This window comes from Amphiura filiformis, chromosome 2, assembly GCF_039555335.1.
Source record: "Amphiura filiformis chromosome 2, Afil_fr2py, whole genome shotgun sequence".
In the NCBI taxonomy this organism is placed as follows: domain Eukaryota; kingdom Metazoa; phylum Echinodermata; class Ophiuroidea; order Amphilepidida; family Amphiuridae; genus Amphiura; species Amphiura filiformis.
Genome location: NC_092629.1, coordinates 15,100,317 through 15,172,405, shown reverse-complemented (window position 1 = coordinate 15,172,405; position 72,089 = coordinate 15,100,317). Strand labels below are relative to the sequence as shown.

At 37.0% G+C, this 72,089-nt stretch overlaps 1 protein-coding gene across 1 annotated transcript; it reads left to right on the top strand.

The window, feature by feature from the left end:
• The first annotated feature begins 54,076 nt into the window (after window positions 1-54,076).
• On the top strand, window positions 54,077-55,596 carry LOC140138442 (uncharacterized). Its single transcript, XM_072160337.1, has one exon. It carries the CDS (start codon window positions 54,643-54,645, stop codon window positions 55,594-55,596), a length of 954 nt encoding a protein of 317 aa, XP_072016438.1. The 5' UTR covers window positions 54,077-54,642.
• The last annotated feature ends 16,493 nt before the right edge of the window (window positions 55,597-72,089 follow it).

Here is a 72,089-nt window from a genome sequence, read left to right as displayed (position 1 = left end):
AAATTAGGACGGTATACGCTGCACTAAAATCGAACACGCACGATTCCCACTATACTACTATGCGCAGGTATACGGCCTTTTCGAATAGTCTGAATAGTGCCCTCTTATGTGACCCGGTACTATGAAATTACCTTGCCCGATTTAAGCTATACGCGTGCACCTGCAAAACGTGCACCGTATACCCGAATAGTATACTTCTATGTGATCGTAGCCTTATGTGACCCGGTACTATGGAATTGCCTTGCTCGATTTAAGCTATACGCGTGCACCTGCAAAACGTGCACCGTATACCCGAATAGTATACTTCTATGTGATCGCAGCCTTAGCGCGTCTACATTAGTCGGCAATAGCGCTATACGCTGGCGAAGTTACGTAATAATCGGATTAACTACCATAGCAATAGGTGAATCATGCTGATTACTTGTACCTGTAAGATTAATATCTTTGAAAAGACCAGTATTGTATTCAATCTATGATTGCAGACATACACAGGTGATGATTGTAACCTGCTTGTAGTACAGCGCGATATGTTCAAAATTATTTTCACCTATTGCTATGGTAATTAATCCGATTGATAACGTAACTTCGCCAGCGTATGTCCGACGTGTTATGTCCGATAAGCCTATTACCGGTCATAAATCCCTCCTTTCTACATGAGCACCATCAGAAAATGTAACCCAATTTTAATTTTTTTTCACTGAAAATTCACTTCCAATAAACGCCCCTCTTTAGAAAAAATTATGTTATGTCATGTAAGAAAAATGCAAATTCAAAAGTTCCAAAATCCAATTTTGTATTTATGTAGGTTCTATTATTATTAGTAGTAGGCCCCCTAGTAGTAGTAGTAGTAGTAGTAGTAGTAGTAGTAGTAGTAGTAGTAGTAGTAGTAGTAGTAGTAGTAGTAGTAGTAGTAGTAGTAGTAGTAGTAGTAGTAGTAGTAGTAGTAGTAGTAGTAGTAGTAGTAGTAGTAGTAGTAGTAGTAGTAGTAGTAGTAGTAGTAGTAGTAGTAGTAGTAGTAGTAGTAGTAGTAGTAGTAGTAGTAGTAGTAGTAGTAGTAGTAGTAAGTAGTAGTAGTAGTAGTAGTAGTAGTGTAGTAGTAGTAGTAGTAGTAGTAGTAGTAGTAGTAGTAGTAGTAGTAGTAGTAGTAGTAGTAGTAGTGGTAGTAGTGGTGGTGGTAGTGGTGGGTAGTGGTGGTAGTAGTGGTGGTGGTAGTAGTGGTAGTAGTAGTGGTGGTAGGTAGTGGTGGTGGTGGTGGTGGTGGTAGTAGTAGTAGTAGTAGTAGTAGTGGTAGTAGTAGTAGTAGTAGTAGTAGTAGTAGTAGTAGTAGTAGTAGTAGTAGTAGTAGTAGTAGTAGTAGTGGTGTAGTAGATGTAGTGGTGTAGTGTAGTAGTAGTAGTGTAGTAGTAGTAGTAGTAGTAGTAGTAGATAACCTAGTAGTATGTAGTGTAGTAGTAGTAGTAGTAGTAGTAGTAGTAGTAGTAGTAGTAGTAGTAGTAGTAGTAGTAGTAGTAGTAGTAGTAGTAGTAGTAGTTAGTTTAGTTTGACAAAGTAGCCCCATTTTACAGCAGACGTAGCTCTATATCGCATTTTATACATGTAGGCCCTACATGGTGGACATCTTTGAAAAAATGACAAAAATAAAAAAAATAACAATGACTCCCATGATCATGCTATTTTTTCTTGGGGGTCCCAAATTTACAAAAAGTCGGCTTCAATAACATTGTGACCTCCCCTATTTCGGCAGCAAAGATTTTATGACCCCATCCCACCGTTTGCAACCCCCCCAAACAGGCATGAGTCTTTTGAAAAAAATAAACACACTATCTGTAATCATGTTATGTTGTGACTCCCTACATTTTGGTCATCAAAAATTTTCATGACACCCCCTATTTTTCTTTCCGTATATTTGGGACCCCCCCTAATCATCTTATAAAATCCAATTGCATGCCTTTCTGTTATCATGTTTATGGCTTAATAAATTTCATCTCCATCTACATCCAGGGCAATCCTGCCCCCCCCCACTGAACCCTCTGGAGGGTTTACATTTGCTGTACCCCCCAAACTCGTGTAGGTCATCCCAATAAGGATGGTCATTTGCTCCTGCGCCTGAACTTTTCACCCGATCATGGAGGGTGCGATGGAGAGTTTTCAGTGCCTAGCATGTATCTGCTCCCCCGACCGTATGGGGAATTCCCCCTTGTCATGTAATATAGCGTGGCAATCTCCTCCCAAAGCTTTTTTTTATCTCAGAAATACTTTCCGTGTCTCTCCAAATATTGAGGATAGCCAATGTTTCCTTGTCATTCCAATAGACCCCTTTATTGCGTTTATTTATATTAACATTTGCAGATGCAGCCATGATGATATCACACAGTAAATTACTCTGCTTACAATTTTGCGCGAGTGATATGTCACAGTTATATCCGACAGTCCAATAGTGCTGTTCACACGTAATTACTATTACTGGACGTAACGTTTCGATCGGTCTTAACAGCTCTTAACCCTGGTCATATTCGGCTTTAAAGTGTCGGATTTAAACCACATTACGTCGGATATATATCCGACAGCTTCCGACGCTCATTCACACTGCCACTTATATCCGATACTATTACCGACGTAATTTAAGTCTGACTGTGTGAACACGACTGTCATCTTCGGCTTTAAATTGTCGGATTTAAAGCACATTACGTCGGATATAGTTATATCCGACGCTCATTCACACTGCCACTTATATCCGATACTATTACCGACGTAATTTAAGTCCGGTATTAAGTGGTTTAAGTCCGACTGTGTGAACAAGGCTTCTGTCATCTTCAGCTATCGTAGAACATTGTTATACCGTCCCGGTAGGTTAATTACATACACTCAGTAGGTATGAAAAATTGTTCCGCTAGTATGGAAGGCCAGCAGGAAAAAAAACACTTATCAAAAAAAGAGACAAACAAATATGGAAGGCCATTAAAGTCATATATGCATAAAAACAAATTAATTAGCAATTAAGCATATTCGTCATATCATAACATCTCTGAGATTTACAAATCAAAAGAAATTAACAATAAAGCTTACTTTCTTTCCCACATAATACAACGTTTATTGTGATTCCAATAACCTCATTAAACCTTTTATCAAGCATATATAGTACGGAAGCGTCTAAGTGACACGACTTGACAAGATAATTATCTTGCCATGATGTCGACTTATTATCAGCATTATGTCAACATGACGATATAAAATATCTCGCCAAGACAACTGAACAAACAATGTAACTTAAGGGGTTGTTTGGAATGACAGGTGAGTCAGGGGTCAAAAACAAAATTTTTACCTTTTTGACCTCAGCACATGTGTATGTATGATCTGCCATACAAAAATTAAAAAAACAATACCTCAAAGTATAATTTTTAATGTTTTTTGTCATAATCACGCTTTTCTACAAATTTCATCTGTTTGTACCGGGGGCGTGTCTGTTGCCAGGTAGGCCTACATGACAGCATAGACACACGTTACAACCTTGAATAATAATACAGAATGATGTTATATTCTTCTTAACCTATCTTAGAACTGCCTATTATTTCAATTGTTATACTGTTCTGGTTGGTTTATTGCATATACTGTATAGAAATTATGCAATATGACGTCGAGCATGACAGAGTCATCTTCATTCAAATAAAATTCAGGTACCCGTAAGGTACCACGGAGCAATTCGCACGATAATACAATAAAACAGATGAAAGGTATGAATGGTTGTGGAATCGAATTGCAGACCTGTCCCTCTGTCACCTTAGAACTGCATCTCGTAGGCAATGGTAGGTAATAAACCAACCGGAACGATATAACAATTGAAATAACAGCATGTCTTGGTCTCAATTCAAGATGTGCAATTTGGACACACCTACTCGTTGGCTGATTTATACTTCAACAGTTCCTCAAAGTGATATCAGAAAAGCCACTATCTCATTGTTCATTGGCCCGCAGTATGCGCTCGCCCCGGGGCACTCAACTTTAGAATTGATGGGTATATGTGCCTACATTTTGTACAAGCGTCGCGAAGTAGGCGCATATCAGTACAAAACGTTGGGTTGTTTTTTTTATAAAAAAAAGGGTCAATTATGTACAATCAAAATGAAAAAGGGGTCATTGGGTATAATATTTTGAAAACTGAAGGTGCCTGGTCATCGGGTATAGTCGGCTTCAAAAGAGGGGCATATATTGACAGGCACATACCAGCAAAAAGTCATAGGGTCATCAGAGTACAGGGACTTTGTGAAATACTGGGTACAAAAATAAAGTGCGTGAGCCGATATGCAACATCAAATATAAAAGCCGATTTACATAATTTCCCATGACCTTACAGAAGTGATCGTGCTCAAATATAAAACTATAGAGTTTGGTCCTTGATATGCACCATCAATTGTGTACTTGTGATCAATATTGCTAGGCAAACAATCACAGCAAACATGCCAAAATCCTCCCATTTCTCCTCCATTTACACACATATAAACCCATCCCTTAAGTCAACATGGCAAGATATATTATCATGCTAAGTCGACATATCAAAAATGGATGTCGTCTTGGCGAAATAAATTAACATGGCAAGTCAACTTAGCAACAAATTAATGTCTACATGGCAGGATATTTTGTCACGTCAAGTTGACTTAACAAAAATATAAGTCAACATGGTAAGATAAATTATCATACCAAGGAAGACTAATTTTTGACACCGTATAATTTAAATTATTGAAAAGCATCCTCGGGATGTGGAGGAGGGTGCGGCCCGAAATTAAAAACCACAAATCTCAAAAGACCGCCGACAACCGCCGCTCAATAGGGATATCCAACTAGATTGACCCACAGGGCTACAAAGAACCACAAACCGCGAAATATGGATATCCAACTAGATTGCCCCGCAGAACTCAGGAACCACAAATCTTGAAATATGGATATCCTACAAATTAAAACCACAAACCGCCAACAACTGCCGCTCAATAGAAATATCCAACTAGTTTGCCCCGCAGGTCTACAAAGAACCACAAACCGCGAAATTTGGATATCCAACAAGTTTTAAGTTAAATTAACCCTCGATAGAGGGCAGGGCTTGAAGAATAAGGAAATTATAACCACGAACGGCGAAAGACCACCAACAACCACCGCTCAATAGAGATATCCAACTAGATTGCCTGCAGGGCTACAGAGAACCACAAACGGCGAAATTTGGATATCCAAATAGATTGCCCCGCAGGGCTACAAAGAACCACACACCGCGAAATATGGATATACAACAAGTTTAAACTATAAATTAACCCCGATAGAGGGCAGGGCTTGAAGAATAAGGGAATACCACGAACCGCGAAAGACCGCCAACAAGCGCCGCTCAATAGCGATATCCAACTAGATTGCCCGCAGGGCTACAATGAACCACAAACATCGAAATTTGGATATCCAACTAGATTGCCCCAGGGCTACAAAGAACCACGTACATTTTAGTTATAGGTCTAGCTACATATACTCGCACCAAGGATAATATTATTGAAACATCTATATATTTTTCGTTTTATTCGTCTTATGGAGTACTTCGTAACCGGATGACTTTTCAAGCTAGGGGCTACTCGGCTACATTCATAAAAAGAAAGGAAATCTACCAAAAAACGTTGACAACGTAAAGAAAGCAGCAAGTTTAAGGGATCTAAAATGAGCGTTTATTGCGTTTCGACAGTATTTTTGTGGGACATGAGCACCTCAGACCTATCGAATTGCATTCTGAATACGAAGCATGTCTTTCTGATATCAAATAATTTTCATTTTTGAAAATCACAATATAATACAAATTTTATGACAAATTATAAAAATTTGATATTTTCCAAATTTCTGATATATAACAGTCCTCGAAGTAAATTATATAAATCTAATGATATATTCTTAAAGTGTATGTAGCAGGGAGGAAAAGCCGACGGTCAATTGAAAATTTTGACCTTTCATATTGAAGATATGGATTTTTGTCCCAAAAAGACCATTTTTTTTTTGGTGTTTTGGGAAAAAATCCATATCTTCAATACGAAAGGTCAAAATTTTCAATTGATCGTCGGCTTTTCATCCCACCTACATACACTTTAAGTATAAATCATCAGATTTATAAAGTTTGCTTCAAGTACTGTTAAATATCAAAAATATCAATTTTTAATGATTTGCCATAAAATGTGTATTAAATTGCGAATTTCAAAAATCAAAATTATTTGATATCAGAAGGACATTCTTCGTATTCAGAATGCAATTCGATATGTCTGATGTGCTCTAATGTCCCAAAATAAATACTGTCCAAACGTTCATACCCCAGCCCTTAAAAAGCCCCACCTCGGCTCACTTTTTGAAACTTGGTCCCATTTGGAACATCAACAGCAAAATCGGCGTTTTTAGTTTATTTTTTTAACAAAATACACGTTGCCAACAAGTTATAACGTTTTAATAATAGCATCACTGGCATTACATGCCTACTTGTTATTCATTTAATTCAATCATTAATCATGAAATTAATATTATAAAACAAAACATATATAGGATGTTGGCTTACCATGCAAGAGCAAGATTATAACCTTTCTGGTCTTACAAATTAATGTCGCATCGGCACATTAAAGATACATAACACATCTGGAAATGTTTTAAGTTGATAATATGATAAACTTTAAATCAGTCACAGGAAATCAGTACGTTTTACAAATGGGACCAAGTTTCAAAAAGTGAGTCGAGGTGGGGCTTTTTAAACTTGCTGCTTTCTTTACGTTGTCTTATCTGAACTCAAGTTAGGTACAAAAACATAGCTTAGGGTTTAAAGCTAATTCTGGCCAAATTTGAGATCGATAGGGGGTGTAGTTATGCTTCCACATTTTTTTGAAAATGCATTTTCTGTAAAACTAGTGCACCTGTGGCTGTGAGAGCCCTGATGCTGTGAGAGAACTTATTGGGGTATGGGCGCTTATTGGGGTATGGGCACTTATTGGGGTGTGGGCACTTATTGGCGTATGGGCGCTTATAGAATTCATTTCCAGCAAGTTTGGGCCCGATCGGACAAAGTTTGAAATTTGCAAATCATTTGCAGCAATGCATTCTGGGTAGACATTACAGTGCATTTCAAATTGGGCAGATAGCCAAAAGCTGAATGAAACCCGGTTGGGCAGCTTGAAACTTGTTGTAGATTGTCTACTGCATTCTTTTTATCCACTTGCTGCTTTGTATCCATGTGGGGTATTTTCCCCCATTTGACCTTTGACCTTCACCTCCGATGACCTTCAAAACCACATGGCCAACATGCTTTTCCCGATACCTACCTATATCCGAAATTTCAGCGCGATGCGTCGAAGCGCGGCGAAACGCATAGCCGGACAGACAGATAGATAGACAGACAGACAGATAGACAGAGACCGCTTATTATTTTATTAGTATAGATATGAAAATTGGCCTAATGTTGAAATATGAATATTAATTAGCTAATTAGCATAATATTATGATTAGCAATTATTATTTTTACTGACATATCACTTGAACTTTATTTCTGTTCCATTGATTCCAGAAATTGCTTTTTTTGCACCCAAGCCCTGTTATTCCACCTTAAACAATGATATGAGGCGAAAGAGCATTGCGATTTCAATGCCATTAAATAATAATAATAAACGGCCTTCGGAGGCGAAGGAGCGTTACGATTTCAATACCAATAGTTAGGCGAAAAAGTTCAATTTGGTGACCACTCTCTGGCTAGTAAGGTTTGACGATTGATTCGACTTCTATTGACCATTTAGAAAAAAAATAGCCACCATGTCCCTCGCGAAAATCCCGGCATTTTTTGCAAGAGGCCAAAATCCTTGTGGTCGACTTATCCAAAAAGTGTCTTTGTACACGATTTTAGGTCCTCTTGTTCAAAACTAAATTTTTCAAGATGGTGCCGGCCACCATCTTGGATTTCTGGGTGAAAATGATGCCGTAATGTCAAACTAATGTCAGAATCGGAATCCTTGTACTCGACATATCCGAAAAAGTGTCTTTGTGCATGATTATAGGTGCTCTGGTTCAAAGCTTAAATTTTCAAAATGGTGGCGGCGGCCATTTTGGATTTTGGCCTCTAGCGAAAAATGCCGGGATTTTCGCGAGGGACATGGTAGCTATTTTTTTTCTAAATGGTCCATAGAAGTCGAATCAATCGTCAAACCTTGCAAGCCAGAGAGTGGTCGCCAAATTAAACTTTTTCACCTAACTACAAGGGCAACCACTAGAGGTCTCATGATTGAAAACTGTCACTCGCGCCAAATTAATGATCTTCACTGGCAGAATTATTCATTGGATCCCGTAGAAAGACCTTGGGAAAAAATGTGTACCTTCAATAAAGGTCGAAATTTTTAATGATCCTCGGCTTTTCCTAGTGCATACACTTAAAAGTACATTTCATTAGATTAATCAAGTTTACTTTGAGGACTGTTAGATATCAAAAATAAAAAAATGTAAAATTGTAATTGTTTGCCATAAAATATACATATTGCGAATTTCAAAAAATCCAAATTATTCGATATGCCTGATGTGCTCTCATGTCCCAGAAAATATACTGTGCAAACGCCCGGGGGGCACTTAACACAAATGACCATACGGGTACGTTCCCCCGGAAAGACCCCCCCCCCCTCCCTTTTTGGATTTCGCAGCTCCGAAAGAACCCCTATATTTGACCAAAATAGAGCTCCGCGATCAGAAAGACCCTTGATTTTGATAATTTCAGCTCTAAAATACCCCAAAATTGCTCATTCCTCATAATTTCTGTTTGTTTGTTTTTCAGGTAATTTTCAACCAGAAAGCCAAGAAAGCCCTTGATTTTCACTGTTCGCAACTCAAAAAGTCCCCCATTTTACTTGTTCGCAGCTCCGAAAGACCCCTTTACCGGTACAACGTCAGCTCCCAAAGACCCACCACCGCGAAATTCCGGGGAACATACCCACCAAAATTGTTTGTGCCCCCCCCGGGTGCAAACATTGCTATCCGAGCCATTCAAAAGGTAAAAATAGGGTGTTGTGACTTGCGAGTTTTGAGGCGAAAGAGCATTGCGATTTCAATGCCATTAAGGGGTGGGGTATGAACGTTTGGACAGTATATATTGTGGGACATTAGAGCACATCAGACATATCGAATTGCATTCTGAATATGAAAAATGTCCTTCTGATATCAAATAATTTTGATTTTTTGAAATTCGCAATGTAATACACATCTTATGGCAAATGATTAAAAATTGATATTTTTGATATTTAACAGTACTCGAAGTAAACTTTATAAATCTGATGATAAAATTAGGTCTTTTTGGGGAAAAATCAGGTCTTTGGGGAAAAAATCCATATCTTCAATATGAATGGTCAAAATTTTCAATTGATCGTCGGCTTTTCCTCCCAGCTACATACACTTTAAAAATATGTCGTTAGATTTATAAAATTTACTTCGAGGACTGTTAATTTATATATATCAAAAATGTGAAAAATATTACATTTTAATAATTTGTCATAAAATTTGTATTATATCGTGAATTTCACAAAATTAAAATTATTTGATATCAGAGAGACATACTTCGTATTCAGAATGCAATTCGATATGTCTGATGTGCTCTCATATCCCACAAAAAATACTGTCGAATCGCTCAAAACGCTCAGTCGAGGTGAATGGCCATTAAAGCAACATAGCGCCCTCAATCTGTTTAAATACCAATGGCAACCACTAGAGGTCTCATGATTGAAAACCGTCATACACCAAAATGATCATCACTGGCAGAATAATTCATACCATAGGATCCCGTAAACGGATAATCCTGGCTGTTTAGTGAAACGTGCAATGCTTCCAGGCAATGAATTGTGACAAAATAATGCTAGTAAGTTTTGCACAATAAAAGTGAGACAAGTTATGCATAATAAAAGTGAGACGTACACAGGGCCGTAGCCGGGGCCGTAGCAAGCGGGGCAGCTGGAGATGCCATGCCGCCCCACTTTTTGAGAAATTTGTTATGTTTTTCTTTATATCTTTATTTCAATTTGGTCATATATTTGTATTTCGGCCGCCCACATTTGTCATGGCCGCCCCACATTTTACAACCTTGCTGCGGCCCTGGACGTACATGTTTTCTCGTCAAGAAACCCGGCTATAGTTTCTCGATCGAGAAACCAGGTTTGTCGAATCAAGAAACAAAGTTTTTCGAATTGAAAAGCATGCAATTTGGAAAAACTGGTTTCTCGACCGAGAAACCAGGTTTCTGAAAAATGTCATAAAACCAGGTTCTATGCATAATACTTGTCATAGACCAACACGTTGTTAATAACCCGTATGTGCTTTAGGTTTTATTATTTCAGGATCATTTGGTTTTCTTTGTGAATTCTTCCTACAGGTATCTTGTTATCTACTGAAGATAGCTTATAAATACGCCAATGAAGATGATTGCTTTTGCCTGATTGTTTTTTATTCAAAGCAAAAAGATGGATAGCTACGGTATAATGGAATATGCCTTGTTTGTTTGTTATTTGGGGTGTTTTTGTCTGTTTGTTTGTTTGTTTGATTTTCATTTTCAATGGAAGATTCAAGCAAAAAAAACAGTCTTTATTTGAAAATACAGAAACTGTTGAAGCCTAATAATAATGATGTTTTTCGCGGCATGCAAAATTTAGGTATGGAATTATATTATTAACCAAAATTCGTGTTATAAATCCAAAAACAAATTATTTAATAGAGAACTTTACGTTAAAAAAATGTCTCACTGAGGATTTTTTTTTAAATAAACAAATAGTCTCGCCGAAATGTGAAATAAAAAAATGATTCATAGACTTGCCATAGACCAACACGTTGTTGATAAACCGTGTTATAAATCCAAAAACAAATTATTTAATAGAGAACTTTACGTTAAAAAATGTCTCACTGAGGATTTTAAAAAATAAACAAATTGTCTCGCCGAAATGTGAAATAAAAAAATGATTCATAGACTTGCCATAGACCAACACGTTGTTAATAAACCGTATGTGCTTTAGGTTTTATTATTTCAGGATCATTTGGTTTTCTTTGTGAATTCTTCCTACAGGTATCTTGTTATCTACTGAAGATAGCTTATAAATACGCCAATGAAGATGATTGCTTTTGCCTGATTGTTTTTTATTCAAAGCAAAAAGATGGATAGCTACGGTATAATGGAATAGGCCTTGTTTGTTTGTTATTGGGGTGTTTTTGTCTGTTTGTTTGTTTGTTTGTTTGATTTTCATTTTCAATGGAAGATTCAAGCAAAAAAAACAGTCTTTATTTGAAAATACAGAAACTGTTGAAGCCTAAAGAATGATAGATATGATATCAAAACTGATCAAGACTTTTTTGTGGGAGGTTTTAAAATTGAGTTTAAGGACAGCGCGAAAAATCACTATGGGAAGTGGGTACTCATTTTATCCTAATAATAATGATGTTTTTCGCGGCATGCAAAATTTAGGTATGGAATTATATTAACCAAAATTCGTGTTATAAATCCAAAAACAAATTATTTAATAGAGAACTTTACGTTAAAAAATGTCTCACTGAGGATTTTTAAAAAAATAAACAAATTGTCTCGCCGAAATGTGAAATAAAAAAATGATTCATCGAGGTGCTAAAACAAATTCGGACGGCCCAACTACCCCCCCGACACGTGACCTTATTACATTAAAGGCCCATTCAGTGATTTGCTCATCCGGACGATCGTAAAAATCATCAAAATTCAGATTTTGGTACCTTTGTCATTGTGCTAACGTAGCCTACTAGTGGTTCAGCCGAAAGCCGTGAATGAAAGACAAAGTTGTAAGACATTTTACATGAATCTGTTATTTAGATGCTGACAGTATCTAAATTGTTACGTGTATTTCAATGGGGCTTCAACTTTGTCAATAATGCTGTTTCCTTGTTTTTTTGCCCTAATTTTTCATTTCAGAAATACCAAATGACAATTATTTTAACGACTTATCCACAATTTTAATTTTTTTTATACATTCGCTGGAATCACTGAATGGGACTTTATATTAAGTTATTTTCGCTCAAGATTTTAAGTTTTCAATCGCATTTTGAAAAAAAATGCTAATAACATGTTATATTGTAATCGGTGACCTATGGCAAACGACAAAGGTGCGGTTAAGGTGCGCCGACACCAAGCTCACTATCAGCCTGTATAGTACTCGGATCAGGAAGGTACAAAATGACAATTTGGCATTCCAACTTCATATCGCCCGAGGGGAGGATGCTTTACAAACAGCCAGACGTGTTTTTTCTTTCTTTCTGTTTATAGTTTTGTTAATATTATCGTTTAAGAATAATCTGAAAGGTCGAGCTTTAATATATATGTAAGGTATATAAAATTCATGATTTTAAGCTAAAATTCATAATTAAAATGTAAAATTCATAATTTTCATCACTATTAAAAATTCATAATTTTAAGGTAAAATTTATAATTTTCATAATTATTAAAATTCCAATTCCTAGAATTCATAATTTTAAAGTAAATTTCAAAATTTTCAGGTAAAAATCATAATTTTTAGGTAAAATGCATATCTTAAAGGTAACATTAATTTATATATAATTTTCACAATACATACCTTAATATCGAGCACTTTTAAAACATGCAAACATAAAGAGCCGCATCCACAAAAGTGTAGATACGAACAAGTAAGCCTAGCCTGCAAATGCATGTCTCAATCCCATTAGCTCTGTTGGTAAAGCGCCGGACTTTGGTACAATTTCATATTTTCAAAAGCGCTCGATAGTAAGAACATATTCTAACTATCGAGTTTTTACAGGATAATATAATACACAATTTGCACATTTGATACATATAATACGAAACGATCCTAGTTTTAATATGGCATCTCAAACACATATTTGCTGAAAATTACACAAAATTAGCTAAATTTCTACGTTTTATACGAGGACTAAATCCGGGTTGCACTTTTTTGCCGCGGAAGCTTACTAATACTAATATGGCGGTGTGCTCCAGATACAAGAGAAGATACAAAATCTACCAAATTGAGCACACGAATACTCTTGTATCTAGGGTCTTTAATATCGATCCAGATAATTCAACGGCCGCCATGGCGTAGCCACGGGGGAGGGGTGAACTGAATTAACCAATTTAGCATCGATTCTGCGCCCCTCCAAGCGATTCTGCACCTCATCCAAGCGATGAAAGTCAAAATTGTCGCTCGCTATGCGCGCATTTAAGCACAAAGTCATTTGAAAGATCAATTTAAGACCGATATCCAACATCATTATAACCTAAATTAATCAGTGGTAGACCCTATGCAACTTTTCAAGTGGTCCACGCACAAATGTTTGAAAATTGGGGGGGGGGCATTATGTAGGCCTATGCCTAGCCCTGGGCGCCACGCCACTGACTGCCGCACTACAGTTTAGCCCGTTGAATAGCAAAAAATCACCTACATTTAGGGCTAAAATAGTCTGAAATTCAAATTTGTTCGCGTTTAAATTTCCCAGTAATGTGCTCGTCTCTCTCTATTGTAATACTTCTGCCGCCACTGTCGATCTTATACCTAAGCCAAAACCTGGCAACTTGAGTGCCCATGTCTTCCTCACGGTGAGCTTGGGGCCTCCACATTTTGTGCAATTCTGTGCAGGCTAATTTGGTGCCAATTATACAAGCAGACATCAGCCAAAAGCGTGTTAAAAGGGAGCACACCACCATAACGCTGCATGCAAAAGGGCCTGTCGGAAATCGTAGCCTGCGCAAGAAGACCCTTAGCTTTAAAATCTCAGTTTTTTGCAAATTTGATATTTTTACCCTATCCTGTGATTTCTAAGTTGCTGAAAATCCTCAGCCCACCGCCCTCTGGAAGTCAAATGGTGCGGCCCTGTGCACTCCCGAATCATTGGTTATATACAGGGGCGCGGCGTAGCAAGAGCCTCGGGGCCATGGACAAGAAACAGTGCGGGCCCATTTAGCAGGGCCGGATTTACCTTTGGGCCAGAGGGGCCCCCAAAATTGCTCTGGGCATTCAAAAACACCATGTTTTACCCAAATATGATAAAATTGCAAATTATTTGGCGCGCTTTGTGCATATTATAGTAGCCCTTCACATAGCCAAATTTTCCTTCATTTTGGGCTAAAATGGTTTGAAATTTTAAAAAAATCGCTCGCAAATGTCCTAGTAAGATCGGAACAAAATATGCTTATCTCCCTCTAATTTGCAATGCTTCTGTCACCATTGTCGATCTTATAGTAGTCTTGATTGCACGTGCCTTCCTCACGGTGAATTGGCCTGGCCCAGGTAAATTCGGCCCTGCCTTTTCGCATCTCCTTAATCAGCGCTTATTTCATTTTCTCTTTTGCTTGGGGCCCCATGAACCCTCGGGGCCCATGGACTTCGTCCACCCTGACCCCCTTGCTACGCCCCTGGTTATATAATGAAAAAAAGACTAGTTCGCGTTTAAAATTCTGACAACTAGACAGAAAATGCCGTACTGCGCATGTCGGCAACCAATCACGGCGCGCCTAGCCCCTTTGATCTGACGTCAGACGCGATTTAGTCTTTTTTTTTTATCTCTGTCTTTCATTATACCAGAACTTGATTGACTTACCCTGCTTGCCTTACAGCTCGCTATCAGTAACAGGTAGATCAGGAAAGCACCTTGCATCACCTTTGGCAGATATGACCTGGGATTGAATCCAAAACGTTGTACAACTTTGAGCACAAACATCTCGTCACCGTCAGTCCCGCCAGCATAGCTCCGTGTAATTTGAATCTTTGATAATCCGACTATAGGACATGATGTTTTCAAATCCAATTCGATCTTTGAGGCTGTAACGTGAATAAAACAGAAAAAATAGTTCAGTCACATGGTAAAAACAAGCAGTGGCGTAGCCAGGATTTTGGAACCGAGGGGGCACAACTTGTTAATGTACCGACGGAAATATTTTTTGCCGACGGAAGCTGTGATTTGTTGTCCCCAAATTTTTGGCATGGTTTGAAAAAGTGAAGAGCAAAAAAAAAAAGAAGAAAAAAAAGATGATAGGCGGTACAAACTTAAAGATAAAAAAAAAAAAACACTACATTTTTATTGTATAATTCAATTGAATTCACAATTTTTAATCATTTTATTTACAATTCTCCCCTTTTTCCAGTCGCCGTGAGTAAAAATAGTCTATTGTTTCACCAACGCCTTCCGTCTACCGACGGCCTTACATGAACCGACGGTCATGACGACCGGCCCCCGAAGAAAGAAAGAAAGAAAGAAAGAAAAAAAGAAAGATTTTCTCTTTATAGGGCTGGTCGCATGAGTGTTTTCAATATTATTGTCATATTAAATGGCATTTCATTACAGTGGCGTAGCGTAGGTCAGCAGGGGGCACTGACCATGATTGGAGGGGCACCGGGTCTAATTAGGGGAACAAGCCATTTTCGGCAATTTTCCTATAGGATTTTGTAATTAATAGGGGACATGGCCACCCAACCCAAATGCCCCTTTGACGCTACGCCTCGATGTAAAAGATTAGTAGTTATTTTAAACTGTTGCGATTTGACCGTTCACAGCATCTTGCGAATGGTAGTGAGCTTTGGCAAAAATTGCATTAATCTTTTCATAGCGAGTGTGTATAAAAGAATTCAAATAATCACAGATATACCCTTGTAGGTCCTGTGGTTCTTGAGTTATGTTGTAAAGAGGGCTGAAACAACAACAGTTTTAAAACATATTATTCACAACAATAAATCAAGCAAGTTTTCAAAGTATATGATTTGCAGAATAAAATTTTTTGCAAAACATCAAAGTGTTGTTCTGTTTTGTTTTTGGCTGCTTCGACCAACAATACATCGTGTACCCTTAAGGCCAGTATACCACAATATGATACCTCCGTGATCACACCCCTGACACCCGCATCCAAGATAAAAGTTTAGTTGCGAAATTGTGGCCATACTGAGAAAATGGTGCGTCACCAAAAATGAAAATCCTAAAAGTATAACAATTACATGTACAACTCTGACGTTTTTATAAGTGTAGTGTATTTGTCCTTTATTTAAGATAAGGTAGGGCCATCACGGTTGAACTGCTCGAAAGGGTGGAATTTATTGAGATAATAGAAAATGCAGGTTGTATTGCATAGTCATCCAAATATTAATAACGCCTGGCAATGCTTGATCCTTAAAGGTTTAAGGTGCGTATTACCATAAGTGCAACTATATTAAACTAAACCCACTTATAGGCCTATCTGGTCTGCACACCCCCCCGGTGTCGGCAGCAGACGACAAGTTTCAATTTTTTTTTATCAAATTCAAACATTTCAGAATTGTAAATTTCCATGACCATATTTGGAATCAGCATAAACAAGAAATGTCTTTAAAAAAGACAATGCCTCAAGAGATTCCAGCGGGCACCATCTGTTATTTGCCATAAGAGATACTTGAAATGCTAGCTTTAAGCCTAGTACAAGGAACTTATACGATGTCCTCATTCACAAACTGATACTATCTGTCCATCGCGCGTATAAGACTATTACCGTAAGGCAGCGTATTGAATGAATATTAAACAGTCAAGAATAAGCTCCGCCACCCGCTGTTTCGGATCCCTCACTGTCTCCCAAAACATCAAAAGCATTGCACGTATACTTACTTAAACTGTCCTTTTTCACACAACGCAGACAAAGTAAGGCCAACTTGCCTACAAATGGTCAAATTTTGGCACGAAATATCTCTGTGTAATCCTATGCAAGTCCCACATCACATCCATCACATCGATATCGGCGATCGTATTTTTTTTTACTGAAGTTAGGCTAGGCTGGTTACCACCAGCGTCATGCGCGTGACGTGACACAGCTAAAATAATCAACCGGAAATCGGGGATCATTAAAACGTCAACAATTTCAAAATACGCAATGACAGTAAACTTAATGGCGAGCGGTCCGAATTTTGAGCCATACAAGTTTACGTGGCCTGGTGAACTAGCTTTATTTAAGCCATCTTGCAATGGTAATAATTCTGATGTATTTAATGCAGGAATATACACACCCAGTTTTTGCCCACTTTGTACATAAATTTTAAATTTACACACCCAGTTTTTTAAATTTACACACCCAAACCTTCTGATCCTGCCTAAGACCCTGCCTAGCATGGAGGACAGGCCTAGGCAAAATAAAAGCTTTTTTTCTAATAATTTCTCCGCAAGCGTCATTTATGTCAACAAATTGTTCGCAAATCCACAGCAGGGTTGCAAATATACCATATGTCACTCGGAGTGCGACAATTTGTACAGATAATTTTATCACAGGTATTTTTCTATTAATTTGGCCATTCGTCTGCATATTACCAAAAATAATGCATTTTGGGCGACCGTTTCTCCACGAACGTTATTTATGTCGACAAATTGTTCGCAAATCCACCACAGGGTTGCAAATATACCATACGTCACTCGGAGTGCGACAATGTGTACAGATAAATTTATCACAGGTATTTTTCTATTAATTTGACCATTCGTGTGCATATTACCAAATATAACCCATTTTGGCCCACCGTTTCACCGCGAACGTCATTTATTGCGACAAATTGTTCGCAAATCCACCGGTTAGTTTTAAGAATATAATACATGGCATAAAATGTGACAATTTATCAAAATAAATTGATAATGAACGCTTTTGTGGATATTTGCCAATACAATTATACATCTGACATGTATATGAATTATGATTATGTCTTCAGGCTGTCTTCAGTCAGTAGGAATTCAGATGAGTACATGCAGCTGAGACTAGTCAATGCTAGTCTCAGGTTGTAGTAAGCTACAAATTTCAAATGTAGGACTTGTTCTCATTGCTTACCTGTGTTTCACATCATATTTTGTGGTCAAAATGATTACAAATGTGTAATTTGCAATCATTTCCGACGGCTATTGAATGCACACTAAACCCCGGTCCCCGGGCCGTGACACTCGTATTCAATCCCTGTATAAAAGTGAACGGCAGTTGACACATCGTAAGTTTGAGTGACAGTTGCTAGGCATTTTAAATACAAGATGGCGGATGTCGATCGAGTACGTGCTATTTTATCAGCAAAAATACAGCTGATTTAGCCAAATTCAACATGGGGTCATCGGTTATAATATTTTCCTAGCATATTGAGCTAACACCACAGCTACATGGTTTTTTACAATATACTAGTAATAAAATAAAGAAAATCAGTAAGCTTAAGACGAATATTACCGTACCTAGGGAGATCGGGGAAAGTGGAACATATTTTTGTCCAGCCCAAACAGGATTACGAAGCAAGCAAGGCAAAACGTAAGGTTTACAAGATACATATTTGGTGCATACGCACCAATATGAACCTCGCGCCAATCAACCTTTTTGTTCCTTATGACCGGAGGAAAAGTTCGACATATCGCACGACTCTGTAGGATATTTGATTAAAAAGATACAGAGTTAAGTGCACAAAGTACAATAAGTGACTATATCTCATTAACCAATGATCGTACAGATACGCGACCACTGAATTTTTGTTCCTTATGACCAGACGAAAAGTTTGACATATCGCACGACTCTCTAGAATATTTGGTTAAAAAGATAGAGGGTTAAATGCACAAAATTGGAAAAGTAACTCTATCTCATTAACCAATGATCCTACAGATATGCCACCGCTGACTTCTTTGTTCCTTATGGCCAGAGGAAAAGTTTGACATATCGCACGACTCTGTGGGATATTTGGTTAAAAAGATAGAGGGTTAAGTACACAAAGTAGAAAAAAGTGACTATATCTCATTAACCAATGATCCTACAGAGATGTGACCACTGACTTTTTGTTCCTTATGACCAGAGGAAAAGTTTGACATATCGCACGACTCTGTGGGATATTTGGTTAAAAAGATAGAGGGTTAAGTACACAAAGTACAAACAAGTGACTATATCTCATTAACCAATGATCCTACAGAGATGTGACCACTGACTTTTTTGTTCCTTATGACCAGAGGAAAAGTTTGACATATCGCACGACTCTGTGGGATATTTGGTTAAAAAGATAGAGAGTTAAGTACAGAAAGTAGAAAAAAGTGACTCCGGCTCCCACCGAGATCTACACTCTTACACAAGACGACACTCTCCCGATCGTCGCGTATGACCAGAGGAAAAGTTTGACATATCGCACGACTCTGTGGAATATTTGGTTAAAAAGATAGAGGGTTAAGTACAGAAAGTAGAAAAAAGTGACTATATCTCATTAACCAATGATCCTACAGAGATGTGACCACTGACTTTTTTGTTCCTTATGACCAGAGGAAAAGTTTGACATATCGCACGACTCTGTGGGATAAAAAAGATAGAGGGTTAAGTACACAAAGTACAAACAAGTGACTATATCTCATTAACCAATGATCCTACAGAGATGTGACCACTGACTTTATTGTTCCTTATGACCAGAGGAAAAGTTTGACATATCGCACGACTCTGTGGGATATTTGGTTAAAAAGATAGAGAGTTAAGTACAGAAAGTAGAAAAAAGTGACTATATCTCATAAACCAATGATCCTACAGAAATGCGACCACTGACTTTTTTGTTCCTTATGACCAGAGGAAAAGTTAAACATATCGCACGACTCTGTGGTATATTTGGTTAAAAAGATAAAGGGTTAAATGCACAAAGTAGAAAAAGTGACTATATCTCGTTAACTAATGATCCTACAGATATGCGACCACTGACTTTTTTGTTCCTTATGACCAGAGGAAAAGTATGACATATCGCACGACTCTGTGGTATATTTGGTTAACAAGATAGAGGGTTAAATGCACAAAGTAGAAAAAAGTGACTATATCTCATCAACCAATGATCCTACAGAGATGTGACCACTGACTTTTTTGTTCTTTATGACCAGAGGAAAAGTTTGACATATCGCACGACTCTGTGGGATATTTGGTTAAAAAGATAGAGGGTTAAGTACACAAAGTACAAAAAAGGATGCAGCCAAAGATAGGAGCTTGTAGTCACCTGCTCCGCAGCCGACTGATGATTCCGCTTTGCCCCGTGTTCCACTTTGCCCCGATCTCCCCCCTAAATATTCGTCTCAGGCTGAACTATTTAGCTACCGTTCACAAAAAATTCGACATTTTTGTAAGACGGGGGTGCAGGCCCTTTAAATATCCCTAAAATCCTTCACAGATACCTTATTTCAGATTAACTTCTTTAAAACAATAAAAACTTTACACATTCAAAGCTTTATATTCTTTTCAAAGTCCAGAATCAAGTCAAACATTTTATAATCACTCTTCAAGGCAAACATTTTACTACAACCCCGTATAAAGAATTTATGACCGTCCCTGTCATTTTTTTTTCTAATGCATAATTCATTAGCCCGAAATGCAGACTCATTGAGCATTTTGTACTGTAAGAACTTCGTGGCAACATGGAAAACGTAGCCCAAATGTACTTGACAGAATGATTTGTCATGGCAATCCGGCCATTATTTCGCCCAATAGTCGTGTTTCATGTTCCAATTCGAATACATACTGCTTTCGGCAGAAAAATGCATTTAAATGAGTACAAACAAACCCCGTATTGGTTCAGTGGTTCTTGAGATAGCTCTTAAAATTTTGAGAAAATATTTCAAAATATGGACTCTCTATATTGAAGCCTATAGCTAGCACGCAGAGCATAAATTAATGAGTATCATATAGCACAAACAATTTTAAATAAATTTCAGATGTATAGCGCCTTTTTAGCAGATCTTGGAGGATTCAAAACGCTGTAATGTTGCTGCCATGGTGAATCCACAATCAGATCGCATGAACTAGGCCAGTTGCAGCCGATTCTGACGCAAAATTGTAACATCGGGCAATTATCTGTGCAGCTCCTCAAATTCCATTTGGTGAAGTTTGTGATAATCAAACACCTTATCACCGATTTTTTTGAAGCAGGTGGAAACCGGAGATCTCGGTGAAAACCTGCGAGAGCAAGCCGAGCATGGAATCGGGATAAACCAACGACACATAGTCCTTGGGCACGGCTTGAACCCGGGACCTCAGTAGACCTATGTATTCTTTGTAATTGTCCATTAAGGGGTACTACACCTGGCCATTTTGTGCCTATTTTTGCATTTTTCTCAAAGATAATATCACATTGGTGACAGGTAAGATATGTATATTATAGGGGCAAGGACTGCAACTACTGCACTGAAAATTCAGCAACTCAAAACAAGTAATTATTGATTTATTGATCAAATATTGGGTTTCCCTTATTATTGACTGTAACTCCACAACTGTTGTTTGTGCTGAAATAAAATTTCCAGTGCAGTAGTTGTAGTCCTTGCCCCTATAATATACATATCTTACTTGTCCCCAATGCGCTATAATTTTTGAGAAAAATACAAAAATAGGCACAAAATTGGGCAGGGGTGTAGTAGTACCCCCTTAAGGAAGGGTATAGGCCTACATACTAGGCTCGTTGAGAAGGCGTGTAGGGCTAGGCTATGCATACTTATAGTATGTTCAGAATAAAAATATGATTTTCGCTTCTGCAATTAACAGAGCTAAGGGTTAGTGCAGACATTATGTGGCACATAGTTCTAGAGGAACCTTTTAATTTAATACGTAATAAAATGCAAGAAACGTTCAAAATTGTGACATATACGAAAGAAGGCCGCGGAAAATTTTTGCACAAGACTGGGCAGCATTAAAAAGAGGGAAGAAGAATTTTTTTTGTTCGGCACTCGGAGAAAATGGAAAGCGTAACTGTTGTATTTTGTGGTGCGCTCTTTTAGCTTATTTTCCCTCCCTGGAGGTTTTTAGCCTAATATTAAACAGCTTAGGAACCGTTCACAAACACTTGTCACGACGGGGGGTCCTAAAATTATTTTCAGCCCCCCCCCTTTTGGCCATGAATAATGTTCGTCATGTCAACCCCATACAAAATAGTGTCAACTCATGTCCTACGAGAAAAATCAAGCTGATATTTTAAAGCACCACCCCTCCCAACTTCAGAGGGATGCAAAAATTCAGGGCCCCCCTTTTTGCATCACGCCCTTACCCTTTACATGTGTTTAATCATTAAAGCTATGTCTCTAACAGTGTGTTGCACAGCGTCATCATCCCTATATCTTCGTGTCAAAAATTGCCGTGATAGTACGGCGAATCCTCTCGTTTTTCAATAGCTACGCATGGCGATTTTGTTCGAGATATGCCGAGCGACTCAGGCTAAGCATAGTTCGAATATCATGTGAGATACCACTAAGTTCTATTCTACAAATTATTACGATTTGCGCATGCTCTAGTATCCCATATGGTGTTCCTATTACAAGGAAATTCGATTTGTTTTGAGGTAAACCCCAGGTTTTGTTTCCAATACACTAACTTGAAATGCAATACACTAATTAGCGACCATTGCTGTTGGCTCTGGATACATTTTTACTGCATTTTTGGCGTAACGATTTTTAAATCGTAAGTTAAAATTGTGATATATTTAATTTTGAGAATTACAATTATATAAAGGAACACAAATAGCCCATTCACCTAAAATCCAGGTGCTTGTATTGAATATTCGATCACACGTATATTTCACAATGCATACATGTATGTAAACTTTCTTTATCTATGTCAACAATAGAATATTGATTTCACCAACGGAGTATGGAGCTATGAAAATATATTTATAATACAGGGTGTTGACACTGCCTCATTTCAAATGTTTAGTTTTAGTTTTGGTTTTGGTCACGTGGTTTAATATTGTCCTGCCTAACCACTTGAATCATAAGATATCGAACTCATTGTTTCTACCTTTTGTTAAAAACTGAACATTTGTGTCAGTCAGTTTCGGTTTTGGTTTCAGTTTCTTATAAGTGGTGTGAGTCGTAAAATTATTTGGTTTGAAGTTACCTACTCTAAGTATACAAAAAGAAATGTTTAAATTTCGCAGTGCAATATTCACGAGGAGAGAAATCGAGCATGGTATTCTACATTGAAAGACGTGGTTTACAAAATCGAATAAGCCTAGGCTATTTCACCTGTGAAAAAATAGAGACCATCGAAATATTTGCATTCGACATTACAAAAGGGGCCACTATTGTAATTGTATAGGTGCTATAAACAAAATCGATTCATGTCCTTAAGGGCGTACTACACCCATATATTGGTTTGATTGGTCTAAAAAAATATTTTTTCATTTATAGCTAGGCGATATATGCACGGATCATGTGAAATAAAAAAAATTATGAAAAAACATCGTGAAAGTGTCCATTTTCACCTATTTGTCGTAAAGTTGACTGGTTGATAAGGACGCTTATTTTTTTTAGCGATAGTCCTATAATACGTCTATGTCAATCTCCATTGGGATGGGCGATACCAGCTTTTGGTACCGATTGTCGATCTAGAGCAGTCAGGGGGTGGGGGCCGAATTTTTAGAAAAAATAAAATAAAATGAAAAAAAATGGCCGCGGAGCGCGCTTGCGCGACGCAGGGGGTTGTCTGAGGGGGGATGTTCCCCCCTCAGAAGTAAGAAACTTGTGCAAAATGAAGATCTAATTGAAGCGATTTAGTGGACAATCGGCGCCCCCCCCCCCCTGAATCCGCGCCTGAAATGAGTAGGATGTGTTTGTTCAGGGCATGCGGGGTACGTGCGGCTGTAGGCCTGCCACATTAATGAACTAAACTTACTCTTCGTGGATTACGAATGGTAAACACAAACAACACAGGTGATAATAAAACCAGTAGCAAACATCACTTTAATCAACTAGATGCAACAAGTTTACAACTTTCTTTTTAAAGCCTTGTACGATCGTTTTAAATTTTTAGATTTTTCTTTTTTTCTTCCAATAGGCCTAGTTAAAGGCCCATTCAGTGATTTGCTCATCCGGACGATAGTAACAATCATCAAAATTCAGATTTTGGTACCTTTGTCATTGTCTGCGAGTGGTTCAGCCGAAAGACATTTTACACGAATCTGTATTTTAGATACTGACAGTATCTAAATTAGCTACGTGTATTTGAATGTGGTTTCAACTTCGTCAGTACTGCTGGGTGGTTTTTTTTTCGTTTTTGCCAAATTTGTCATTTCAAAAATACCAAATGACAATTTAAATGACTTATCCTTCAAACAATTTTCATTTTTTTACACTTGCGCTGGGATCACTGAATGGGTCTTTAATATGCAATCATTATGAAACTTCCCAATACATTTGGATGCGAAAAAACATTGGAAATTTGCAAAAAAACAACATCACAAACTTCACCTCTATCACTCGAAATATCACGCCATGGTATGCCGATGAGGGACAATCCATTGGAATTAAAGCACTATACCACAAAAAAATTATTCGCTTCCTGAAGTTGCTAATAGAGAATGAAAGATTAGAATATTTGCTTTCAATTTGTTTTCAATTTTCAAATATTTTTGTTTTCAATACGTTTCATAATAGTACATTTTATTTTTGCTATCTGTCAAAAGTAGCCGATACCAATTACGATACCACTGGTATCGTAATTGTAGCGAGTACCGCCCAAGCAACACCGAAATGCAAAATTCAATTAAAATGGCGACGCTTATAATACGGAAATATCATACACTGGCAGGGGTTGTTTCAAGTGAAATGGACTGGATTGACGTGTCCGATGTAAGTAAAAAGGGTGGCATATTAATTATGCTCCAACATACACTGTCAACGTTCCCACTTTAGTTGATTTTGTGCAATAAGTTGCGACAAATTAATATTTTTGTCCCAAACACATGTATATACTTGCGTATCGTTTCACGTTATATTCAATGTTCGTGTTTTACTTAGATGACGGCCCTAAAAATCACCTAATACTGAAAACCAAGGCATTGACTGTTCTTTAATTTCAACCTTATCAAACCTGAAACAAATATGCTGCCTTGCGAACACAAATTTTGCATATCATTGTCAACTGGAAGGGGGAAAATAAGTTTAATTTCATTGATAACATGAAATTGATGCATATTAATGTTTTCAAAGCTGTGCATAATTAATTAATTTCCCCAAAAAAATCATTTTGATACTTTTAGCGTCTGTCATAAATGCTTAACATGTGTGTGTAATTGGATTCACAGTAGCAATTCTGAAATTCTCAAGAAACTCGATTTCGTGAATGAAGGCCTATGTACCTCTTCCGGGCTTCTACCTTTAAAAGCATGTAAGCTACATTGATACCGATGCCACCAATAGAACGAGAAGATTTGCCCCTTCATTTTGCATACCACTTTGACCAATTTTTTTTCTCATTTCTTCACAAAATGCAAAAAAAACACACAAAAATCCAATGGGTGTAGTACCCCCTTAATCCCATGTACCAGAATCGATGGAAGGCCATTATATGACCTCTAATAACCTAATGACTTTTACTGAAGCAATTTTACTGCAAAAGTAGAAGATAGAGGGGAGAAGAGATTGTGTGTGGTGTGTGTGGGGGAGGGCAAGGGGGGTATGGGCCGGGAGAAAGAGAAACAGATGGGAGAGAGCATTGGAAATGAAAAAGAAGGGGAGGAGAGCTCGAGATGAAGATATCGAATGTAGGGGAGGAGGAGGGGGGGAGAGTCACTTAGGGAAGAGGTGGTTATATTGGGAGGGGAGCCCCCTCTTAAAGAGGTATGGGCTGTGCTTCCCGGGGATAATAAACTAATTCATAATCAAATCATCTCCATGCATCGTTTATGTTTCAAACAAACAAACAAATCCCCCACCCCATCCCCACCCCATCCTTCAATATACGCGCATGTATATGATTTCTAGGCCTAGAACTCGTGAGTGTAATATGTTACAGCATCAACTGTCGTCCGCGGGATAGATTTCCGATATCAATCATGATAATAATTATGTTAGCACAATAGGTTATTGTATACTTCTACTCTAGTTATATACCCTATACTGTGTCCTCCCAGCACAATAGTGTTATGATTGCAGACCAGATCTGCTCTACTTTTTAATCCCTTGATTTTTGGTTTCTGAACAAAAGAGAAACCAAAACTAAAGATTTGAAATGAGGGACTGTATGGTGTACTGTTGCTAGCGTTGTTATTGCCAGAAAAATTGCCAGAATCCCAGCTGGCTTTAAAAAAAAGTCCCACAGACATTAAAGTTTTGGAATCTTTGGAATTGTAATGCAAAGTTTAAATCTTTTAAAACTTCAACATTAATGTTGCATGGAATCAAAAATCACACGTAAACTGTAAGCACTTGATCTTTGTCATTCTTTGCTCAAATGTTCTTTGGAAATTTAAAATATCATAACATATTTGCACAGCCTAAAGAATTAAAGTTGGAAAGCTTCCAATTGCACTAATCAAAGTTTTCTCGGACAAAATGTTCTTCATCTTCAGTGAAAGCATGAATAACATAACACCGTAGTATTATAAAATAGATAATGTGGACTAAACTTAATGAGATACTCAAACTTTAGGAAGCGGTGAGCGAGTATAAAATAAAAATTCCTTTAAAAAAGGAATGGGGCGCCCAATGTGAGCTTGGACGTGATGGTGAATTCCATGGTGTGTAGATTCGGTATTATAATGATTTTTCTAGGGAAGAGTAGAAGATGATCAAATGCAAGAGAAATGTGTTTGATTGGGGAAGGTGTATGACAGGACCGTTTTGGATGAAATAAATGGGAATGAAGCTTTCGTGTCAATTTGCGATTATGTGGGGTGGGGAATTTCTGTTTTTGGAACCTATTGTAGTGAGGATATTGCTTTGGATATTGAATATTGTTGAATTTCGTTATGCAGGGGTATATGATGAATAGTGCTTGGACGTGATATGGTGAATTCCATGGTGTGTAGATTTGGTATTATAATGATTTTTCTGGGGAAGAGGAGGAAATGATCAAATGCAAGAGAAATGTGTTTGATTGGGGAAGATGTATGACAGGACCGTTTTGGATGAAATAAATGGGAATGAAGCTTTCGTGTCAATTTGCGATTATGTGGGGTGGGGAAAAATTCTGTTTTTGGGACCTATTATAGTGAGGATATTGCTTTGGATATTGAATATTGTTGAATTTCGTTATGCAGGGGTATATGATGAATAGTATAGAAGACACAAATAAGTAAGCTCCCTGGCAAAATATGGGGGGGTTATCCCCACCCGGCATCTACGCCTATGTTGACCAATAGAAAATGTTAAGGGCTGGGGTATGAACGTTTGGACAGTATTTATTTTGGGACATTAGAGCACATCAGACATATCGAATTGCATTCTGAATACGAAGAATGTCATTCTGATATCAAATAATTTTGATTTTTGAAATTCGCAATTTAATACACATTTTATGGCAAATCATTAAAAATTGATAGTTTTGATATTCAGCAGTACTTGAAGTAAACTTTATAAATCTAATGATATATTCTTAAAGTGTATGTAGGTGGGATGAAAAGCCGACGATTAATTGAAAAATTTGACCTTTTGTATTGAAGATATGGATTTTTTCCCAAAACACCAAAAAAAATTGGGTCTTTTTGGGGAAAAAATCCATATCTTCAATATGAAAGGTCAAAATTTTCAATTGACCGTCGGCTTTTCCTCCCTGCTACATACACTTTAAGAATATATCATTAGATTTATATAATTTACTTCGAGGACTGTTATATATCAAAAATTTGAAAAATATCAAATTTTTATAATTTGTCATAAAATTTGTATTATATTGTGATTTTAAAAAATGAAAATTATTTGATATCAGAAAGACATGCTTCGTATTCAGAATGCAATTCGATAGGTCTGAGGTGCTCTCATGTCCCACAAAAAATACTGTCGAAACGCAATAAACGCTCATTTTGGATCCCTTAAGTTTTTATAAATGTATAACGTCTGTGATACATATACATCATCTACTTGCTAATACACTGAAAATCAAATAGAGATGAAGGATAAACAGGAAGAAAAAAAAAAAAAAGACACAGTTCACGAATCAGGTGTATAGTCATTTGTTGTAACTTTCCATTTTCATATCTAACCTACTCTGCACTAATCTTACAATAATTCGTGATTTGAGGCATAATGAACTGCATTGATGCGCGCATTATGTAATCGTTAATTTCTTCGCAATCAGTCACCCGAATCAAATAAAATTTTCGTAAGTGATGCACAATAAAATAGGCTATGCGTTACATTTTAAATGTTTTGATTCCAATGTCTACTTCTCGACTTGCGTTCAATTTTATTGACTCAGTAATTTTTTCTGGGACACCCTGTATATGATTTGTAGAATGAAATTTTTGCAAAACATCAAAGTGTTATTTTCAATAATATATTGATTAAGATAATGAAAATTTTTTGTTTTGTTTTGTTTTGTTTTTGGCTGCTTCGACCAACAATACATCGTGTACCCTTAAGGCCAGTATATCACAATAATCTGGTCCAAACAATCACACCCCTGACACCCGCATCCAAGATAAAAGTTTGGTTGCGAAATTGTGGCCATACTTACCACTGTTTACGACGTTTCAGCTTTCAAACACTTTCCTGCAGTTTGATACTGAAATTAAGGTACTCATAAAATAAGGCGCCCAGCAAACACAAAACGTTTTCGACATCATTCGCAGAAGGTTATAAAAGGTTGTCAGAAAACGTTTAAATGTCGGGTTATATAAAGGGTACATTAATGGTATAAAACGTTTTCATAACATTAAGGGGTACTACACCCTGGCCAATTTTGTGCCTATTTTTGCATTTTTCCAAAATTATAGCACATTGGTGACAAGTAAGATATGTATATTATAGGGGCAAGAACTACAACTACTGTACTGAAAATTCAGCAACTCAAAGCAAGTAGTTATTGATTTATTGATCAAATATTGGTTTCCCCTCATTTTTGACTGTAACTCCACAACTGTTGTCTGTGCTGAAATAAAATTTCCAGTCCAGTAGTTGTAGTCCTTGCCCCTATAATATACATCTTACTTGTCCCCAATGTGCTATATATTTTTGAGAAGAATGCAAAAATAGGCACAAAATTGGGCATGGGTGTAATATTCTTAAATACCATTTGTTGGTAATTTACTGCACAGCAAACACAAATGTTTTACAGAAAACATTTAAATGCCGGGTTATATAAAGGATATAAAAACGTTTTAATAACATTCCAAAAACATTTTTGAAAACTTTGTACAAATCATTCTAAACAGACTGTTATTTTGGGGTTGAAAAAATATTGTGCAAAAAATGTTTGCCCAAAATATTTACACTAACGTTTTTAAAATGTTTTCACGACCTTTATATAACCCGACATTTAAATGTTATTAAAACGTTTTGTAAAATCATTTTAAGAACATTTCTGTGTTTGTTCGGTGCAAATATTTTAACATAATTATTTAAGTGTTGACAAAATATTTGGCCAAAAATGTTTGCAAAAATAGTTTACAATGACATTTTGAAAACATTTTTAAAATATTGTTGTTGTGTGTTTTCATACAAAACGTTTCAAAACGATTTCATGACCTTTATATAACCCGACATTTTAATGTTATTAAAACGTTTTTACCTAAACCAAAACCCAAAATATAACTTATTTAAAATGTTTTAAAAACGTTTTTGTGTTTGCTGGGCGTTCACACAATTTCACAGTTCATGAGCTTTTTAAAAAAAAAATTTCAAAAAGACAAAATAAGAGGTCAAATGTTCAAATATGGCCCCTGAACAAGTTTGAAACAAAACTGCCAACAGGTTACACAGGAGGTTTTTCTTTAAACATGTTCAGGGGCCAATAACACAGGAGGTTTTCCTGCCCAGCAACGATATAACAAAAAGGTTAGAAAATGTTGTCGGAAAACGTTTAAATGTCGGGTTATAAAGGGTAAACAAAACATTTGCATAAAATTCAGAAAAAAAATTTGTATTCTGACATAATGTTACATTAGTGCTGACGAAATATTTTGCAAAAAAATATGTCAGCAACAAATATTTTACAATAACATTTTGACATTGTCAAAATGTTGTTGTAGTGTGTTTTCATACAAAAAGTTTCAAAAACGTTTTCGTAACCTGACATTTAATTAAGGGTTGACTAAGTATTGTTGGTCGAGGCAGCCAAAAAGATCGATTTTCATTGTCTAAATCAATATATTATTGACAATTAAAACATTGGTGTTTACCGTTTTCAGTCTACAAATCATATACTTTGAAAACTAGCTTGATTTATCATGTTTATACGTTTTACAAAAGCGTTGTTGTTTCAGCCCTCTTTACAACATAACTCTAGTACCACAGGACCTACAAAAGTATATCTGTGATATTTGAATTCTTCTACGATCAATGCAATTTTTTGCCAAAGCTATAACTACCATTCGCAAGATGATGTGAACGACCAAATATAATCGCAACAGTTAATAGTTACTAACCCCCGTACTAACCTTATAGATAAAAGCTGGGCAGTGCTTTGAAAAAAGAGAAGGCCAATTTTTTACATGACACATGAAAAGATGCGTAAAATCACTGAAAATATGCTAGCTGTATAGTCAAAAATTAGCAAATGACATATTTGCTACTATTATTTAATTTATTTTACAGTTTTGATGAAAAGTTCCCCCAAATTCATCCGCTGCACATCGATTTTGCCACCCAACATGCATTGGGCTCCAATCTGTTCACAAAAAGGAGGACGCACTTTAAAAGTATGGTCTTTAATACACTTCAGTGCTTTGGAACTGAAAAAGTCATGTTGAAATTTTATGTCTCAAAGCCCATGGCAGTTTCAAAAATGAATGCGGAATGTGGTTTATTAAAGATTCTAATTTTAATTTTGGGTGTTTTTTTTTTAAAGATTTTTATAAAACTTAATTTTGAGTGAAAATGTAGTCAAAAGTACACAGAATAAAATTGTGGTTGATTTGTACAATTGAAGTACAAATACCGTAGTACCTGCACAATACGAGTATATTAAACGTAAAAGTACATTTTCTTCATGTCTAAGAATTTCACGATTTTACGGCAAAAAGGGAAATAAAAATTGAATTTGCTGTTACAGCTGACATTGACGCGCGAAGAAAAACGGCTTTGAGACATAGCTATTTTTAGCCTAATATTGGATAAAGTACTGTTACAGTTTGAGAATTTGAGATTTTTTATTATGAAGAAAACCATTGGAATTCTTCATTTGGAACTTTGCCATTACACTGTATGAGTGTAATCTTTTGTTTCAAGTAGAAAACACAATGTGATAAAATCACACCAGATAACTTCATTTTACATGATTGTATATCACGGCAATTCTTTAAAATTGCAAATTCTTATTTTGCTATATTTAAAAAAAAAAGAGACTTGCTACTAATCACCCAACCGTATATCTGGCATGTCTGTCACGTAGTGCGGCAGAATTCAGTACAAATAATGTTGTGTGTTGCAGTTATTTTGACCAGGCATTTGCATTTCTTTGATCTGCTAACCTTGGAGCAACGAAAGGGAATCCCGACCATTTAATTTTCCTGTTGATGTGTACTTAAGCACATCCCCTTGAATTAATATTAAATAATTATTCTTATACATCAAGTTTATATTTAATTGTTAAATTTCGTGCGTCTAACAAGAAAACTGTGTTTCTGCCTGAGTTGGCCCCAATCAGCTACAAACTTCGGTGCTGGTGTCAGAACGTGCATGTAGGTTACAGTTACACCTGGTTGTTATGATATCTTAAACAAACATTTGCAAATGAAGGATATCCCCTACATTAATTTTATTAACTTACATTATATCCCTCCAATAAATTTAGCATACTCTTTGGAAGAGAATGAGTATCCAATATACCCTTAACTAAACGTTTGAATTAAATTTATCATTGTTATGTTATATTATAACTTTTTTCTATTTTAACAGCTAGGGCGAACTTATACCCCACCATACGGCGCGGGCGCGGACTTGCTCCCAGCACGGGGCAAGTCCGCCCTTGCATCGTGATTTTTATTTTCCCTTTTCCAGTCGTTACTGAAAGCTCAATGTTCTTATAAATGTGGTAGTATTTAGCTACAGCATATAGATCATTGTAAAAACTATGGCCATCTAACATAAGAATTGCGCTCTCTACGCGAGATTGAAAAAATAGGGTGAACACGCCCGGTCTCCCCTACACGTTCATTAACCTATAAACAAACAAGCCCAGCATTGGTTCAAATTGATGGTTTGTGATGTTTGTGATGTTTGTGCCCGGTGTTTGTGACACCGGGTTGTGACATAGCTCTTGATATTTTTTGTTGAAGTCTATGATAGCACGCAGAGCATAAAATTCAGAAGTTTTCAATCACTGTGTTTTCAATGAGCAATAACAATAATTGAGTCTCGTACCCGGTCTCGTATAATGAAATGATACAATAATTACAATCCGAGACTAGCAACACCTGCGTTATTCAAATTCGTTATTACAATTGAATTAATACTGTTAAACTTACGTTAAGTAGGAAACGGGCCTTTGAAGTTGAAATGAAATCTATGCAGATTTAACCGATGTATTTTCATACTACCGGACACGGTTGTTTGACGTGGTCATTTGTTAATTTTTTTTTAAACAAGAATATTATATAATGCTCAATTCTAGACCATTTGTAGACCTGGACAATATCAACAACTATTACACTATTACACATTATTTAAAGCTATTTTTAAGATAGATTTTCGTTTCTATATCGAATTATTCATCTTTTTCTGCTTTTTTGTGGTTATTTTTATCCTATAAACTGAACGTTTATGTGTACATTGAGGGTGCTATTTACATTTTAAATTTAAATTGGACAAATTATATGACTTATTCCTTGCATTTCAGGATTTTTTGAAAATTTCCTTGCCACTTGTTAGTATTTTCTGATGTTCTAATACCATTATACAAGTAAAGATGCAAACAAGATTTAAGATATACGAGTGGATATTCAAGATTTAAGATAAATAGCGCCATTAGTGTTCAACTTTTCTTTAAAAATGTCAGTTTTCATTACATTACATCAAAGAACCGTGCGGATATAGAGGCCACTTTGTGGCTATATAATGTCCCGTGCATCAGTTTTGGACAAAGGTGCCAGCCGGGTTAGAATCAATCGCTAGAGTCTCCTCTATCTCTTAAACCCGGCTGAAAATTCTGAAAAGTAACGTGAACCGAGTGAACTGAGATATTATGGTTCAAAAAGGTGTTTTTTGTTACTTTTTTTCCATTTTTACCAAAAAAAAAGGCAGAAAACCATAATCCATTTTAGCTAGAACTACATAATATTTTGATTTTTCCACTTTTATACATGTAAATACATTTTTAAAAAGTTTTGTATACACAATTAATTTTAGGTGGTGAAAGTTGTTGTTTTTTTTTGTTTTTTAAATGTTCGTGGGGAAAATGGTGTTTTTTTCTGTGATAGTTTCTCGATTTTATTTTACGCTCATAACAGCTTTAAAGAAAATATTCCAAGCAAGTTTTTTAGTGTCAAACCGCATAATGTTATCATGGTTAATGACCTACCTCGTGTAATTATTGCTGTTCAAGAAAATTGTGAGCTTTTTGCTTTGGCTATTTTCTGATGTTTTAAATGTCATTTATCATGTTTATGTCAATGCTCCAAATAGACCGGAATTAAGACGCAGAAGCTACCTTTGAAACCCCTCACAAACTGAAAATTGTTTTGTCATGTAAAAACGATGAAAACAACAAGGTAAAATCAGAATAGTCATCACGACCCGCAATGCTCGCCAAAAGTGTTGGGACACTTCTAACAGGGTAATGTATAAAATAATTGAATCATGTAATGTTGGTCATGTCATGTGGGCCTAGCAGTACCAGTAGCCATGGTAGCGTAGCCTTGACTTTGGTGTGAGGGGGCAACGGCAAATTTTCATCCCCATTATAGGGGAAAGGCAAATTTTCTTTAACATTTGTCATTTTTTGTTCCATTTTAGTCATTTTAACGACACTGAGCAGTACTTAACATTGACTGGTAGCCATTATATCCAACATTGACTGGTGGGGAAAATGGAGGCGTTATTGTTTTGAGCTGTGTTCTGGTTTTATTTTTGTATAAATTAAAGGAGTATTTCGTGATCCTAGCATCCTCTATTTAACATTTTTCAGTAGATATCCACGAAAAAAACCTTATTCCCAAAATTTCAGTTGATTCCGATTTTGCGTTTGCGAGTTATGCATGATTATGTGTATTATACTGCTCCATAGACGTGATAGACAATGCGTTGTAAGTTTCGTTCTGGTATACCATTGTGCAGTCATGTCTACAGCAGAATTCACCACGACCTTTGGAGGACTTAAACCCCATTACACCAAGATAAACCTCATTCAAAACAGCTCAACTATGTTAAATCAGGGATGTGTCTCATATCCCTGGATAAATCCATAAATATATGTTTCTGATTTACCTGTCCGATATCGCAATCGGGATCGCAATGTGCTGTGATGAAATAGGTATTATAATTTCAGTTAGATGCACCATTACAAAGCAAACGCACATTTACAATACTGAGCATGGCCTTTGTTTCCGAAATGAGAACAAAAGTCTGCATATTGTTATCCAGCCATGTTGATGGTACAACTCATGTCAAACTTGTCACATTTATTGTGATCGTATCACACAGGTAAATGAGAAACATGTCGTTTTAGACTTAACACGGTTTGGAAAAAGTTTGTCCATTTTGAGCTCCCTATCGGGCAGTCAGAACTCCATATTTGGGAGGGCTTGACAACAATCTTACCAAAATTGCATTTTAATCATTTTTAGATGACCATAGAGGGAAAGAATTGAAGTTTTTTACAGCTTCTATGGCGAAAATTGATCAAACCGATCATACGGTGGTGCTCGCTCGAAGTTGGAGCTATCTCGAGTCAGCTGTTGAGCACAATTTGCCATTAAAATTACACGTCCGACTGTTATGAAATTTTGGAAGACTCTCTTCGGAAAAAACAGCTCGACAACAGCTTTCCCGTGACATTTTTTACTTCAAATTGTAGTATGTTAAAGATGAACATTATAATTCACATGTGAGCCTCTATGGCTATTATTGGGTTAAGGGTTTTCCCTCCAGCCCACTAACTAGTCTATTGCTTATACCTAAAGTACAGTGAGTGAGCTAAAGGTCAATCATCAATTGGAGCGCTGTGTGTGCACTGAATAGGAAAAACGGACAGTAACTGCATAATGCCAGAATGAAATTAAAATTTCACGATATCTTTGCTAAACGAATTAATCTGCAAGAAATATTTTCCAAATAAACATTATGTAGCCAGAGGTTTCCAGTGATATAAAAATCTCTTTTTTTTTGTTGAGAAAAGTACAAGAACACGTGGATAACGAAATGCCCCTTTAAGTCTAATACTAGTACTGGAACTAATATTTGCAACTAACTTTGCTACGTTGCGTCCGAAAACATCGGACTTGATCAGGCATGTGATTGATGATGTTGTGACGTCAGATGTTGTGACATCAGACAGCAAAGAAAGTCTCGCAATGCCGGGTCCCATGCGTGTGACAACTGGAAACGGAGTCCCCTTTCTTGTTATGGTTAATGGCGGGCTCCTCCACTCTCTCCCATATGGATTCTCTGACTACCACATGTCCTCATATAAAGGAGGCTGCTTCTTCATGATTGAAGAAGTGTTCAGCATGTCCAGTGTTCTTATTACAGTGGTTGTGCACAACAGAGTTTTGAGCTTTGTTGGAACTTGGGCGTCTGTGTTGGTTTACGCGCTCGTAGGGATTGTTTATAGTTTCACAGAAGCTCACAGACTAGGAGCTAGTCACCACAGTCCGAAGCAGCAGTCGCAGCACAAGCAATACCGTATTTTTGCACTCCTTGACATGCACGAGCTTCCCCTGTAAGGTATTTGTAGGTTTGAAGCACGTAGTGATGCCTTGCAAAAGAGTTCCTGTCAGCAACCAATCACGCCACGCCTTTGCTCTGACGTCAGACGCAATCCAGTCTTTTTAATTCGGTCTTCAAGTATAGTGTACGGTATGTGCTGTCTCAGACTGTGGTGGAAACGCGTTTAAACCAACATCGGCGCCCAAGTTCCAACAAAGCTCAAAACTCCACTGTGAAAACACTGAACTCTTCTTTAATCCTGAAGAAGGAGTTATCCTTGATAAAGTGGAGAGGTGGTTTGAAAGAGGAGTATTAAGAGAATCCATAATGGGAGAGAGTGGAGGAGACCACCAAGATTAACTGTCTCCAGTTGCCACACGCATGGAACCCGGCATTGCGAGACATTCCTCGCCGCATGAGGTCACAACATCTGACGTCACACCATCATCAATTAGATGCCTGATGAAGTCCGATGTGTTCGGACGCAACGTAGCAAAGTTAGTTACAAATATTAGTTACAGTATTAGACTTAATTTATACAAAAATAAAACCAGAACACAGCTCAAAACAATAAATCCTCCATTTTCCCCACCAGTCAATGTTGGATATAATGGCTACCAGTCAATGTTGAGTACTGCTCAGTGTCGTTAAAATGACTAAAATGGGAACAAAACTTTGCCTTTTCCCCTATAATAGCTCTGGAAATTAGGCCATAACATTAATTATGTACGATTTTCCCAACACATTTTGACGAGGATTGACGTTTCGTTACCTCACAAAATAGGTCATGGTTAGCGGTGAACAATTATAGGGGTTAATGGGTGTGTATATGGGAATTGACCTTTATTGTCTGAATTCCCTATAAACTACAATGGGGTTTCCATATTTCATAAGTTAACTCCAGTGTGACATGCATGGTCGTTCCAAAATTTAACAGACAATCAGCGTAGCTAGTATAGCTTTTTAGTGTGAGGGGGCAAAGTCAAATTATCGTCTCCATTTGTCAATTTTTGTCCCATTTTTAGGTATTTTAATGACACTTGCCGTCCCCATTTTCATCCATACAAATTTCTGTGGGGCTGTGGGGCAGTTTCCACCCGGCCCCCCTTGGCTACGTCACTGTACTTCAAAAGACTCCCTATTCAGTCAATCATATCAAGGACATCTAATATTATCCCCTCTTTTACCACAATAGGAGGGCAAATGCATGGCTGGCAAAACGCTCCCTCTTTTATCATTTCAAGGCAAATGTACTTTTATGAATTACTTTTAAATTAACATCCTGGGTTTTGAGAAAACAAAATGTCATATTTTTCCGAGCACATTTTACCGTAGAACACCCATTTTAGGCATATTTGTGAATTTCGCGAACACACCTGCAAATTCAACGAAATTGGGAACGATCATGTGATCATTATAATATAGTCAATTTGAATTCGCTGGGATTTTTATTCAATTTTGAATATAATAGGCAATGTGTCCGACAAGGATATTCATTCTCTGCAACCATAATGGGCCGCAATAGCCTAATATAACTCTAAACCTAACCCATAATCAGGGGCGTAGTAAGCGGAGGGACAGGGTGGACGAAGTCCATGGGCCCCGAGGATTCAGGGACCCCGAGCACAAAAGCGAAAATTAAATAAGGGCTGATAATGGAGAGCAGGGCCGGATTTACCATTGGGCCAGATGGGCCCGGGTCCAGGACCCTCAAAATTGCCATATGCATCTTTCTTTTAACCCCAATAACAGCATGTTTTTTGGCCAAAATATGGCAAATTTTAACATTTTCCGCGCTTCGCGCGCATTCAAATACCAAAATTCATGTTGATTTGGGGCTAAAATAGTCTGAAATTGAATTTTTTTTCACGTGCTTTGCGTGCAAATGTTCTAGTAACAACAACAAAAAATATGTTAGTCTCTCTCTATATTACACGTAAACCAAAACTTGAGTGCACATGCCTTCCTCGGCGCGTGAGTTCGGCCTCCAAATTTGGCCTGGCCCAGGGCCCCATAAGGTAAATTCCACCTGGTTAAAAGGACCCGTACTGCTCCTTGTCTACGGGCCCCCGATGATCTTGCTACGCCCCTGCCCATAATCCTAAATCTAACTCTAACTCAAGGTTTAGGTTTATTGCGGCGCATTATGGTTGCAGCGGCTCATTATGGTTCACAAAGAAATGAAGCGCCCGGCAATGTGAAGGCTAACACACATCTTGAATCACATTTCATAGACTCACCTTATTAGGGGGTCATCCACAATTTTCGCCATTTTCAATTTATACGTACAAAGGGTACAAGGGGGGGGGAATTCTGGGCATGTATACGTAAGGTGGGAAATCATCAACCAATTATTGCTCTCCTGGAACACAACCAACTTAACTGTCCTCATGGAGCACTAAGCCTAACACTAAACCCCGGCCCTAAACCCCCGAGATTCGTCCCAGGTCTAAACGCAAACCCTTAACTTTAACTTTAACCCTAACCAGAACCCCAACCCAACTCAATTTTGCTATAGTAGGGCTAGTACTCGTGAAAATCCTTCGCCATTTTATTTGTACGTAACTCGTCATACTCGAGGGGGATAAAAAGTTACGTACGATTTAGGGGCTGTGCAATAATACGCCGAGAGGGGGGGGCAAGCGATTTTTGGCACACATTGATATCATGGGGCCCCTTTTGAATAAAACGCTCTAAAAGGCTTGGGAAAACAGTACGGAAACGCTTTAATATGCAAACTTTCCTGCTCGCTGCGCTCGCAACATATATTTAGGCTTGTAAATTGCCGATCCCAGAAATTTGGCATGTGTAAAGGGGGGGGGGGGCAAAGATTTTTTGGCGGGCCGAGAGGGGGTGAGACAAGCGATTTTTGGCGGGCCGTTCGGAAATTTTACCCCCCGGCCCATAATTATTGCACAGCCCCTTACACGTAGGTAAAAATGACAAAAATTATGGACGGCTCTTAAAAGGTTCCTTGTCAATTAAGGGCCGTAATCCTAAACAATGTTTAGCCGTTACTCTGGGATACATTCAATCAATCTTCATAAAAACAAAAGAGGATCACATAAATCCAAGTCACCAACAAGGTAACACCAAAAACGCAAAATGTAACATATCAAACATGGCATAATATGAAAAATAGACTAAAAATATAGATAAATATATAAGCCCTTGAATCTACGCTGAGGATGAGGCAAAGTAATAGCCTACGGATACTGTTTTAAATACGAAATCCCCGAACTACCATTTTACTTACGTGATTTATCCGCCAGATCATGCAAGTCCATAGCCAGATCGTTGGCATTACATGTATTAACAAGCAATACCATTAATATGAGAAGACAGGTGGCACTTATAGTTCTGCCAACATGGCCAACACTTCCAAGGCCCATGTTGGGTCAAGTATCCTGTGTGGTCCTACACAAGTATATCCAATATCGGTTTAATCACGATATCCCACGTAAATACAAAGCAACACTTGTTTAGCACGCGACAACTCCAAAACTGGTGATTTCTATTATATCTTCTTTCACCACCAAGTATAGTAAATTCTGATTTGCAGTTTAAACCAATGAAAGAGAATCACTAAACCCGTTATCCAATCAGAATCTATAATTATTGTGTAATGGTGTTGTATAACTAGGATATAGCTGAGTGCGTTTGCTATGGGGATAGTGCCTTAAAAACAACGTTATAAATTTATGGCTATTCTCGGTTAGTACTTTGCTGACTACGCATCGCTTTTATTTAATACTATATGGTCGACTGAGTTATCGCACACACCGAGTGTTATTCTGCTTAATCACTATACTAGATCAATTAAAAGGCAACTTATTCTATATTATATCTATATATATATATATCTATATATATCTACAGCCACCTTTATGTTTTGGACCTCTGCCAGTGCAGAAATCGCACTTAAATCGAATCTAAAGCCAGTTATCTTTCTAGCTTATACGCCATTATTTCCATGTCAAATCTTCTCGGGGAAAGTAATTTCCCTTACATCACGGTTACAATTGGTTATCTCCATTCTGGACAGGAAAGCTACTTCAACAAGAACATCCTAACTTCAGCAAGTTTGATACAATGGACATGAAACTGGACTATGGATATATATCAAAGACAGGAATGAGTGTCTAAAACTTCTGGCATTTCAAAACTTCTAGGGGGAAAGTCATGTTGCTTACCTCGCATAATTGGTTAACAGCTGGTTAACTCCATTCAGCACAGGAAGACTACTAACATCATACCTTGAGCTGGTTTGATACAATGGACATGAAACTGGACAAATAAACATCAACGACAGCAAGGAGTGTCTAAGACATTTAGATAAGGGCTTCAGAACCGAACAGTGTGCAAATTATCATTTCTTGTAGGCAAGACGTTACCAAGATCGTATGAACATACTAGTTGACGAGCAAAAACTTGCAGTATCTTTACCTATGCATGTCACTACCTGGGGTCACTGTACGGGCTACCACGTGTACAAGCGAATTTCGGGCATCAACGAGCATTCCTTCGCAATTATAGGTAAGTCCATCGTGTTTTATCTCGATGCTCTGACTATCAAAACACCTATGGAAAACAGTGTTTCCATAGGTGTTTTGATAGTCAGAGCATCGAGATTTTATCTCGATGGTCAGAGTGACTATTTTCCATTTCCAGCTATTTCCTTATTTTCACCATGGAACTATAATGATCAGCCTCAGGTGTTGCACAAATCACAAATAAACACAAATATACCAGGAAAAGGCGTTTGCTTATTTTCTACTTTGTACACTTATTTTGCATATATTCCGCTTTTTATGCTCATTTTGTACTAATTGAACCTTGATAATTGACGCACAGGTCTCAACTTGTGGCTGACAAAGTTTGACATTGAACTGCAAGCTAGAACTAAAGCAGGTTCTATCCCTGGGTTCTATCTAGGACGATCTTGTTGAAGATGGTATTACTGTGAGCTAATAAAGAAATACCGTCACTTACCCATTTACTATTGTATTCAGCAATTGGTCCGTATATAATGAAATGGTGTTCCTAACCTGGGGGTTCCTACCCAGCAAACACAAAAACGTGTTTAAAACGTTTTAAATAAGTTATATTTTGGTTTAGGTAAAAACGTTTTAATAACATTAAAATGTCGGGTTATATAAAGGTCATGAAACGTTTTAAAACGTTTTGTATGAAAACACACTACAACAATATTTTTGAAATGTTTTCAAAATGTCGTTTTTGGCCAAATATTTTGTCAACACTTAAATAACATTATGTTAAAATATTTGCACCCAGCAAACACAGAAATGTTCTTAAAATGTTTTTTACAAAACGTTTTAATAACATTTAAATGTCGGGTTATATAAAGGTCGTGAAAACATTTTAAAAACGTTATTGTAAATATTTTGCGCAAACGTTTTTTGCTAAATATTTTTCAACCCCAAAATAACATTCTGTTTAGAATGATTTGTACCAAGTTTTCAAAAATGTTTTTGGAATGTTATTAAAACGTTTTTATACCCTTTATATAACCCGACATTTAAGTGTTTTCTGTAAAACATTTGTGTTTGCTGTGCAGTAAATTACCAACAAATGTTATTTAATGTCATGAAAACGTTTTATACCATTAATGTACCCTTTATATAACCCGACATTTAAAACGTTTTCTGACAAGCTTTTATAACCTTTTGCGAATGATGTCGAAAACGTTTTGTGTTTGCTGGGTATATACTAAACATAAAACTGAACCCCATGAGAACTACCTGCCGATTGGCCAAACTGAATATTGTGTCCAATTTTGAACCAATCAAGGGAGGTATTAATAAGATCATCTGCATATTATGCAAGTTTGACTATAAATAGTTTTAGCCTAATCATAATTGGCAATTGAAATGAGCATTCATTCATTTCAAGTTATCAACCAATCAGAATTGCTGTTAGATAACTTGTAGTGTCCTTTATATTGTCTGTATAAAAGGAATGTAACCCCTTCCAAAATGTAAATAGATAAAATGATCAAAACAATATGCACTCCACTTTTTGTACGAAAAACCTAAGTTCGTGGTGTTCTCACACGCAAAAAAGTAATGATATCCACAATTCAGCACATTCGGCCACTCTTTGATCACAACATTCGCAAGTCTGCGATAGCCATACATAGATGCATGTCAACTTGATTTATATGCATACTGTAGAATAACCAATAATAGGAGACTGGTTATGACTACCGCAATCTCAGGTGTACGCCAAGTTGAAACTTGAGGTCTTGACTTAAGCTTCTTGACAATCCTTTTTTTTGCTCTAGCCTTTGGGGCAACAAGAAAGACTAGTGATTCCAGTCTCTAATACATAAGGCACGGGTGAAAGGAGAACAGAATCGGGATCCAAGTTAAAACGCAACAATATGATCACTCACGATGCGCATTCATGTCTATACGGCACTCAAATCCGCATCCGGTAAATGTTCGCGTACGTAGTGAGCGCGTTTCCTGTAAATGCGTTACAGTCCGTTACAGTTTCCTATTTGCCCCTCAATGATCCCTTTTTAATAAACTCCTCAATGAGAGATCCCTTCTCCATGTTCTAGAAAATGTTAAACTGTTTAAAAACATTTCCAAACGAAAGACTATTTCCCCAAAATATTTCACTTACCTTGCTTAAAGCCACAATTTGGAAAAAAAAACAGATGTGGAAATGAGCGCATGAACTAGACATTGCAGATCCCAGTTGTAGTCTTAGCCGGGGCCCTAGCATGGTATATTGGATGGCCTGGGGGAAAGTTAGCCCATAAGACTATCCATGCCTTCAAGGTGAAATCAATCTACTTATGTTACTTTTGTCTGATGCTTACCTTGGAAAATACGATTCTCAATCTGGGGCTTTAACGAGGAATCCCCGCCACAGCAGTTCTTCTGTGGTAAACTTGCCTGGTTATCTAATTAATCAGTGACAAGGTTATCTCTGAATTTGACAGGTGTTAACTGATGCAATAACATTAAAACATCAATTAGTACCTTGTCACTGATAAATTTGATAACCAGGCAGGTTCGGTTCAACCCGAAGGAACTGCTGTGGTGGCGGGCTTCCTCCTTACAAATTAATATTCCAATTTTGAGCATTTGTCACTAAAAAACCCTAATTTTACACAGATTTTGACTCTCGATAGACCCCAATGTCATGAATGTTGAGAGTTGTGGAGGTACATGGTGATGTGCCCTGAGTAATTTAATTTGATCATTTAAAGCCATATTATAACATTTTCATACAAAATAGATTAGCATTTCTTTGCCATAAAATGTTAGTTTTTACTGTTAGATATATCCCCTTTTATTTTTGAGCCGAACAGCTACGGCAAAGCAAAGAAAATTGTAACTTACTACCAGCGCACATGTCGCCAATACGTACCACTCCTTCGGTCATGTTATGGTACGACCCTTTGTTGTGTAGATCACCGTCCCGCACGCCGTGTACGTAATGTGCGTTATGAACATCATGTATGCGTTCGACTAATAATTCCATCGTAATAATAAAACGCCGGTTCCATCGTTTTATTCAAAATCTCGGATTTTGACAAAACTACAGCACCTAGAGTCTTGATTTTTGCAGGGTATATTGGTTTAATAAAGTACAATATAATCGTGTAAAAAAATGAATTTTAAAAGATCAGTGAGGGCGTCCTCCTCAGCAAATGTTATAAAATGGCAGGGGGCCGGCCAAGATTGGCTGAATTTTGACGTTGTCATTGGTTTTACACGTAAACACAAAAATGTCTCAAATTATTCCAAAACTGTACGTATGTTATTAAGCACTATTTTATCAGTCTAAATCCGTTGAGGTTCGCCAGTGAACCTCATTGTAAGTACCGTTTTTTGAATGTTTTGTATGAATAACGCACGGTATGTTTATGATATATACCTAAAATTTCCCCATTGTGTATCACGGTTCGCGTGGTCTAATGGTAATGGGTCTCGCCTGCGGTGCATAGGGTCCCGAGATCGAGTCCCGCTCACTCCCGGCTATAATTTTTTTTTTTTTTTCACATTTATTTTGAATTCAAAAATATTTATTTTTATGTGAAAATTTATACATTCACTGAGAAATATATTTTGTGCATTTTTTTTCTGTAACGGGGCCAATAGAGCTAAAAACACAACTCAGCACGGGGCGTCCAATGTCCAGGCAGTGTTGCCGTCATATTGTCTGTTTTGTTTACGATATTGGCTGTTGCCACAGTGAATAATGTAGTCCACCATCGTCTGTAAAATGGCTTTAACTTTGTTTGCAAGCTAAAACTATTTCATGAGAGATATAAGGAAGGGGACAACCCTTTCAAATAATTATATAAAAGTTTGTGTGTTATGACATGTTTTAGGGGAAACAGTCATTGGTTGCAATACTCAATTCATTCAAGATTGATTAATATCATGGGGAATCCCCACATTTTCTAGAATGTTCATTGCATTGCACAAGATGAAAACTCCCTGAGCCAACAGATCAATAGATTATCATGAAAGTTCATTTTGTTGGTAATTAAATAAATGAAGAATTGAACTTTTGTTCACAACACACAAAGTTGCTCACTAGAATTCTTCGGTTGTTAAGACTACAACCTTCTTCAGCAGAATAATCCAGATCGTGGATCGATTTGACGACTCTAGACTTGAGACGTCAGAACTGGATCGTAGACTCTTGCTATTACTTGTAGCGCCCCCCCCCCCTCCGTATTTGGTTGGCCCGGATGTAGATGGCCTTTTTGACTCCTCTTTCGAAGTACCGTGGTTCTCTGTCGAGGATCTGCACTTTTTCTAGGTCTCTGGGGACTCTTTGTATATTTGTTGAGATACCTCAGAAGATAGAGCTATGCCGCCTATACTCAAGGAAACGTGTTTAATAGATTGTGGTTTCTATGAGCATACTCGTATAAAAGGAAATCATATTTTCTGGACAGATATTAATGAAGAGAGTTCTTGACGGCTGTCTACAGGCGGCGGATGACATGATCGAGCCGGCAACTTGTGAAACCGCCTGGCCGTATGGCATTTCCCAATATAGTCAGTTAGTTTTGTGGGGTTCATTATCGAACCCCAACGGTTTTAGCTTGTATTTATATTATTTATCAACATAGGCCTATTTGTTTGTGATATTTCAAGCGTTTTAAAATTTCAAAATAATCCCATTCAATTACACGGTTGACGATGAAAATTTACTGAATTTAGAGAATGCAATGCGGCCACCACCTGGCTGTCTATGTGTTGGTCGCCTGTGTTCCTTCTATTGTGTACCTGTGCGTCAGTCATTTGCATTAAAATTATTCTATCGACTTGCTGGAGTGTGGTTTATAAAACAACACCTAGCTCTGTCCAAGAAAAAGTCTGTTTTATTTAAAAAGTGTCATTGGTGTGAGGATTTTATACGCAAAGGATATATAACTGCATAGTGTGCAGTGGACGTCGTTGAACCGTGATTTTCGCAGTGCAGGTGATTAAGGATATACATCAGTCGCCAAAACATCAGAACATTGAGTGCAACAGAACTTCGTAATCAAGAAGAAAACTGCCGGTTAAATATTTAAATTTTATTAGTGTGATTATATTGTATGTGCATTTATTGTTCATATCAATTATACTTTACTTTTCATTAAAGACATTGTTAACTTAATCAAACAGTGTGTTGTGCATTCGTATGAGAAAAGGTGATTTTGGCCTTGAGTCATTACAACTTGTATCAACATGTATAATAAAATGTATGCGACTTCTCCCCCCCCCCCCTTCCTTCAGGTGATTGTACTTTTTTCCCGTCAGGTATATTACATATATCGCATGCCTTAGTTTGTAAGATTCCGTGCTAGCTAACACTCCTACAAGAGTGCGAATGCACCCAACCTTTCAACATATTTGAAGGCGAAATATAAAAAGACACTGGAATTTGGGATAGGTTTTATACAATGGGTTTAGATTTGTATTGTACTGTTAGATGAGCGTGTAAAATATGCAACAAAGTGTGATGACGTTTGAGCCATATCTTGTCAAAATGTAACATAAATCGTGTATGGCTCAAACGTCGCACAATGAAGCATATTTCATAATGATAATGTAAAATTGTTTGTAAAGAGGTTTTGATATCACATTATAATCATTAGGGACGCACCATAGTATTTGAAATTGCTCAAACGCTTGCTCATTTTTTTCGCCAGGACGCTCAAGAATCTAAAAAAGTGGGGGAGGGGAGGTACTAACTTTTGTTTTCAACATTTCTACATTATAAACTATTAAACGTGTTGTCATTGTACCCACCAGAGTATTTTCCCCCGACTATGTATACTACCAGACTACATTTTCCATCGACTGGCTGACAAAAGTGAGGGCCCGTGTCAATTTCCCTCGACTTGGTGCTTATTCCCCTCCCCATTGGGTGCACTTTCCCCGACAGGCTAACTAAAGTAGAGGTCGCCCCTCCCCATCCTTCCTTCCCTTGCGCGCACGCTGGTGGCTGGGGTTAAAGAACTGCGGCGGGATGAATTAGCATTTTTATGAGAGATTATTGACAATGATATACAAAAGAGTTGTCATGCGTGGGCATGGACAACAGCGTGACAAGAAAAATAACGTAAATGGATTCTTTTATCTAAATTTCTTAAATCTTTTGAGCGAAACACACAATAGATGTCTGGTGAGGGTGCGCCGTTGTATTCTATAATATGATATATCTGGTGACAATAACTCTGGGTTATTATAGGGTCAAATAAGATCGCATGGTATTTAGTAAGTAGGTACAAAGGTAATGACAATGAACTTATCGTCAGGGATTTGCTGTAACTACACCTCTAAACGATTTATTTAAGGTTAGCAACTATATTAAACTGTTGCGATTTTGTAGTTCACAGCATCTTGCGAATGGTAGAGAGAATTGGCAAAAATTGCATTGATCATTTCATAGCGAGCGTGTAGAAGAATTCACATATACTTTTGTAGGTCCTGTGGTTCTTGAGTTATGTTGTAAAGAGGGCTGAAATAACAACACTTTTGTAAAAAGTACAAGGTGTCCCATAAAAAGGTTACATGAAGAAAATGAACCGCATTTTGCGATGGTACAACAAAACACTGTCATTTTTGACGTTTTATTTATTCATTCTTCTTGTAATTGTCTGCTAAGTTTCAACTCCGTATCTTTAAAGCAACTTAACTTATGAGTGCAAGATGACAAGGGTGGCTAGAGTGACTAATCATCAAAATATCGCACAACGAAAGTTAAACACAAGCACATCTTTGTGCTCTATTTTTTCATTACTTTTTCTCTCTTTTTTTTCATGGTTGAAAAACTTATTGCACTAAAGAACCACATTGACAATTAAATATTGCACATCTCTTATAGAGCATCTTGACTCTTGTTAGTAAAAATAAAGATGGTCATTAAAGAAGAACACTTTTTGGTGAAGACATTTCTGCACGCTGTATCTCCTGCTATCAACACAATCAAATTAATTGCATTTAGGCTTTGTTTGGGTTTTGTTGAGTTGAAATCGTTGCTGTGTTATATACTGTACGAATATTATCTATTTTCTGACCGAACTCTCGAAGTAAAACTAAACAAGTTTAATTATCTGTTCAACAAAATAAATAGAGGCCTACAGTGCCTGCCATGCTATGGCTGGACCTACTCAAACGACCCGCCAAATGCACTGTACGCCTACGCAGTGTGCGAGCAGCGAACCTCGTGTTGCATTATGTCACGTAAACATGGGAAACAGCTTGCTCTGGAATGCGTGGAATGCGAGCTAAATACGCATGTTGTGAACTTGACATTCACAGGGGTACTAGTAGAGGTTTCATAGATTATGTCATGAAAAGGACATTTATATTTGGTATTAAAAATAACTTAGATTGTTTTCAAAAGTCTACATGTAACCTTTTTTTGGGACACCCGGTACATACCTCATTAACAATAATAAATCATACAAGTTTTCAAACTAAATTTTATATGATTTGTAGAATGAACTTTTGCAACACATCAAAGTGTTATTTTTCAATAATATATTGATTTATATATGCACTGAAAACTTAAATTGGTCAGCTTGACTAACGCAAAGTTAGTCCAGATGGTGCCCATCTTGACTAACGTAAGGCTAGTCAATCCGTGCTTGACTAACTTTGACGTTAGTCGAACAGGCTTGACTAAGTTGCCTGACTAGCTTGGACGTTAGTCAATCCTGCTTGACTAGCTTAGGTTAGTCGCTGGACTAGTTTATGACTAACTTTAAGTTAGTCCAGATGGTGTCCATTTTGACTAACCTAACGTTATTCAAGCAGTCCTAAGCTAGTCAGGCAGCTGCTTGACTAGCTTGCTTGACTAGCGTGCTGCAAACCACGTTACTAAAAAAAAAAAAAAAAAAAAGAGACAAATGTGGAATTTTATCTTGTCTGGTGGGATTTATTCTCATAGTTTTGCGTTTTGAAACTGAAATGTTACTTGATGAAAATCCTCTTACCTGGTTATCATGATTACAACAAATTTATGGCCATCCCAGCAAACACTAAAACGTTTTAAATAAGTCATATTTTGGGTTTTGGTTTAGGTAAAAACGTTTTAATAACATTAAAATGTCGGGTTATATAAAGGTCATGAAATCGTTAAAACGTTTTGTATGAAAACACACTACAACAATATTTTTAAAATGTTTTTGTAGAAATGTCTTTGTAAACTATTTTTGCAAACATTTTTGGCCAAATATTTTGTCAACACTTAGATAACATTATGTTAAAATATTTGCACCCAGCAAACACAGAAATGTTCTTAAAATGTTTTTTACAAAACGTTTTAATAACATTTAAATGTCGGGTTATATAAAGGTCGTGAAAACATTTTGAAAACGTTATTGTAAATATTTTGGGCAAACATTTTTTGCAAAATATTTTTTCAGCCCCAAAATAACATTCTGTTTAGAATGATTTGTACCAAGTTTTCAAAATGTTTTTGGAATGTTATTAAAACGTTTTTATACCCTTTATATAACCCGACATTTAAATGTTTTCTGTAAAACATTTGTGTTTGCTGTGCAGTAAATTACCAACAAATGTTATTTAATGTTATGAAAACGTTTTATACCATTAATGTACCCTTTATATAACCCGACATTTAAACGTTTTCTGACAACCTTTTATAACCTTTTGCGAATGATGTCGAAAACGTTTTGTGTTTGCTGGGGACCTATCCTTTATACTCCTCCTGGAGCACTATCCCTATTATAAACCCTCGTGTTGTTCTTGTGCTCCATAAGCACTGTGTGTTGATGTGCTCCAGGAGCATTAATTGTTGATTCAATTAGTGATACGGTATTATTAAAAATTGTCCTTTTTGTTTCTTTTTATTTCAGATTAAGTTGGAGGATACATGACTGATATGACGGTGGATCACAAGCCATGCATAAAACAGCCAATGAAAGAGGATCTCATCAAACCATACAGTAAATGTGACAGAGATTTGTATTATAATGTATTATATTAAATGTGAAATAATACAGAACAAATTTTAAGAACTAAACTACATTCTGTAGCACAATGTAGTATTCCATTACTCAAAACTACATTCTATGCGTGTATAGTATTCAGAACTACATTCTATGCGAGTATAGTATTCTAGTATTCAGAACTATATTATGTATGCGAGTATAGTATTCCACTACTCAGAACTATATTCTATGCGTGTATAGTATTTTAGTATTCAAAACTACATTCTATGCGTGTATAGAATTCTAGTATTCAGAACTACATTCTATGCGTGTATAGTATTCTAGTATTCAGAACTACATTCTATGCGTGTATAGTATTCTAGTATTCAGAACTACATTCTATGCGTGTATAGTATTCTAGTATTCAGAACTACATTCTATGCGTGTATAGTATTCTAGTATTCAGAACTACATTCTATGGAGTATAGTATTCTAGTATTCAGAACAATATTATGTATGCGAGTATAGTATTCCACTACTCAGAACTACATTCTATTGGAGTATAGTATTCTAGTATTCAGAACTATATTATGTATGCGAGTATAGTATTCCACTACTCAGAACTACATTCTATGTGAGTATAGTATTCAGAACTATATTATGTATGCGAGTATAGTATTCCACTACTCAGAACTACATTCTATGTGAGTATAGTATTCAGAACTATATTATGTATGCGAGTATAGTATTCCACTACTCAGAACTACATTCTATGCGAGTATAGTATTCCAGTATTCCACTACTCAGAACTACATTCTGTAGCACCTTTTTGCAAGAATCCCACTAAGGAGAATTCTTCTTGAACTATAATCGTAAAAATAAAAATGGCCACTTACAAGCGGTCCAATAGTATGTCACCAGATACGACAAATCAGATGGAACACGTCGTATATACAACCAATGAATTACCAGAATTGTTGACTCAAATCAATGCCAATGTGATGGATAATGAAACCGCGAGTAATTCGCCACAAGTACAGACATTTATTATTCATTACATCCAAACGCGTCATCAAAATGAAACGCAGTCCGCAGATTATTCAGAATCGAAGATGATGCCACGAAATAACGGTATGCCAACCAAGAAAGGACATACGGTAAAGGACAGACCATTTTGTGTTCAAAGTTTACGCAGGTCATTGAATGATACATTTCAACATAGTCTGCGCGAAAACCCCTCAAATGAAATTGACGCGTCCGCTTTAGACCTCACAATTAAAAAAGTACAAACTTGCAATGGAAAATTGTCTGTTTTTCCAAATTCACTCAACGATCAAGAGCATTCAATTAGTTCGTCTTCTCAAGAGTTCCTTAATAATATTTTCAATCTCTCCCGAAAAGATCCATCTAACCCTCGGCTGTTTACTTCCACAATAAGCCAAAACGAGAATAAACAAAATCAATGCCAGATTGCTTCTACCAATCCTCCCAAAAGACCAGTAATACGGTACTTTGATCCAAAGAAGTGGTTGGAATCTGTTGGTAGACTCAATACTAACATACCCAGTAATCCTGTAAGTCCGCCAAGATATACAGAAGCGCCACCCACACAACCGGTCACTATGAACATGCCACATAATTACCCCACAAAATCAGTCACCACGCTACCACAATCAATGCCTGAAATAATGGATCAGAAATCGAACCAGTTGCATGCTATCAACAGGAAACACTACAGTCAATTAGATATGGGTCTGGACACGCCCTCACACTTCGGACATTCACACCTACCATCATTCAGACAAAAAGTTGAAAGTTTACAGCCAAATACGTCACTGGGTAAACGCCGTGCCAATGTCCATTATGTAGACCAGGTAAATGCAAGTGACATGAAGCATCGTAAGGAAAGCATTGTCATACCTCAGACGTCTCAACGGTGGTACCAAGATCCACAATCACCATCCGTAGCGAATGTAATCTGCCATCACTTGTGAACTCTTCCAATCTCCAAACTCTACCAACATCTTCATCTCTTGAAATTACTCCTGTGACTTTCAGACAAAGTAGTTCAAGGCCTCATGGACCCTTCCAAAAGTTGCAAGCAGATGAACAATGTAAAAGACACCGTGATATTTCTCCATCAAATACCAATCGTCAGGAACTTATCAACACTGGGATAAATCATCCTCTTATTCCTACCAGAAATCTATGTAAGTCATCAGGTCTAAGTTTGCAGTCAACATCATCGGGACAGTTTGAAGGCAATAATTACATTTCGCATCTTGACAAATGCCGACAACACTTAAATAATAGTAGAGGGTCTATGAAGTGTTTGGAGCCTGTACTCGTAACACAAAGGTCACAATTACAGAAACCAGCATCAAACGTACATATGGCAATACCTGAAAAAGGCGGTATTCAAAGATGCGTCAACATGCAACCTGCGGTACAAAATCGCAATCCATGTATGAATCCACGAATTCAACATACTAAGGTGAACACACCGAATCATCCATCACCATTGACACCAACCACGCGGACAAGACGTTCCAATGCACAATCAGAATTCTTATTGAAGCCACCTGTTTCAACGAATGCAAACGACAATGTTCGAGCATGTTTTCCACAACCAGCCATCATTGCATCCACTTGTCGCTGCATTACGGAGTGTCAAAGGCAACAACCAAGAGCATATTTTCACAATAACCAATCGGGACATGATATTGAGAATTCATCAAATGTTAACTTCACAGAGTTTGAGCATCGTGTAAATCATCAGACCCATGTCATCCACAAAGAACCATGCTCACAATTTACAACTCCCAAAATGGTGCCTCCTTCCCCTACAACAATGCCCAGGAGAACGTTGATCTGTGACTCACAATGCACATCAGCAGAGCTTCCAGTGATTAATGTCAACAGGTCCCGCAACCATAACACAGGACCACTCGTCGCCACCAAGATGAACCCTAATATCCCGGTGGTAACTAACACAAACACTATGCAGCATCCATCCATGAGGTCAGATTCCAGAAACTGTTCTACATCGTGTACATTGTTAACAAAATCTTCATCAGAAGAATCAACTTCAATCAGAAGATCTGATCCATTGCCGAATTTGAACACGACTCTCCCTTTCCTTAATCCTGCAGTCCGAAAGACACACGTATTCAATATGGACCAGCATGCACAATTTAGTACAAAAGTTGGTCTTTGTTCCCAGCAGGAAAACGTAATGGGAACATCGTCAACAGAATGTGACTTGAAAGCGATAAGCACGCGGCCTACTCATGCTCCATCTGCAAGTCAGTCTGCAAGTTCACCAATCCCACGAAGGCGTGGTCGTCCTTCAAATATTAGTTCAACATATCAACAGCACAGTGATTCAAACATTGCATATCACAAGACCGGAGAACCTAGAGTTACAATAAAAGGAACGGAACATGTCATGACAACCACAAAACCTATCATAGACGAACGTGTAAGTCTTGGTGTTCCACAAATCGCAAACGATGTCAATAACCAACATCTACATCCACAGGAAGACATGAACAACGACAAATTAATGGTATCAAGAAGCAGCAGTATCCTGATAAAAGAAGAATCAAAGAGAAATTGCCAATCAACATCCACAAGTACATCTGATGTATCACCAAGCATCAACCAACGATGTAAAGTTACAAACAAAATATTGGTTGATTTGAACAAGGAAGCAACCTGTAGCAAATACCCAGATGCAAGATATTGTCATGACCAGTCATCTGTTTTATCATCCGCATCGATAACTAATTCACCTCCACACGCCAATACTATGTACGACAATGCTTCTGAAAATGTTCTTCCAAATACTTTTAGCAACCAATCTCACCAGACTACAGTCACCGTGAAGCCAACCCAGCCATTCACCACTACTTCCCTCCTGTATCCATCCACACCCGTTGGCGCATCTACTCGTTGCAAAAACCCGTCAATTTATCAGCACATGCAAGAATCACAGCTACCTACTCCTTTCAATATGCAAAGTGTACCACGTGTTACCAATCACCAACCTATGAATCTTTGCCTTAGTAAAACCACCTTCCAGGAGCCAACAGCGTCTGGAAAGCCATTCGTAGATAATGTTAAAACCACCTTCCCGGAGCCCCAACTTTCTAGAAAGCCATCCGTAGATAATGTTACGGCCCACGAGCAAAACCTGCCTGGAATGTTATCCGTAGAGACTGTTAGCCCTCAGGTAAATAATGTTAAAACCACCTTCCCGAAGTCCCAACTTTCTAGAAAGCCATCCGTAGATAATGTTACGGCCCACGTATCCGTAGAGACTGTTAGCTCCCAGGAGCCACAACCGTTGGGAATAGCATCCGTAGATAATGTTAAAACCACCCTCCAGGAGCTACAAAGTTCTGTAAAGCCATTCGTAGATAATGTTAAAACCACCTTTCAAGAGCCACAAGGTTCTGTAAAGCCATTCGTAGATAATGTTAAAACCACCTGCCCGGAGCCCCAACTTTCTAGAAAGCCATCCATAGATAATGTTACGGCCCACGAGCAAAACCTATCTGGAAGTTTATCCGTAGAGATTGTTAGCCCCCAGGAGCCACAACCGTCGGAAATAACATCCATAGATAATGTTAAAACCACCTCCCAGGAGCCACAAGCTTCTGGAAAGCCATTCGTAGATACTAGTAATGTTAAAACCGCCTTCCCGAAGCCCCAACTTTATAGAAAGCCATCCGTAGATAGTGTTACGGCCCACGTATCCGTAGAGACTGTTAGCCCCCAGGAGCCACAACCGTCGGGAATAACATTCGTAGATAGAGTTAAAAAGCCCTTCCAGGAGCCACAAGCTTCTGAAAAGCCATTCGTAGATCATGTTAAAACCACCTTCCAGGAGCCACAAGTTTCAGAAAAACCATTCCTTGATAATGGTACTGCCCAGGAGCTGTCTGGAATGTTATCTGTAGAGACTGTTAGGGGCCAGAAGCCACAACCGTCGGCATGTTCGGGAATACCATCCGTAGATAACGTTAGGGTCCACACTACCGTCACCACTTCAGACCAGGCATTAGAGGTGTCGTCATCTTCTAACACGGAAGGCTCTCTTGTAGATTTAAACTGTTCTCATACAAATTCAAGACTTTCTTTAGAACAGAATCTACATGAAGAACTGAGTGTCCACGACTCCGATAGAACTAGAACCGTTGCTATGGAATCACCTCAGTATGCAAGACCGATCAGCCCACTTCAAGGTGACACGCCAGGTGAAGCTGCAGGTAATTTTCCTGTTATTGGCAATTCGGAAGACCGGATTGAATCCTTGTCTAATCAACAAGAACATATAAAGTCTCAGTATCAATTGAGTATCTTCCAACAAGACACAACTGTCTTAAAAGAAGATCATTATACAAGGTGGTCTGGCCCGCGCCATTCTGAGGATGACGATGCCACACGTGCAAGTGGATTCAATGAGACATGCGAACGACCTACAATTTGTCTTTCACCTGAAGAAACTTCTCCATAAATTCAAAACATTTTCGGGACCAACAGCTCCTCTTCAAGATGCAAAATTACTTGATACAACCACAAAGTCACCTGTAGATGGCTATCTGGAAGAAAGAGCAGATAGTACCGCTATACAAAGTGTAGAGTTATCTAGACAGGAACCTGTGTTGTTTGAATGTCGAACATGTGGCAAAAAATACAAGAGAAGGCTGCATTTCCTACGTCATGAGAAATTGCACTTACAGAGTCCGAACTTGACGAAGTGTTCCAATTGCAACAAAACGTTAATGTCGATTGGTAAACTTAAACGGCACAAGAGAAAGCATCACACAGGCGACAAGGTACCCTACGCATGTAACATATGCAATCGAGAATTTACTGGTAAACCTATGCTTCAATTTCATCTGCAGATTCATTGCGAGGAGTATAAACCATACGAATGTCAAGAACGAAGCTGCAACAAACGATTTGGTACACCCCGTCAGCTGGAGCAGCATAAACGCACCCATTCAGACCACAGACCACACCATTGTACACAGTGTAATAGTAGATTTAAATATTCCAATGATTTATTACGTCACAGTAGAACACATACTGGGGAGAAACCCCATGTGTGTGCCTATTGTGGTAGACGTTTCGCGCAAACCACGAGCCTTAATCAGCACGAGAGGACACATACGGGGGAACGCCCATACTTTTGTCAAGTGTGTGGGTCCACATATACGCAATCCGGGACACTTAGGTACCACATTGCGAGTAGTCATCCGGAATATGTTAAAAAAGCTGAGGTGACTTCTGTGGGGGTGGTTAAAGAGTCATTTGGTGTAGAATCTTCTGATGAGGAAGACGTACACACTGTAACAGCTCAAGAAATAGATATAGTTTGATTAGCTCGTAATTGGGGGGAATTTTTTTTTCCACTACGCCGCAAAGTAGACCCACGTTAGGATGTCTCCGGTAATCACAACAGACGTATCTTATATCATAGAAAATTAATTATCAAGCACGAATCACACATCCGTCTCTCAACACGCGATATTCAAAATTCCCGGGCGCCGAAATTGTCCAGTGCAATGACGTCCCAGTAATGAGGGCGCACCACCAAATCACTCCACGATTTATGTACCAGTGAAATTCGGTTAAAATAGTCCACCGCTTATTTCAGCTTGTTGCGGCTTTATTTTCTAAAGATAATGTCAAAATTTGCACTTTTTCAGCTCATTTGCTTCCGACAAGTGTCTACATGAAGGAATCTGAGAAAAAATCCCAATATTTTATTTCAGAGGTGAAGTTTTGGCGCGAATTTGAACAACGTCCGGTTTCAAAAATTGAGTGATTTTTAGGGTTAAATTTGCACGTTTTTTCTTTGCGGCCAAATAGCAAAAAAAGTAGATGGTCACCAATATATTCTGTTAAAAGAATAATATTCTACACGTGATAAGCTTTAATTTGATACCAAACTTTTTATCTATATTACGTTTTTGCAGTGACAAAACGCCATCCAAACGTGCGTATTTCCCTGTGTTATCCAATGGCGCAATCATTGGTGGTGCGCTCTCTAATACAATAAAGGCTGACAACAGTTGAGCACAAGTAACTACGACGTCATTACACTAGACAATTTCAGCGCGGGAATTTTGAACATCGCGTGTTGAGAGCCGGCTGTTTTTATTTGTTTCATATAATGTCAATATAAGTTTGTTTCAAATAAAATCACGTGATTTGTGACATGTTTGTCACTTTTAAAACGGGACCTTCGTCTATTCAATTGCTTGTAACTTTACTTCTTGAGGTCACATTGGGTTCAATGTTGTCTCATAATGTGCAGGATTAGATAGTGCATCTATTAAAAAACAAATGTACCCCAATTTTGTTCAGTTTTGAAAATGCGATTTTTCCAAGTGTACGGTTACTTTTTTGGCGCAGTATACAGGGAGTATCAAAATGATTGGTACCCATCAGGTTTTGGGTGTTTATTAACAAGCCTGTTTTTCAATATGCAGCATTAGATCCTCTTAAATATGACCAGGATTTATAGTTTTATGACCTTTTATAACATTAATCTGTAAATAAGGTAGCTCCTATGTTGCATTTTGACCTGGTAGTCTTGTCCATAATCACTGGAAACTGATGAGTACCAATCATTTTGATACAGCCTGTATAAGTGTATAGTATTTTGTAATTTGAAATATTAATATAAATGCAACAATTAACTTCTTGACAATACCATAATAAATTTTGTACAAATATTATTGTATCAGTGTTAATACACAATATTATTGGGCATTATTTATACTAACATATTTTAAGGAGGAATATATGCCACTATTATAGCAACATTATATTAATGCGCATTAAGGTATAAGAGTAGGGCCTATAGTATTTTTGCAATTTAAAGTATTAATATAAATGCAACAATTAAAATGGCATTTCGTGATCCACAGCCTCATCCCCAAAAAAAAAAAAAAAAAAGTTGAGATTTTTATATCACTGGAAACCTCTGGCTACATATTGTTTATGAACAAAATATTTCTTGCAGATTAATTCGTTTAGCAAAGATTTTCGTTCTGGTGCACCAGAACGAAATTACAACGCATTGTCTATGGAGCAGTGTAATACACATAATCATGCATAACTCGCGAACGCAAAATCGGAATCAACTGAAATTTTGGGAATAGGTTTTTTCGTGGATATCTAATGAAAAAATGACATAAATAGAGGATGCTAGGATCACAAAATACTCCTTTAAATGACAAACAGTATTATGCATGTTAAACAGCACAAAAATATTAGGCTTCTGATGTAACGAGCTCGATTGAATATAAGACGCGAGAAACGAAAAAAAAACCATTCTTGTTTTGTTTCTTCTTTGTTGTTTTTATTGTGCATTGTTTTTAAAATATCATGAAGACATTGAATATTGGAAGTATAAAGTAAAATATCGTCAGCGTGCTACACTAATTGCTCAAAAGTCATTTTTGTAGTTTTGAGAACAAAGTACAAAATGTGGTTCAAGCATGCATTTAAACATATGTATTCACTAATCGTTCACAAAATGATAATGATACAAATGAAAGGGAATAATCCGAAATAATTAGGGTGATTACATTACTGATGCATGCTTGCGCTTGAACCACGTTTTGTTCTTTGTTCTCAAAATTACAATACTGACTTAGCCAATTAGCGTAGCGGGCTGACGATATGGTCTTTAGAACGTTATAATTGCTCAATTTAACAGCAACAGCTTTCTAAAGGCGATAGACAACATCAGATTCCGCGATCTAAACATCTCAAAAAAAGTAATGACCTTTATTCAAAAACGTGCGATTGAATTACAATCTGTAAAATGCGTTGGAAGCAGAATTTATTTCCGCACATTTTGACATTTGCAGCAATTGACACCTCATTTAAATCAATGTAACCCAAGATTTGAAAGTTGCAGTAAATTGTATTGATTTTGTATTCAGTATAATGGAAGGAAATCTGTGCAATGATATATGAGTGTTTTTGTATTGTATGTAAGTACAACTTTCAAATCTGGACCTCATCGTATCAAATGAGGTGTCAAAATGCGCAGAAATAAAATTCTGCTTCAAACGCATTTTACAGATTTGTAATACAACAACCCCTTTTTGAATAATGGCCATTATGTAAGGGGTTAGTTACTTTTTTTGAGATGTTTATTTCAACCACACAAGTTTAAGTAGTAATCGACACTTATTCTGTGGATATCGGTAGAAAAAAGCCAATGAAAAGGTTCTTATATTCTGATCCAAAGAATTCACTTATATTGTCCTGATATATTTGGAAAATCAAATTCTGAAAAAGTTATGTATAACATAAATGCTGTCCCTTTCAAGCATTCATGCAAAAAGATCATGTAAATGTTCATTGTAAATGAGACTAATTCTTTATGGAATTACTGACATTTTATACAGTGTGAAACTGGTAGTCTATAGTGTTTTTATCAATGATAATCATCATGATCATGTAATAAATTGATATCAAATGAAAGATCCTATTTTTCTCATTAACATACTGAAATTAGGAGTGTCAAATCGGTGTATTGGGCTATTCCAGATGTATTACGCACCCCCCTATGGAAGACATTTAAAAAATACAATTCCAGCTGGAATTGAGATGTATCTAGAATTCCAGCAGTCATTTTTAGCAAAGATTCCGGCTGGAGGGTATGGAAGACATTGAGATTAGGTGAAACTCCGGCTGCTAAAATAAACGAAAAAACAAGAGTGGGGATTGTGAAAGGCCATGATGTGCCTATGAAAGACATTCACATTTCTTAATATTCCGGCTGGAAAATGGTCAAAAATGCTCCAATTCCAGCAGAATCTTCACTTATGATCACCATCTCGATTAACCTATGAAAGACATTTACTTGAATTCTGGCTGGAAACAAAAAAAATGTTCTAATTCCAGCTGGAACCCTATATGGAAGACATTTACATTTACGTGAATTCCGGCTGGCCATATTAGACATATTACCACAATTCCGGCAGTGTCTTCCATGGGGTTTTCCTGACATGTGAATTCCGGCTGTCAATTTAGCCCCGAATTCCGGAAGTGTCTTCCATAGGGGGGGTGCGGAATACATCTGAATAGCCCATTTCTGAAGATATCATCAAAAAAATGCTGAATTAGTCGAAAACGTGGTATATACCAGAGTTGAGACTAATTCGACAATTTTTTACGATTTCTTTGGAAATATAATGATTTGGAACGCCTTAAATTTCAATATGTTAATGAGAAAATGTAAGCTTTCTTTTTTGTATTTCATGCCCGAAATCGGGCTTTTATTTAAATCATTTCATGCGTTGCAAATAAAAACAGTACAATAATAATACAAGCACAAAAAGAATATACAAAAAGAATATACAATACAGATAAATTCCAGGGGGTAATATAAAACAATACAATATTCTATTCCAGTACACTTTTATGGAGTTAAGGATTTAAGTCGGCACCACACCCCTTACAAACCTGTGACCATCCTTGCATTCCTCTCAACAAATTTGGAGAAAAAATGCAAAAATAGGCACAAAATTAGCCAGGGGTGCAGCACCACCTTAACGGTATACATAATATACAATACAATAAAGGCTACTAAAATATCCAAGATATAATGCATCACAACAAGGTCCAGACAAGCATATAAATGGGGTCATGAAATTAATATGAATTTTCAACAAACAAATTCTAGTACACTTTTATGGAATAAAGGATTTAAGGCGGTACCACACCTTCTGACAAAACCGTGACCATCCTTGCATTCCTCTCAAACAAATTTGTAGAAAAATGCAAAAATAGGCATCAAATTGGCCAGGGGTGCAGTACCACCTCAACCGTATACATAAAATGCAATAAGGGCAAAACTGAGATATCCCAGATATAATGCATTACAACAAGCTGAGAACGGGATCCCACTTTTTAAAATGTAAATCCAACTTCAATTTTCTTTGTGCACAAAAATGTTCAAGCTTCAAGGTATCAACAACAATATTTTTGAAACCATTAAAAGATAGCTTAGACTGCTCACATCTACACTTGTAAATATATCTTCTAGCAATGAGCATAATTTGATTAATACCTGCCCAGTAATTAACATTTGTATCCAGTAAACCAAATACTTTACTAAATTCATCGAACTCAGGTATGAAATCAAAATAAGTCTGAATACTTTGCCAGAAAGAGTTCACAATATTACAACTACCAAAAAGATGTACAATGGTTTCCTTCTCTGTTTTACAAAAGACACATTTATCATTGTCAACCAAACCAACTTTGCACAGCCAGTCATTAGTTGGCAAAATGTTATGAGTAATTCTGTACTGAAGCCATCTTAATTTCACATCTAGCGTAGCTCTGAAAGGCATTAAATACAACTCGCAACATTCGGCTTCGGTCATATTATAAACTCTTTTTAATGAAAATTGGCTAACAGGATCAGTTTTAATGCTATCAATATATGACTTATAAACATCCCTGGACTTCAGTTTCAGAAGTGGAACACTTCCTCTCGATAAGTTGATCACTATGCCTAAGTCCTCTGGAAGGGTCGTCCCCTCCTTACGAATCATGTCACGCCAACTTTTTGGAATTGCATTAATCAGTCCAAACCATTTAAGCACACAAGGGCGGCGGAACCGGGGGGGGGGCCAGTGGCCCCTTCACTTTTTTGACTGGGGGGCCTGGCCCCCCCCCACTTTTAACCCATAATGTGCTGTGTGTAACATGTCTGGGTGAACATAAATAATCAAATCTCTATTCTATACCCTTAACATGCTTAAAGAAAGTGAAAAAATGACACCCAACACTATAAGCAATAATTTTTAGTGAAAACTTATCCACGAATGGCTTCAATTTGGGCCTTCATTTAACCCATTTTCGGATTTTTCAAACTAAAATTGTGCCAGAATGGTCCACCAAATGGCTTCAATTGGGCCTTCAGTTTGCAAAAGTTTCTCACTTCTGAGGGGGAACATCCCCTCAGACACCCCCCCCCCCCCCCAGGCAAGGGCAACGCGATGGCCGCTTTGCGCCCATTTTATTTTTTATTTTTTACATCACCCTGACTGGCCCCCCCACTTTCAAAATCGTTCCGCCGCCCCTGTAAGCACATCAATTCTATTATAGTTATCACCCATCCTGTTAGCAAAATTCTTAAAATTGCCTTTGTCATCAATGAAATCGTAAATTGTATGGAAGCCTGCTTCCTCAAACTTAGAGTAGTACACCGACTTTTTACCAATCAGAATACGCTTATTATTCCAAATCACTTGTTTGCAAACCTCGATAGCATTTTTTGGCTCACCTGAATTAAACTTTGACCATAATTTGAATGCATTCAAATAGAATGGGGGAATAATTCCTGATAGTGTTCGAAAATCAAAATTACACTCCAGAATACCTGTGCCACCCAGGTTTCTTAGATAAAATATTAAGATACTTTTCCAACCAGATTTGTTTGGCATAATTAGTCTCTTAAGCCACATAACAGATTGTGTTTTGATTTTTGCTTGTAAGTCAACCATTTTCAAACCACCTTCATCTAATTCTCTACACAAAACAGACCGTTTTATTTTATCTGGGCCATTCCAGATGAACTTGTAAATAATATCATTAACCTTCTTTTGAATACTTAATGGCATACCAATCATTGCTGAAGTATAGAGAAGTTTTGATAAACCAAATGTTTTAATCACCAAGATTTTGCCAATTGCTGTTAAATCTCTCTGTTTCCATAAATTTAATGTACATTCCAGAGATCTTATTCTATCATTGTAGTTCAGATTTATCACCTCTTTTTCCTCATATGCAAAGTAAATTCCTAAGATTTTAACAGTCTTAGTCCACTGTACATCCAGCGGTTTGTTTTTATTATCCCTGACACTTCCGATCCACATTGCTTCGGTCTTATTATTATTTACTTTTAAACCAGAACATGACTGAAACTCCCTTAACACTTTCATAGTACATTTAACTGAATCAATATCCTTAACAAATAGACACATATCATCTGCATAACAAGACATTTTCACCTGTGTACCTCGATCGCTAGGATCGATTTAGACCCTCCCTCGGGTCCGTGGAGAACGACTGGTAATGTAGATTACATAGCATTAAAAATCAACCCACAATGGACTTTCGCGTTCACTTATAATACGAGTATATTTCTATATTGCTGCATGGTTGACTGTGGTGGGTGTAATTAGTGGCGTCGATTTGTGGATGAAGAGGAATGGGTTTTTGGCATTGAAGAAAATAAGGGGGGAGTTGGCATTTTTTTCATAGGGCATTACGTAATTATTTATTGTTACATTATCCAGAGATGGAACCGAACCGAGACTGGGGGCCAGTCTAGGATCGATTTGAATGCCCACAATGTCCTCATTATTATTCATCTGAATACAAAGGACTTCAATGGCCAAATTAAAGAGCTGGCAGCTCAGGGGATCACCCTGTCTAAGACCACGATTAATGGGGAAATACCCGGTCGACACACCATTATTCATAACACAACTTGTGATATTATTATAAAAAGTATCAATCCATTTCTGAATAGAACTTCCAAAATTAAACTTTTTCATTACATGTTGCATAAATTTATGATCTATTGAATCATATGCCTTTTCAAAATCTATACACAGTACAATTCCAGGGATGTCTCTTTCTTTAGTAAAATATAAAATATCAGCCACAGTTCTTACAGCATCCCCAATATATCTACCAGGGACAAAAGCAGATTGGTTACAGCCGATTAATTTTGGAGAAACCTTAGCAATCCTTTCGGCAATGACTTTTGACCCAATTTTCAAATCCACATTAAGCAAAGTAATGGGTCTATAATTCTCCACCTTACGTTTGTCTTTATTTTTTTCAAAATTAATGTTATGACACCTTGTTTTTGAGAATTTGTTAATTCACCCAAATTATAACTTGTATTCAAGCAGTCAACTAGGAAACATCCAAATTCAACCCAAAAAGTTTTATAAAATAGAACTGTGAGACCATCATTACCAGGTGACTTGCCATTTTTCATACTGCTAAGTATTTTATAACATTCCTCGATCGTGAGCTCACCTTCACAGCTCTTTTGGTCATCATTTGACAATTTGGGAATTGAATCATTAAAAAAACGTTGAGATGATGGCGAGTCAAGATCAACTTCTTTAGATGAGTATAAAGTAGAGTAAAAATGTTTAATCTCATTCAAAATATTCTTTTTATTTACATATTCTGTACTGTCTTCACTTAGCATGCATCTGATGGTGCTTTTGCTTTTATTTGACTTTTCCAGATTGAGAAAGAACTTACTATTTTTCTCCCTTTTTCCAACCAGTCTGCTCTAGATCTTACAACTACTCCTTGGGTTACATACTCATAATGATCATCAAGATCAGATTTCAACTTCTCCCAATTAGTATTTGCTTCATCACTAGGATTGGTATTAAGTATATCTTCAGCCTGTTTGAGCTTCTTTTCCAAGTCATTAACCTTACAATTTCTTTCTTTAACTTTAATTTTACTGTACAACTGTGTATAACAACGAATCTCATACTTCATTAACTCCCAAAGGATTCTTTGATCAGTCACATCACTATACTTTTCAATCCATTCTGATCTTTTATCTCTTAACTCACCAATAAACTTAACATCATCACATAAAGAATCATTAAATTTCCAGTACGAAGGGCCATGATTATTATTATCATTAGGTTCCAAATTGTAAGCTTTCACTATGGCACGCGAGACAAGACAAAAAACGGCGAGACTTAAAAAATGACGTCCAGTTTAAAAAATGACGCCGAGAATAAAAAAAAATAACGTCGAGAATAAAAAACAACGTCGAGAATGAAACAAAGTATGAAATGATAACGTCGAGAATGAAATAATAACGTCGAGTTTTAAAATACAACGTTGAGTTCAAAACGATGACGTTGAGATTGTAAAACCAACGCCGAGTTTGTAACGGGCCGAGTTTTTCACGTCCAGATTTTTTCGCGTCCAGATTTTTTTCGCGTCCAGATTTTTTCGCGCCGAGAAGCGCCCTCTATAGTCTTTCTGTATATATTATATCTCAATACTAGCAATTATTATAAACCATGCAATTTATTGATTATTCACTAATATTATTCATATTTGAAAGAAACAACAATGATAAAGATAGCACTTGAGCTGTGATTATTGGCAGTATATTGTTCATGTTTCATTGTAGCTAAGTGCTATGCGTGTTTGTTTAAGTCCATGATAGTGATAGTGTCTCCTTATCTATGGTTGAATCCAGCATGGTCTTGACTTGGTAGTGCAGAACTGCCTAGCACATGAAAAAGCACATAGTATGGGGTGGGTTACCATGGTTATCAGGTCAATTGCAAGGATAGGACAGGAAATGGGCAAGGTCAGTGATGTAATGTTAGGTATGGGTAGCAGGTAGGGTCAAAATGGGTTAACAAGACACATTGGGTATGGAGGCAACATAAGACAAAACATGAAATTTATAGGCCTACCTGTTACAATAATTTGAGTGATAATTCATGTTTGACCAATTGGCTCTGGGGAGTGTACAGGGTGTCCCAGAAAAATAAACAACTGGACCTAAGTTGAGAAATAGGCATCAGAATCCAAATATTTAAAAAACAGCGTATAGCCCATTATAATACGATGATTTTACTTGAATCGGTTGAATGATTGCGAATAAATTAGCGATTACATAACGCATGAATCAATCACTTCATTTCAAGTTTGAAAGAAAGTTCATTCAGAATCAGAATCAGCATTTTATAGACAATCACCCAAACAAAGCAGGTATAAGTCAAACTAGACTTTAAATGAAAATACAGGATCGAACATAGAGAATACAACATATTATTATGAACATGAGAAATTAACTATCATTATTTAACATGTTTAAAGAACGTTTTTTAAGCAGAATGAATGAAATTAGCACGATCAGTGATGGCATCATTCTCATTATCGCTCATAATGAATATAAACTTATTATTATCATTAAGGTTGCCAATATCAAAAATTCAAACAAAGTACATGCCAATGGGCTTTATATTTTGGTAAAATTCTTTTCGTTCTTTAAATAATCTGTTAATAAGTTTAATCTGTTCAATAAGTTTGTTGCAGAAATCAAAGTTTTCCCGGACAAAATGTTACTTTAAATATTGTCCTGAATAATGAATGCAAAAGTTTTAAACAAAACATTGCACAGTATCAACAATTACACTGTAAATTGGCTAGAACACATTGAACACGTCCCCCTAAAAATCATAATAGAAGAAACAAAGTAATAATTCCCATGTGCATCTTCCTTTTTAGCACCTTTTTTGGGCCCAAATAGGTAACATTACACAATTGTACGCGCTTCGTGCGCGATGACCCATCAAATAGCAAAACGCACGTTCATCTAGGGCTAAAATAGTCGAAAATTGAAATATTTTCGTGCGCACAAAAAGTCACATCAGCGAAACCGGAATGCTCGTCCCCCTACTAGCGCCCCCCCCCCCTAGATGTTAATGCTTCCACCGCCAAAATGACCGCGACTGCTTTAAAGCAGGATTAACATAACACCGTTGGATTATAAGAGGACTAAATTTAATGAGATACACAATCTTTATAAGGAAGGGGTGAGCAGTATGAAAAAGCGGGGGGGGGCACTTCAATATGAAATGGATATAGGTGTAGGGCTGACACTTTCACAGTAAGGGGCATTTGGTGAGAGCAAAATATTAAAAAAAATATGGGGTCATTGGGTGAGAGCATACATATTGCCATTGAGATCAAAATGCACAAAATATGGGGTCATTGGGTGACAGACGGACCGTTTGGATCTAAATTAGTCGGGGCATTGGGTAAGAATTACCTTTTTTTAAATAGGGTCTTCGGACGAGACCCTCGAAAATTGAATTGCTAGTTCAAAATAGCTTCAAATGGCTTTGTTATTTCAAAATAAGTAACAAAATCAGTGATAGATGACTCGTTGCTAATCAAATGGATATACATGTATAAGGGTCTTTGGGTGACAGATCAAAAGGAAAATATAAGGAGTATTTGGGTGACAGAGCATGTGATAATAAAAAAATATGGGGTCTTTGGGTGACTGGGAGTCTTAATGGCCCTACATACGCGTCACTTCCCCGCGGAAATTGCATTGATGCGGGCATTATCATGATTATGTAGGCCCTAATCGCTCATTTGTTCACAAACAGTCAACCGAATCAAATATAATTTGCGTACATAATAATATTATAATAATATGATGCACAATACAATGAGCTAAACGCCGCTTTTTACATTTTTTCCGATGCCTATTTCTTGACTTATGTCCAAATTCATTCACCAGGGTATTTCTGGTACACCTTGTATATCATGTTATGCTGGTTATTTAAATTTCACACGACATAAGATTCATTCCATTGAACTGACTACGGCAAGTATACAGCTAGAAAGGTCGTAACTTAATTACACAAATGCTCTTCTACCATATTCTTCCTAGTCTTTCCACGGAATTAACCTCGGAATCAATGTCTGTCCTCTGAATCTCACTCATAAGATTTGCCACACTCACCATATTCTTTTATGTCCGCCATTGCAGGTATTGAAAATGACTAGCTATTTGGACCATGTCAACATGGCCAATCAGATTAACTATAGAGGGCGCTTCTCGACGCGAAAAAATCTGGACGCGAAAAAAAACTCGGCATTGGTTTTACAATCTCAACGTCATCGTTTTGAACTCAACGTCGTATTTTAAAACTCGACGTTATCATTTCATTCTCGACGTCATTTTTTTCATTCTCGGCGTCATTTTTTAAACTGGACGTCATTTTTTAAGTCTCGCCGTTTTTTGTCCGGTGTGGCGTGCCAATCTGCATTTAATAATAAGTAAAACATGGGTTGCTGATAATCCCGTGAGCACGTCGTAAATAGCTGTAAATTTTTGATGGGTTTGCTTCCCCGGAATTTTGAGGTGGTGGGTGTTTGCAAGCTGACGGGGTATCGGTAACGGTAAAAGGAAGTGGGGTCTTTCAGTTGCGAACAGGTACATGAGGTAAAAGGGGGTCTTTTGGAGCTGAGAACAGTCAATATCAATGGTCTTTATTTGCTATCTGTTTGAAAATCGTCTGGAAAAAAACCCAGAAATGTTAGAAATGAGCAGGGGTCTTTTAGAGCAGAAATTACCAAAATCTAGGGCCTTTCATTGCTCTGTTTTGGTAAAATTCACACGAATCTTACGGAGCTATAGGCCTACGCGGTCCAAAAACAGGGGTCTTTGCGGAGGATCATTGTATTGAGAGCCCCCCCACCTGCTGATAATAATTAGGAATTTAAAAATAAATCAGATGACGGGAAAAGGGCCGTCCAACGCGACACAATACCCATACTATGTCTATTCCTATAGGACCGTTCACAAACACTTGTTTGGGGGCTGATGCTTAAGGGGGCCCTTAAAAGTTTTGACCCTCCTAAGGGGGGGGGGGGGGCTGAAAAAATGACCACAAATTTTCCTGGGAAAATTGAGTTTATATGCTTTTCTATGACCCATAATTTTCATGTCAAAAAGAGGGTCCTGAAATTTTTGAGATCTGTAAGGGGGGCGAAAATTTTTCGCGATGATTAACTGGTACTAGGCTACGCATTGGAATTCCAATAAAATATTATTATTTAACTGATTTAATTGGTCAAACCAAGAGAAATTAATGAACCCTATCATTTCACATAGGCTTATAATTAATTTTACGACAGGCAGATTTTGGGATAGGTCCTTTACAAAAGTGTACAGCCCCCGCACTATAAAGCCTTTGTGCATGTATGACAATTAAGTGCTCGGTCACCTTTGCACAAGTATTTTGGTGAGACCTGAGAGCACATCAGACACACCAAATTGCATTTAAAATCTTAGGTCTTTTGGAAACTTCATGTGTATTTTCAATACGAAAGCTCAAAATTTTCATTTAATAATCGGCTTTTCCTCCCAGATACATATCTTTAGATTTGAAATATATCGTGAATTTCAAAAAAAATCAAAATTATTTGATATCAGAATGGCATATCAAGCAAAATGAACCGGAAGTCGGTTATCAGTATTTCCTACTTAATCATATAATCTCTTCGTTTTTGTAATGGCCTATAACTTTGAATAACTACACAATTGTTTGTTTGTTTGTTTGTTTGTGTGTTATTATCGAACTCAATTTGCTTGTTCTCTGCATTTGAGACCTTTCTCTGTGTTGGAGACCTTTCTCTGTTTTTGAGACTTTGAAAAGCCGCTATTGTAAAGCAGCTTTTCATAATACACTGGAATTTTTAGGTAGGACTTCATTGTGTGTTGCTTGTGCTTTGCGTGCTACTAGCCGCATGATTCAACATAAAAAGTCCAAGTTTTGAGATATTTTCTCAAAATATCAAGAGCTATTTTAAGAACCACTGAACCAATACTTGTCTTGTTTGTACTCGTTTTGATGCAATCTTTATGCCAATTCCAAATATGATCATGATAATTTACAATTATGAAATTTTTGAATTTACAAGATATTTAATCTTGTCATCTGCAGTGGACACCCGCGCAGAAATGGTTAATACAAAGGCCTATCCCATCCATAGTTGAATTGACTTTAATACAATATAAAGTTTACTATTTCTTTCATTTATTGAAAAAAGAAAAAGTCAGCATTTGGAAATCTGAAATTTGTATACAGCTAGATAATATTAAAGAATTGGTCAAATTTAAAATGATTTCCCATGTTGCACCAGGTAGGGGAGAGTGGGGAGTGTTCGCCCTATTTTTTTCTGACTAACATAGCGATATCAATTTTAAGGTTATATACGACCACAATTTCAGAATGGCGAACTTGCCCATTGCTGCATGGGACAGGTTCGTCCATATGGTGGGGAAAGTTCAACCTGATCAAAAAAAAAAAAGAAAAGTGTCGGGGTCAGGTACAATGTAGGGGTCCAAAGTAAGGTAAAACGTATTTGTTTACAACTTCGGGGATTATGGATTAGGCTAGGACATAAACGGTGGTATGAGTAATACTACCACAAAACACGCTTTTCAGTAGTTTTACCTTCTTTAACGGTATATGCCTAATTATCAATATTTTGCATAAAGTCCGCCCGGGAAAAATACTGGGCGAACATGCCCCATCCTCAAAGGGGCGAATGTGCCCCTTGTGCACATCTTTGTATTTTCCTTAGGGTATGCAAAATACAAATCGAATGCCGAGTTTATAACTGCATTAAATCTTTGACAAATCCCAAATGTTCTTAATACAGATTTCCATTAAAACCATTATAATACAACATTATTAATACAAGAAAATTTACATTTTGGGGATTTTTTTGTGTTGGCTGCAGAGATGAACACGTTCCTATATGTCGCTAATTAGAAGTTTATAATGACCTATATCACCTAATTTTGTCATCACCAAATTCCCCCGATGGCCGTAGTGCTGGGAATCGCGTGGTGGGCAACTTGAACTACCTGTGAGGGCGAACACTCCCCGCTCTCCCCTACCAATATTTAGTAAATAAAAGAAATTCTGAAAAATAATTGATGTTATCACTATAAAATAAATTAAATAATGTTGTATATGTAGTAAGTTTTGCAGATATTTAGTAATCATAAATAAGTTACATGTAGGGCCTATGTATGTAAAAAATCCTCAACACGTTTTGTTTTGTTCAGTGTAGGCCTATCACGAAATCACGAAAATCGTACAAATTCACCATGGACACTCTTTTCACTTTAAAAAAGTGTTTGCTGAAATGTTGAAAACACGTGTTATAAACGAGATTTGGTTTTGGTCAAAAGGTTTTTTTAAATAACATTTAAATGGCGGGTTATATAAAGGACATGAAAACATTTAAAATAAAAATTCCCTTTAAAAGGGAAGGCCAGCCTCAATGCAGAAGAGGTCTTGTAAATAGTTTGGGTCACCGTGAAAGGCATTTTTTAGGATCACGCTTACATCCATGTTACATGACAGTCCACCAAACAATGAATGGTGAGAACATGCACACTGAAACAGCAAAAAACATTAACTCCTATAACTCCTGCCAACTCTTTAATTCATTACTCCAAATTGTTCTGTATTTTTGTCTTTACTGTTTTTTACCCATGCTTATTATTAAAATCAAGAAATACACTGCAGTTGTTAGTTAATTCGCTATGTAAACTCAACTTACATGCACATTTTATTTTAAAATGATTTTATATTATTTCGCAATGTATAGTTTACTATAAAGTAGATAGTACATGATAAAGGACTGATCATTCACTACAATCTTCACTTTTAAACTGTATTTTTTGAATGTGTTGATTGTTAGTCCAAAACTCCTGCAAAGCTATGGACATGGCATCTTACCTACTCCATCCATTCTGTAATAGTCTGCATTGTGTATTTTCTCAGTCTTCAATCATTTTGTTGAATGTAATTTTATGAATCAAATAAAAAAGATAGAAAGTGGCCTCACTTTAGTTATGTGTCATTTTATAGTAATTATAATTTATAAAGTAAGACAATAATTTATTTATTTTCTATAAGTGCATGTCAAAATATGGGATATATTGTTCAATATTATAGCTAGCCCCTAAAAACTTTATTTTCCATCGGATTTTTCCCGTTGAAAAGACAAAACTGATGTTAAAGATAGTAATAATATCATCAATAACATTTTGAGTCATTTTTATCCATAAAACGATACAGGATAGGATAGATAATTACTTTGACTTCAATGTGGTCCATATAATGAAGATTTTGATTCTACAACATTATTAGATCTGTTATCAACATATCAATTATGCACTCACAGGCAACCAAACACCATGCTATGCTCAGTAGTCCACTGATATGACCTCGTTCCAGTGATCATTCCCCGCTAATTACTAATTGTTGACCATGTCATTTTTTTGATATGCTGATTGCTGAACAAGTTTATGTTTATATGTGTAGGCCTAACCTATGATAACTTATTAAGTCATAATTAATTCAAACATAACTTTGGCAATACTCAATCGTTTTCGTTCGTTGAAACGGCAAAACATACTTTCTTTTCCTTGCAAATCGAATTAGCAGACATCAAAAACATTTCCACCACAAGAAGTAAAAAAATAATTCATACCAATAGAAGAAGGCTATAATCTTAGCTAATCTTTAGTGTACACAAATCCCATCTAAGAATTAGATACCAGCCCTATGGGCTGGCGAAAACGCTGCAACGACATTTTAAAAATGTTGACAAAATGCTATCGCAAAATTATTTTGGGGCAAAATATTTTGTCAACTAATATTTTGTTAGAATGTTTTGCGTTCAGTTTTCAAAAATGTTTTCTGAATGTTATTAAAACATGTTATACCCTTTATATAACCCGGCATTTAAACGTGTCTATAAACCGTTTTGTGTTTGCTGCACTCTTAAGGGCTGGGGTATGAACGTTTGGACAGTATTTATTTTAGGACATTAGAGCACATCAGACATATCGAATTGCATTCTGAATACGAAGAATGTCATTCTGATATCAAATAATTTTGGTTTTTGAAATTCGCAATTTAATACACATTTTATGGCAAATCATTAAAATTGATATTTTTGATATTTAACAGTACTCGAAGTAAACTTTATAAATCTGATGATTTATACTTAACGTGTATGTAGGTGGGATGAAATGCCGACGATCAATTGAAAATTTTGACCTTTCGTATTGAAGATATGGATTTTGTTTCCCAAAACACAAAAAAATTAGGTCTTTTTGGGAAAAAATCTATATCTTCAATATGAAAGGTCAAAATTTTCAATTGATCGTCGGCTTTTCCTCCCTGCTACATACACTTTAAGAATATATCATTAGATTTAT

Coding starts and splice junctions, on each gene's coding strand:
- LOC140138442 (XM_072160337.1), top strand. CDS start 54,643: ATGACGATGCCACACGTGCAAGTGGATTCAATGAGACATGCGAACGAC.